This window comes from Rhinoderma darwinii, chromosome 7 (genome assembly GCF_050947455.1).
Source record: "Rhinoderma darwinii isolate aRhiDar2 chromosome 7, aRhiDar2.hap1, whole genome shotgun sequence".
Classification (NCBI taxonomy): Eukaryota; Metazoa; Chordata; class Amphibia; order Anura; family Rhinodermatidae; genus Rhinoderma; species Rhinoderma darwinii.
In genome coordinates, this window is record NC_134693.1 from 14,548,189 (window position 1) to 14,620,277 (window position 72,089).

Genomic DNA, 72,089 nt, shown 5'->3' on the forward strand with positions numbered 1-72,089 from the left:
ATCATTTTATGGGTTAATGATTGTAGTGAAAGTCAATTAAGCAGGTTGGAAGACCATTTGTTATAGGGTCTGCCATTCATTTAAATAGTAAAGAAAATAAATAAAAAAGAGGGATACTGTAGGCGCTGCATGGTTGATAAAAGTTGGTTTATTGCATAAAGCAAGGTAAACAGATTGCTACGCGTTTCAACGCCGGACTGGCGTCTTCCTCAGGCAGATAACACATACAGTACAAGATCATGCATATATATACACATACAAGTGAACAGTGATAGGGCCAATTCAGTAAAAAAAAAACGCCAACGGGGAAAGGTCAAAGGTCACAGAAACAACTCTTGTTTATAAAGTTGGAGAAAAAAAAAAAATAAGCCAATGTGGCATTTGGATCGTCCGTGTGTAGCAGTGTGACCTAACCGACATAGATCATGTGCTAGCTAGGAAGCCCGTAAGTAAAAGTCAGTTCATGTTAAAAAGCTAAAATAATTCATATTTAATATTTAATAAATTTCATCGAAAAAATGAGGTAAATAGCGTCTGTGATTAGATGAATATGATATAAATATGGAACATATAATATCAAAGACTCCTTACTGTTTATCGGATAGAGGGAGGTCACACCTCCGGGAGCCATCACAAACAAGGACCTTGGAACGCACCATGAAACCCACAAACAAATGGCGTTGTATGGGCGTCATGACAACCATCATGGCAACTCATGAGGGCCAGATGTCCATGAAACGCACGGTGGACCGCAAACCGCACCACACGGAGCAAAGTGCAGAGGGGAGATGAATGGTAGGTGCAAACCTATCTTTTTATATTAATAAACATTTGTGCTTCATAATCATCGCAATTAATAGAATATTAGATACTAGGCTATTAAAATATCAAATTATTAAACTATTAAAATATCGAAATGCTCCGTTGAGAGAGAGAGATAAGTGTATGCATAAAATATAGTATTACGATAGTCATTTGTTTGGAAAACAGAATAATAAAACAATGATAATACAAGGGTAATAATAATATAGCAATAGTATAGTAATAATAATATAGTTGCTGAAATACAATTTAAACAAGATATATTATTAGATTGACAATGGGATGATAAGTACAATGAAAATATAATAAAAATATGCCAAGAGGAGATTGTTTAAAAGATAAGACAGTTGTTAAGATACAGTTGCTGGGGCCGGGGATATTATTAGATTGACAATGGGAAGGGAGATAGAATTGAGGAATTAATCTAATGAAGATTCCGTGATGTCATTAAGCCCATTAGGATGTAAGGTCCCCAATTTATAGATCCAGAAATTCTCCCTCTGTTTAAGTCTGGTAAATCTGTCAGAAAGTTCACACGGTATGCTTTCAATGGGAGTGACTGTCAGGACATCAAAATTGCATTTATGTTCCAGAGCGCAATGTCGGGATACGCTATGTTTCAGATAACCATTTTTAACATTAAACCTATGTTTATTCATCCTATCCCTAAGGGTTTGGGTTGTGCGCCCTACATATTGGAGGTTGCATGTGCATTGTAGTAGGTAGACCACATAGCTGCTGCCGCAATTCCAAAAGCTTTTTTTCCCACAACGGAACGAGCCATAGATAGTCAGAGGTGTTTTAGGGGGGTGCTGTTGGACAGTGCGTAATTTGCTGGGTGCAATGAGGTTCCTCAAAGTTTTCGCCCTCCTATAGGTGATCTTGGGTCTTGTTGGAATAAGATCTTTCATGTATTGGGCATTAGTGAGAATGTGCCAATGTTTTTGCAATGTGGAGCTGATCAGTTTACTCCCTTTATTGAAAGTAGTGACAAAATTGCATCTGAAGTCACCTGACTTATTTGTGGTAATGGTTCGAGGGTTTAGGCAATCCAGTTGTGTAAGTGATTTTGCTCTGGTTTCAGCGCCTATGATTAGGCTGGAGGGGAAGTTCTTTTCTTTGAACCTTTTCCTCAGTAAATTACATTCTTTTTGGAAATCTTGGTTATTGGAACAATTCTTTCTAATCCTCTTAAACTGGCCAAAGGGTACATTCTTCAGCCAGGGTGGGTAGTGGGCACTCCTGAAGTTCAGGTAGCTGTTTACATCAACCCCTTTAAAGTGGGTTTTTGTGGTTAACACGCGACCCTTTTTCTCAATTGTGAGATCCAAGAAGTCAATTTTGCTGGCAGAGCACTCATGTGAAAAAGAGATTCCAAAGGTGTTGTCATTTAAGTGTTTCATGAAATTGGTAATCACGGTTGGATCACCTTTTATGATGAAAATGAGGTCGTCAATATAACGCTTATAGAAGATGATATTGTCTTTATACATATGATCACCAAAAATGTATATGTTTTCAAAAGCTTCCATGTACAAATTAGCATACGATGGGGCAAAACGTGATCCCATCGCACAACCTTTGGTCTGTTTAAAAAAAATTTCCTTCGAAAGTGAAGATCTTATGAGTGAGTATAAAATCAATGCTATTTATAAAAAAATTGATTTGTTTGTTCGGGAGACGTGCATCCGTTATCAGAAACGACAAAATTGCCTCTGTACCTAAATCATGTGGAATATTAGTGTACAAGGATGATACGTCTGCAGTTAGGAACCAGTGGTCAGTTAGATCATAAGTGGTTTGTAGCGCAAATAATTCCCTAATAAGATGTGTGGAGTCTTTGAGGTAGGATGGTAATTTAATGAAGAAAGGTTGGAGATGCATGTCAATGTAGTGGGACAGGTTGCTGGTAAGTGACCCGATCCCTGAAATAATTGGTCGGCCAGGGGGGTTGGATAGGGATTTATGGATTTTAGGCAAATGATATAGGAACGGGATGGTGGGAAATGGAACTGTTAAGAATGCTTTCTCTTTCTTACTCAGAATGTTGTCCTGGAATGCTTCCTCAATGTGTGTTTTGTATTTGTTTAGAAATGAAGGGATGGGATTAGACTGCAGTCTCTCATAGTAGTTGGTGTCTGACAATAGTCTGTAAGCTTCATTGACCTAATCGATGCGGTCCTGTATGATAATACCACCCCCCTTGTCGGCTGAACGTATAATAATTTGTTGGTTTTTCTGTATATTTTTGAGGGAAGTGCGTTCCAACTTGGTGAGAATGTCTGTCGTGATGATTGGTTTTTCAATTGTTTTAAAGTCATTACTGACCAGATTAAAAAAAGTTTCGAGGGCAGGACCACGATGGTGTAGTGGATAAAAAGAAGATTTTGGGCATACATCAACTCTAACCGGCATAGGTGAACTCGGACATGTGTCAGGAACAGGTGGAATAACGGGAGGGGAGATTGCGAAATGTCGCAGCAAGATTAATTCACGTATGAACTTATTCAGGTCCATAAAAATTTCAAAGCCATTAGGCGATGTAGTTGGACAAAAGGAAAGGCCCTTGGACAATAAGTTCATTTCGTCATTACTGAGTTTGTATGTGGATAAGTTGAATAATTTTACTGTCTCTGTTTGTGTTTTTTGGGGAGAAGGGGGAAGTTTAGATCTACCCCCTCTGCACCCTCTGGTTCTGCCTCTAGTTTTCTTTTTGACGTGACTTTTTGGATTTTTGGGAAAAAGGCCGCTAGAGTCTTGGATTTCGGACTTTTCAATATAGGTAGAAGGATGTCCCGTGTGTGGGAACTTGGAGTAATTGGGGGCATGGTGAATTGTGTGGGGAGTCCTAAAAAAGATACCGTAGCCATAGTATTATCAAATGTAGGTCCTAACTCGTCTATGGTTAGATTTTGAACTGTTGCAGGTGCATCTGCAACAGTTCAACTTATCCACATACAAACTCAGTAATGACGAAATCAACTTATTGTCCAAGGGCCTTTCCTTTTGTCCAACTACATCGCCTAATGGCTTTGAAATTTTTATGGACCTGAATAGGTTCATACGTAAATTAACCTTGCTGCGACATTTCGCAATCTCCCCTCCCGTTATTCCACCTGTTCCTGACACATGTCCGAGTTCACCTATGCCGGTTAGAGTTGATGTATGCCCAAAATCTTCTTTCTATCCACTACACCATCGTGGTCCTGCCCTCGAAACTTTTTTTAATCTGGTCAGTAATGACTTTAAAACAATCTCACCAAGTCGGACAGACAATCTCACCAAGTCGGACAGACAATCTCACCAAGTCGGAACGCACTTCCCTCAAAAATATACAGAAAAAACAACAAATTATTATACGTTCAGCCGACAAGGGGGGTGGTATTATCATACAGGACCGCATCGATTACGTCAATGAAGCTTACAGACTATTGTCAGACACCAACTACTATGAGAGACTGCAGTCTAATCCCATCCCTTCATTTCTAAACAAATACAAAACACACATTGAGGAAGCATTCCAGGACAACATTCTGAGAAAGAAAGAGAAAGCATTCTTAACAGTTCCATTTCCCACCATCCCGTTCCTATATAATTTGCCTAAAATCCATAAATCCCTATCCAACCCCCCTGGCCGACCAATTATTTCAGGGATCGGGTCACTTACCAGCAACCTGTCCCACTACATTGACATGCATCTCCAACCTTTCGTCATTAAATTACCATCCTACCTCAAAGACTCCACACATCTTATTAGGGAATTATTTGCGCTACAAACCACTTATGATCTAACTGACCACTGGTTCCTAACTGCAGACGTATCATCCTTGTACACTAATATTCCACATGATTTAGGTACAGAGGCAATTTTGTCGTTTCTGATAACGGATGCACGTCTCCCGAACAAACAAATCAATTTTTTTTATAAATAGCATTGATTTTATACTCACTCATAACATCTTCACTTTCAAAGGAAAAATTTTTAAACAGACCAAAGGTTGTGCGATGGGATCACGTTTTGCCCCATCGTATGCTAATTTGTACATGGGAGCTTTTGAAAACATATACATTTTTGGTGATCATATGTATAAAGACAATATCATCTTCTATAAGCGTTATATTGACGACCTCATTTTCATCATAAAAGGTGATCCAACCGTGATTACCAATTTCATGAAACACTTAAATGACAACACCTTTGGAATCTCTTTTTCACATGAGTGCTCTGCCAGCAAAATTGACTTCTTGGATCTCACAATTGAGAAAAAGGGTCGCGTGTTAACCACAAAAACCCACTTTAAAGGGGTTGATGTAAACAGCTACCTGAACTTCAGGAGTGCCCACTACCCACCCTGGCTGAAGAATGTACCCTTTGGCCAGTTTAAGAGGATTAGAAAGAATTGTTCCAATAACCAAGATTTCCAAAAAGAATGTAATTTACTGAGGAAAAGGTTCAAAGAAAAGAACTTCCCCTCCAGCCTAATCATAGGCGCTGAAACCAGAGCAAAATCACTTACACAACTGGATTGCCTAAACCCTCGAACCATTACCACAAATAAGTCAGGTGACTTCAGATGCAATTTTGTCACTACTTTCAATAAAGGGAGTAAACTGATCAGCTCCACATTGCAAAAACATTGGCACATTCTCACTAATGACCAATACATGAAAGATCTTATTCCAACAAGACCCAAGATCACCTATAGGAGGGCGAAAACTTTGAGGAACCTCATTGCACCCAGCAAATTACGCACTGTCCAACAGCACCCCCCTAAAACACCTCTGACTACCTACGGCTCGTTCCGTTGTGGGAAAACAAGATGCCTATGTTGTTTGAATATCAATACCAAGACATCCCATTTTACATCTTTGGTAACTAATGAAAGTTTCGCAATAAAAAGCTTTTTGAATTGCGGCAGCAGCTATGTGGTCTACCTACTACAATGCACATGCAACCTCCAATATGTAGGGCGCACAACCCAAACCCTTAGGGATAGGATGAATAAACATAGGTTTAATGTTAAAAATGGTTATCTGAAACATAGCGTATCCCGACATTGCGCTCTGGAACATAAATGCAATTTTGATGTCCTGACAGTCACTCCCATTGAAAGCATACCGTGTGAACTTTCTGACAGATTTACCAGACTTAAACAGAGGGAGAATTTCTGGATCTATAAATTGGGGACCTTACATCCTAATGGGCTTAATGACATCACGGAATCTTCATTAGATTAATTCCTCAATTCTATCTCCCTTCCCATTGTCAATCTAATAATATCCCCGGCCCCAGCAACTGTATCCTAACAACTGTCTTATCTCCTCTTGGCATTTTTTTATTATATTTTCATTGTACTTATCATCCCATTGTCAATCTAATAATATATCTTGTTTAAATTGTATTTCAGCAACTATATTATTATTACTATACTATTGCTATATTATTATTACCCTTGTATTATCATTGTTTTATTATTCTGTTTTCCAAACAAATGACTATCGTAATACTATATTTTATGCATACACTTATCTCTCTCTCTCAATGGAGCATTTCGATATTTTAATAGTTTAATAATTTGATATTTTAATAGCCTAGTATCTAATATTCTATTAATTGCGATGATTATGAAGCACAAATGTTTATTAATATAAAAAGATAGGTTTGCACCTACCATTCATCTCCCCTCTGCACTTTGCTCCGTGTGGTGCGGTTTGCGGTCCACCGTGCGTTTCATGGACATCTGGCCCTCATGAGTTGCCATGATGGTTGTCATGACGCCCATACAACGCCATTTGTTTGTGCGTTTCATGGTGCGTTCCAAGGTCCTTGTTTGTGATGGCTCCCGGAGGTGTGACCTCCCTCTATCCGATAAACAGTAAGGCCTCATTCACACGGCAGGGTTTCCCGGCCGGGTGCCGGCCGTTCATAAATCGGCCGGCACCCGGCTGCATTAGGAATGATAGACCCCTAATGGGGCTATTCACACGACCGATTTTTTGACGGCCGGAAAATCCGGCCGTCAAAAAATAGGACATGCTCTATCTTTGCCCGGGCACCCGGCCGCCCGGCTCCCATAGAAGTCTATGGGGCCGGGTATTACACGGCCATCACCGGAATGTGTTCCGAGTGATGGCCGGGTTTCCCGGCGCTTGCGCTCTATCTCCTCCTCCTCACAGCGCAGAGTGCATGTGAGGAGGAGGAGTTGATGCCATTCTGACGAATGGCATCGCTGTACACTGTGTTGCAGGGCCGGGGTGTACAGCAGGTGGAAGGGAGCGCTGCGCTGGCTCCCTTCCCCTGCTTGTTAAAAGCACCCTGGCTCGGCGACACCTTCGATGGCGCCGCTAGTAGTAGTAGCAGCAGCTGCTGCTGCTGCGGCTGCTACTACTGTAGCGACGCCACTATAGCAGAGCGGGGAGGTATCTCCCCGCTCTGCTATGTGCTAGCCGCACTTTAGCTCCTTGAAGGAGCGGAATCCCCGTGTTTTCGGGGATTCCGCTCCTGGACAGAGCGCTTGATGTCTCTGTCCATATCTGGGCAGTGACATCAGGGGAAACTCCTGAAGCGGAATCCCCGAACACATGGGGATTCCCCTTCAGGAGCTGCCGCTGATGTCACTGTCCGGATCTGCCCGGCCCGGCACGGATGCATAACTTTATGCAAACCGGCCGGGCAAAATGGCCGATTTTACCGGCCGACACTCGGGCTCGGGAACGACCCGGTCGTGTGAATCCCGCCTAAGGAGTCTTTGATATTATATGTTCCATATTTATATCATATTCATCTAATCACAGACGCTATTTACCTAATTTTTTCGATGAAATTTATTAAATATTAAATATGAATTATTTTAGCTTTTTAACATGAACTGACTGTTACTTACGGGCTTCCTAGCTAGCACATGATCTATGTCGGTTAGATCACACTGCTACACACGGACGATCCAAATGCCATATTGGCTTTTTTTTTTTTTTCAACTTTATAAACAAGAGTTGTTTCTGTGACCTTTGACCTTTCCCCGTTTTTGGCGTTTTTTTTACTGAATTGGCCATATCACTGTTCACTTGTATGTGTATATATATGCATGATCTTGTACTGTATGTGTTATCTGCCTGAGGAAGACGCCAGTCCGGCGTTGAAACGCGTAGCAATCTGTTTACCTTGCTTTATGCAATAAACCAACTTTTATCAACCAAGCAGCGCCTACAGTATCCCTCTTTTTTATTTATTTTCTTTACAATTTTCATCAAGGCAACTCCTTTAGGTGTTTGCGTTTGGGGATCGGCAGCAGCTTGCACCTCTTTGCATTTACCTGCCAGTATTTGCAATTTGGAAAAGGAAGCACATATTTTGTTTCCCTGGAAAAACAAACCTCTTCTGGCGCCGTGTCCTTTTTTCTTTTATCTATCATTATTCATTTAAATAGACATTGTGTAATACCCCAATCTTCCTGCAGTGGCCACTGCAGGAGAAATGTATGGCTGACCTGCAGATTACAGCTGATTGATGGGGGTTTTGGCTTTCACACTTGCGGCGATCAGTAGATCAACAGTGGGACATTAGTTAAGAAAGGGGTTGTTTCTTTAAGATTCTGTTTTGATGGGATCTCTTTTTTATATTTACACCCTCTACCCTGATGTCAAAGTCTTTAGAAACAAGAGCTGGATGCAGCAGATAATGCAGAGGACACGTGTCCCTGGCCTTAAAGGCATGGTGTCGCCCCAAAAACATGTTTTTTTTTTAAAATGTAAACATTTAGTGTGTGGGTGATTAAACATTGTTCAAATTTTTTTTATTTTTTTCGCGAGTCAGGAAATATTATAAATTTTTTCAAATTTATAATACTACCCATTTTTGGTCACTAGATGGAGCTGTTTGGAGCTAGTTCCCAAAATTGCAGCATTGCAACATTGGGTTAAAAGCTCTCGCTCTAGTGAGCTCTGAGCATCCCCCCCTCCTTTATCCTGGCTAGTGCCGGGATAAACGAGGGGTTGGAAAGGTTTAACCTCCTACACTGTGTGTCGCCATTTTTTGAGGTAACCCACAGTGTAGTAGGTTTACATACAGTAGTAAACACACACAAACACTAACATACATTGAAATCGCTTACCTGCTCCTGCCGCCGCGGCTCCCTCCGGCCCGTCCGCTCCCTTTGCTGCCGCTGTTCCATGTGCACTTGTCCGGAAGCCGCGACCGGAAGTAGTAATATTACTGTCCAGCCGCGACTTCCGGTCCACAGGAAAATGGCGCCGGACGGCGCCAATTTCGAATAGGACTGTGTGGGAGCGGCGCATGCGCAGTTCCCACACAGACGCCGTACACGGCAGTCAATGGGACGGGAGCCGTTCGCAGTCCCTATGGGACTGTGGCTGCCGTATTCCATGTCTGTGTGTGTCGTTAATCGACACACACAGAAATGGAACAAAAAATGGCAGCCCCCATAGGGAAGAAAAAGTGTGAAAATAAGAAACAGTAAAACACAAACACACAAATGAAAATAAACGTTTATATGAAGGCACTAACATCTTTAACATATAAAAAAATTATTTGTGATGACACTGTTCCTTTAAGAACTATGGTTTCCAACCAGCGGCATTTAAATTGTTGCAAAACTTCACAGGCTGTTAGGGCATGCTTGGAGTTATAGTTCTGCAGCAGCTGGGAGTGCCACAGGTTGTAGGTCACTTGGTTACCTCAAAGGTACATTTTGAAAAAGTAGGGAGGCATCTGCATACAGATTTCTATGGCACCTATTGAATTGAATAGGATCCAGAGCGCCCCCTAGCAGTGGCAACAGATAGCCAAGATTATTGCAAGTATAATAATAGACTACACACAAATCCTGTAATGTCATCCTGCAGACATGTGGTACTCCCTTCAATCTGCCTCCTCTACTACTGTGTGTAGGTTATCAAGAAGGGGAGGAAAAGGGAGTAACACATGACTGTAGGATCAGACTACACTTATTTGTCTGTAACCATGGAGACATATAGAGCTGCATAGGAGCTGTATACATAAAACGGTATTAATAAAAAAGATAGAAAGTAGAAATTATGAGGCACTCACCGCTGTGGCAATAAAGGATATTGATTTTGAGGATGCCCCCACATCAAAATAGACAGAGATCAAAATCAATAAATACTTTATTGCCACAGCGGTGAGTGCCTCGTAATGTCTACTTTCTATATTCACGTTATGCATGTGCTGTTTTCTACTGATGAGCACCCCGCGGGCAACAAGTTGACAGCTGTATTTCCACGTGTTCAAGCTATTTTGTTTTCCTGCAGTGCCAGCCTTCTTTTCCTCAATCCCAGTATTAATAAAAAAGCATTGGTTGCAAAATTGCACAAATCCTTTAATGTCCAATCAAATGATTGCAACCTTCAGGAAAGTCCACCTGGGGTCTTCGCTGGTCCATCTCCAGCCTTCTAAAATCCTACTTATTAATGCTCATCTTAAGTATTGTGTTCATGCTTGTGCCCAATGGTGTATGTATCATAGAAGGTGCCCATGTGTGTACTAAGGGACCCTTGGGAGAGGAGGGGGCCCGGTACTGGTTGGTCCCATCCCATTTGCTTTTGGGTAGTGAGAACATGTGCCATTCCCTTCTGAATTGTTAGGAAAAAAAGGTTATGGGGAATTGGCCCAAGGGTCATGGAGTAGTGATGGAGGGGGGGGGGGGGCAAAATATCATGCCCTTCTGTCCTAAACCTTGCCCCATAATGGGGGCTCAGTTTGATCTCTTTTATATATGTCCCTGTTTTTACCACGAAAACTATACATTATATGATTGTTCTGAATTGATGCCATACTAGCAGGGTCTCTGGACCAGTGTGTGCTGGACTAAAGGAATTTGACTTTATCATTTCTTATTATTTTTATAATTTTTTCTGAATGGGAGAAGAAGGCTGCAATACCTGTGAATCGCCGCTACATCCGTGTCTTCGATTCACAGTGAGCAAGAAGAAACGGAGGGGAAGAACCGGTCGTAAGAGCGCTGCGGCCCCTTCAAAACAGCTATTGATGGCCCATCCTGGGGCAGTCCCTTCAAAACTGCTGATCAACGGGGGTCCCCAAAGTCAGACATCGACCCATCAGCTATTGATAGGGCATCCATTTTTAGCTGCTGGAAAACCCTTTTAATATTGGAGGATTTAAAGCTTAAAGCTGGTATTACACGGTCCGACGTGGGCTGTGTAAACGAGCGCCGATGAACGAGACAGCTTGTGGATAGGCGCTCGTTTGTTCCTTTCACAAGGAGCTAGTACAGGGACGAGCGCTCATTACGACGATCGCTCGTCCCCATACATTTCTATCATATCAGCAGCCAATCTGATTACACAGGTAGATGTGCTGCCGACATGGATAATATTTTCAGTATTTAAAACGATACGATCAGCTGATGAACGGGTGTTTGCTCGTTCATCGCCTGATCGTTGCTCTGTTTACACATTCTGGGAACGCTCGTTTATCCGATAATTGGCCAGTGTAAAAGGGCCTTTAATACAGACATGAACTGCTGTGTCCTACGCACTGCACTGTAACCATCTAATCACCGAAGGACAAGACCTCTCCCCGTCACCAGATCGGCTGGGCTGATGAATCCCCGGCAGGCTGTGCGCATGTCTCTGTTACATATTCAGAATATAAAATAGAACTCATTCAAATATTTATTTTTCTGCCTCATGTCTCTCCTTACGTAAGGCCCTATTCACACAACAGGGTTTCCCGGCAGTCACGCGGCCGCAGTAGCAACAATATACCCCAAATGGGGCTATCACCACGACCGACTTTTTGACGGCCCGGGAAAGCGGGCCGTCACAAAATGGGAAATGCCCTATTTTCGGCTGTTCTCCAGGCCGCCCGGCTCCAATAGAATGTGCTCCAAGTGACGGCCTTGTCTTCCGTCCCTCGATCTCTCCTCCTCCTCCTCACAGTGCGAAGTGTATGTGAGGAGGAGGGTATTTTTTTGCTCCCTGTAGGAGCAATGCTGTGCCCGGGGATTGCGAATTTCTGCTCCTGGAGCCCTAACTTCATTGTCCATATATGGACACAGTGACGTCAGGGACTTCTGAAGCGGAATTCCCGGCTCTGTGGCCGGGGATTCCGCTCCAGGAGAAGTCACTGTTTTCACTGTCCATATATGGACACAGTGATGTCAGGGACTTCTGAAGTGGAATCCCCAATGCTGAGGCCATGGATTCCGATCCAGGAGAAGTCCCTCACTTCACTGTCCATATATGGACAGTGAAGTGAGGGACTTCTCCTAGAGCCGTCCTCTACAGGAAGGTAGGGGGGTGCCATCTGACTATGTACAACTGGGCTGTGTAGGACTACGTAGAAAGGAGGTCTGTGTAGCATTATCTACAGGGGGCTGTGTGGCATTACCTACAGGGGGGCTGTGTGGCATTACCTACAGGGGGGCTGTGTGGCATTACCTACAGGGGGCTGTGTGGCATTACCTACAGGGGGGCTGTGTGGCACTACCTACAAGGGGGCTGTGTGGCACTACCTACAGTGGGCTGTGGCAGTATCTACAGAAGATAGTGTGTGGCATTACCTACAGGGCGCTGTGTGGCATTATCTACAAGTGCCTGTGAGGCATTACCTACAAGGGGGGGCTGTGTGGCACTACCTACAAGGGGGTCTGTGTAGCACTACCTACAAGGGGGCTGTGTGGCACAACCTACAAGGGAGGCTGTGTGGCATTATCTACATTGGGCTGTGGCAGTATCTATAGAAGGTAGTGAGTGGCATTATCTACAGGGGGTTGTGCGGCATTACCTACAGTGGGCTGTGTGGCATTACCTACAAGGGGGACTGTGTGGCACTAACAACAGGGGTGCTGTGGCAGTATCTACAGAGGGCAGTGTCTGGCATTATCTACAGAGGGAAGTGTGTGGCAAAAATCTTTACAAATGAAATTCATCCGATTTTAAAACGGACAGGGAAAAAAACTGATGCAAAACGGGTCAAAATCTAAATGGAAACACGCCCCGGATGCAAAAAGCCGGGAAAAACGGCCGTATTCATCGGCCGACACTCGGACCCTGTCGTGTGAATAGACCCTAACAGATGGACCAGTAACAGACACGATGACCAGAACATGAAATCTGTTATTACAGACAAATATTGCAGGTGTAAATAACATATGCATGTAGCAGAGCTGAGTTTGCGATGTGGTACAGCTCAGTGTTCTGTTACTATGTGCTATTTGTGCTTCTACACAGGGTTGCAGGTGAATCTACTGCATTTTCTTGGCAACTTGGGGTTGTTTGGCTTCTTCCAGAGGACTGGGCTTCATGGTCATGTTTGGTCGTACGGTAGTCCTGGTAAAATTTAGAAATCACTCCCAACACAAGTTCAATGTTTTACTTTAGGAGATTATGTAGCAAGCGAGCATGCGCGCATTGCAAAATTATTAGACTTACTGATATTTGGGGCAAAGATTTTGTTTGCTACCCTAGCCTTTTATCTAAATACCGTAGCTAAGGCAGTCGCTTGTACATGTATTCGCCCACTGTGGGCGCTGGAATAAACATACAGTAAAGATAAAGGATTATGCATTTTATTATTGTGTGATTCCGACTCATTAGTAATTCCATGTTCTCCTAATACTGGAGCTTCACTAATAAACCTATAAAATGCTGTCAATATATATCTGGTCATTATATAATCCTGTATATGAATATAAAAATAGCAGCTATTACACTACAATGTGCCGGATATTCTCTTATACAGATGCGTCCTTCCTTGAGTTATCTCTAAACTCGACATATCCCGAGATTATGGCGCGAGATGTTAAACACACATGTAAAAAAACTGTATACCCCCAACAGATGCCATCTGTCAGTCATCCATTACCCATAGACTCCCATGTTACAAAAGTATACATTTAACGTATATGGTTTTTTACTGGATGGCGTGACATTTTACTGAATTGGTATCATCACAAATTGTATAACAACGCAATTCAAGAATAGTTAGCGGTGGACACATCTGTTAAATTATGCGAATTGTGTATAAAAAATATCAGTGAAAAGTTCTACAATACTGAGCACCAATCAGATTCAGGAATGTGTGATGAGGAATGTGTGATGATGTCACAATGACAGGAGCAGCTATGACATCACAGAAGACTGGTGACTTCATCGAGTCTATACCGGCCATTGCCTGACATTACTTCTTCCTTCTTATCTGTGAATTCAGAGAAAGAGACGGACAGAGATAGCGGCTTTTGTTTAGCGAATCTTTGCATTAACTCAGCGAATCTTCTATTTGGCGCCATGGAGATCCGGGGTTTGGCATTCTTGCCTCTCCTTTGGTTCGTATGGATGCTATTGGGCCTCGGCACCCTGACAGTCTTGACTGTCATGTCAGGGCATGAAAAATATCCTTATATTAGGTAAGAGGGGACGGGGTGAGAATCCTGACTCTATAGTATAATGATTGTTATTATTGTATTATTATTGTTGTTGTATTATTATTATTATTATTATTACTATTATTATATTCTTATTACTGTTATTCATGAAATATTATTATTACTATTATTATGAGTGAATTATTAATAATCTCCATCAAATAAATAATACGTCTAAAAACAAATGTAAAGTAGTCTAAAGAAAAAAATGGAGTAGTTGCCCATAGCAACCAATCTGATTTCAGCTTTCATCTTACTGATACCCTTTAGAAATGAAAGCTGAAATCTGATTGGGTGCTATCGGCAACTACCCCACCTTTCCTTTGCACTACTTTGATAAATCTCCAGTGACTATAAGTCTATAAATGTTTTTTCCTCATCATATACACTGTAAATGTCATAGTACAAATGATGATAAATAACAGTAATAATTTTGTTCTTTTACTTACTTTTACCAAGTTCCTCTGCTTCCTCCCGGGGACCATATAACTGGTTACACGGTCTAACAGTAACACTGTCCTAGCTGCTCATAGCAACCAATCAGAGTTCAGCTTTCATTTCTCAACCTGCTCTTAAAAAGTGAAAGCGGCGCAGTGATTGGTTGCTATGGGCAACAATAACATGTATATGGCAATTGAATATAATGGTGTAGCCAAGTCACTCATAACACTGACCGGAGGAGCGAAACTATCTCCTCCGCTCGTTGAGGGAACGGGGTTAGGGGAGCATTTATTTCTTTAGACACTAGAGGGCCATTATTATACTGTGTGTGGGGGGGCCCCCTATGGGGGAATTATACTGTGTGGGTGAAGCTATGGGGCATTATACGGTGTGGAGGCCACTATAACGGCATTACACTGTGTTTGGGGGGGACTCTATGGGGCATTTATACTGTGTGGGCTGAACTGGGTGGGAATGGTCCGGGATTGGGCGGAGTAAGATGCGCGCCGTATTGATTGTCCCTCTTTGCAATACATGAAAGTCGGGAGGTATCAGTATGGAGAGGGGAATTTTACGACTTCAAATAATATTAGAAGTCAGAAATAGAGATGGAATGATTGGACATTCAGGAGATAATGGGGGAGATTTTTCAATACTGTGCAAAGAAAACATGGAGCCGTTGCCCATAGCAACCAATTGGGTTCCTAAATTCATTTTCCAAACGGTCTCTGATAAACGAGAGCTGCAATCTGATTGGTTGCTATTGGTAACGGCTTCATGTTTTCCCGCAGTATTTTCTGCTTCTACTTGACTGTGGATATTAGAACATATTATGGAGGGTGATTATAATGGAGGGAAATAAAGTCTCCTCTGCTCTTAGATGAGACATTTCCACCGCTTGTCTCCTATTAACTCTCAATATTTTTCTTTATTTCACAGTGGAACGGGAAAAATGTTCCCTGAATCGGTGATCTACACCGTCGTCTTCATGGTGATGTCCATTCTCGGTAAGTGGATGCAGCTTCCTATATGAAGATAACATCATGAGGAGATCAGCGGCGCCAATGCTCAGTGATAACCTTACATTCCTAATCACTATCCAGCACTGACCGGCGGCCATTACTGGATATTATAATCATCACTGCGTCCTGGAGTTAATACAAGTGTCTATAGAAATGATAACATGCATTGTCTATTTCAGGAGCCGGCGTCGCTTCCATCCAGTACAGGTTCATGATCATTCAGTCTGAACCATCGGAGAAGCGTTATATCATCGGCCAGAGAATCCTCTACGCCATGGCATGCATCGGTTGTATTGGGAATGTCATGAACGCCATATATTCGGTTAGTTATTGGGTTTTACATAAAGTCTCCGGTATTACACAGAGTCCCAGTACCCAGTAATATATAGAGGGGTCAGTACCCAGTAATATATAGAGGGGTCAGTACCCAGTAATATATAGAGGGGTCAGTACCCAGTAATATATAGAGGGGTCAGTACCCAGTAATATGTAGAGGGGTCAGTACCCAGTAATATATAGAGGGGTCAGTACCCAGTAATTTATAGAGGGGTCAGCACCCAGTAATATATAGAGGGGTCAGTACCCAGTAATATATAGAGGAGTCAGTACCCAGTAATATATAGAGGGGTCAGTACCCAGTAATATATAGAGGGGTCAGTACACCGTAATATATAGAGGGGTCAGTACCCAGTAATATATAGAGAGGTCAGTACCCAGTAATTTATAGAGGGGTCAGTACCCAGTAATATATAGAGGGGTCAGTACCCAGTAATATATAGAGGGGTCAGTACCCAGTAATATATAGAGGGGTCAGTACCCAGTAATATATAGAGGAGTCAGTACCCAGTAATATATAGAGAGGTCAGTACCCAGTAATTTATAGAGGGGTCAGTACCCTGTAATATATAGAGAGGTCAGTACCCAGTAATATATAGAGGGGTCAGTACCCAGTAATATATAGAGGGGTCAGTACCCAGTAATATATAGAGGGGTCAGTACCCAGTAACATATAGAGGGGTCAGTACCCAGTAATATATAGAGGGGTCAGTACCCAGTAATATATAGAGGGGTCAGTACCCAGTAATATATAGAGGGGTCAGTACCCAGTAATATATAGAGGGGTCAGTACCCAGTAATATATAGAGGGGTCAGTACCCAGTAATATATAGAGGGGTCAGTACCCAGTAATATGTAGAGTGGTCAGTACCCAGTAATATATAGAGGGGTCAGTACCAAGTAATATATAGACGGGTCAGCACCCAGTAATATATAGAGGGGTCAGTACCCAGTAATATATAGAGGGGTCAGTACCCAGTAATATATGGAGGGGTCAGTACCCAGTAATATATAGAGGGGTCAGTATCCAGTAATATATAGAGTGGTCAGTACCCAGTAATATATACAGGGGTCAGTACCCAGTAATATGTAGAGGGGTCAGTAGCCAGTAATATGTAGAGGGGTCAGTACCCAGTAATATATAGAGGGGTCAGTACCCAGTAATATATAGAGGGGTCAGTACCCAGTAATATATAGAGGGGTCAGTATCCAGTAATATATAGAGGGGTCAGTACCCAGTAATATATAGAGGGGTCAGTACCCAGTAATATATAGAGGGGTCATTGCTGGGAGTCCCGTGATGGAGATATAGATATATATATATATATATATATATATATACTGTGTTTAACCCATTCTAGTCTTTGCTCCATAGAAAATCCAGCATCTGGTGCTCTGTGGTATAAACATTGCTCGTTAGTCGTCTATTGTGCCCAATATAACACACATTACAGTGGTGCCCCCAGGTGACTATTCTTATATATTACTACCCCTGTATAATTACACTCCACCTGCGGCCTCTGCTGTTATATACTCTCAGATCTCCATGACGACCTTATTAATGACATTTATATATCGGTTTATGTTCTAGGCGAAGGAAAATCCTACAGTCCACGGCATTGGCGCAGGATTGGCGTTTTTCCTTGCTGCCACTTACAATCTGTGCCAAGCTGTATGCCTGTACAAGAGATCCTTCAGCAGTCGGGGAATGTGCCACATCAGACTGGTAACAACCGGGGTGACCATTGTGGCACTGCTGATCAGCATCATTCCATATGCTGCAGCAATAAGCGGCTCCTTTTCTAACCGATGTGGCAGTCGCTGTATTGAGGTGAGTTCATGTCACTATTCTCCATCTTGTGTAATCCACATGTCCTTTATAACAGTAAAATAGAAACTCTTGGTGGACCTGTCATCCTCCCATCTATTCCACACCAGAGCCACTGGTGAGTACAGCCGGCACTAACATCCTCTATCCTGTCCCTCTATCTTCTGCAGATCTTAAATATAACCGGCATGCTGGGAGAATATATGGGATTCTCCGGCTTGGCAATCCACCAAGTGACACATTATACAGATTTCCAGATGAGTAGATGCCGTGTGAAGGTCTCATGTGCTCCAGAAGAGTTTCTGATGAGAAGTAATATATTGTATAGAGCCGGTTTATGATAAATGTTCTTTCTTCTTTTTTCCTCAGAGTCTGTCTTTAACATTGTCCAGAGAAGGTGTCTCCATCTCCATGAGGGAAAAGACCCAGGACCCTGAAAACCCTGAATAAGATCCAGGGGTAAGAACTAGGGGGCTGGAGCACCATAAAGACAACTAAAGCCATCTGGACAGCACTGGAGCAGAACATCTTCCTGCAAGTAGGATGAAGGGGCACAAAGACCTCACCCCTAGACCGCAGCAGGTCATGGAGCCAGAGATGCCACCTAAGATGGCAATAAACATATGTAGATCACTGTTGACATCTATAGTGATCAGTATTACCATCCACATTGAGGTGATAGTGATGACAATGACACCGGTCCTTCCAGAAGTCAGTCTGAGACCACCAGTCATGGTACCAGAACCACCTGCAGATAAGTCACCTCCACCTCTTCTGGAACGTTGATACAACCAGCATTGACTTCCGATAAGGAGGAGTGAGGAGCGCGGCAGGTACAGAAGAGCGATGACTGAACGTTTCATCATGGAAGAGATATATACGTCATAACAGCAACGTTCCTGAACACATAGCAGCAGGAAACCTCAACCATTGTGATTGCTGTACTGAAGAGAACAACAGGAATATCTGGAGCCGTCCTACCAGGAGAATGGAGATCTGGTTCTGATGCCATGATGACTGTATTGAACATTATCTACATGCACTACAGATGGTGCCAAGTCATCATCACGGCCGAGACGATAAAATGTGACAACCTGGTGGAAATCATCGTCTAGTAAATTCAATGTGTTGGAATAATGTTTATTACTGTGGTTATTGCAACAACTGCTCACAATGCATACTCCCCAACTGCTAAATAGCTATCCCCACACAAAAAAAATGCCCTCATAGCTGCCCCCATACAGTATAATGCCCCCCATAGATGCTCCCATACAGTATAATGCCCACGCAAATTCCCCCATACAGTATAATGTATAGCTGCCCCCATACAGTGTAATGACCCATAACTGCCCCATACTGTATAATGCCCCCACAGCTGCCCCATGCAGTATAATGCCCCTATAGCTGCCCCATATAGTATAATGCCCCCATACAGTATAATGCCCCTAAAGCTGCCCCATACACTATAATGCTCCCATAGCTGGTCCCATATAGTTTAATGCCCCTATTGCTGCCTTCTTACAGTATAATGCTCCCATAGCTGCCCCCATACATCATAATGCCCTTATATCTGCCCCCATACAGTATAAAGCCCCCATATAGTATAATCAGTAGTGTAACTACCGCTGTAGCAGCCGTAGTGGCTGCTATGAGGCCCACAGCATGAGGGGGCCCAGGTCGCCCGACGACAACACCACCTATGCCCGGTGGCGCCGCTAGCAGCCGTTATGGCTGCTACAGCGGTAGCGACGCCACTACGCGGCCTGCGCCATCCGGCCCCTGACATCTATAGGCTAGGTGGCACGGGCCCCCTCATGCCCAGTGGCATTGCTAGCACCGTAGGGGGCCCCGGGGCTAGCGACAGCCCCATTTACTTGGATCTGCGTTCTCTGGACGCAGATACAAATGAATATTATAGGCTGCAGGCCACGTTAGGCCTGCAGCCTATAAGGCTCTGTTAAAACTCCCTGCGCATACCGGCGAGATGAAATCACTGTATCACGCTAGTCTGCGCATGCCTCCCACCAGGTGGCGTCCGTCGCAAGGAACGGGGCAAGGTAAGTACAAATTATTTTTTGGGGGGTTTGTGTCACTATATACAAGGGAGGGGTTGCAGGGTGGCACTATATACAAGGGGGGAGCAGTGTGGCACTATATACAAGGGGGAGGAGGATGGCACTATATACAAGAGGGGGAAGCAGGGTGGCACTACTATAAACAAGGGATGGAGCTGTGTGGCACTATCTACTAGGGGGGCTGTACAGCACTATTTACAAGGGGGGGGGGGTCTATAGCTAAGGCAGTCGCTTGTACATGTATTCGCCCTCTGTGGGCGCTGGAATAAACATACAGTAAAGATAAAGGATTATGCATTTTATCATTGTGTGATTCCGGGTCATTAGTAATTCCATGTTCTCCTAATACTAGAGATTCACTAATAAACCTATAAAATGCTCTCACTGTATATCTGGTCATTATATAATGCTGTATATGAATATAATAATAGCAGCTATTACACTACAAAGTGCCGGATATTCTCTTATACAGATGCGTCCTTCCTTGATTTATCTCTAAACTCGACATATCCCGAGATTATGGCGCGAGATGTTAAACACACATGTAAAAAAACTGTATACCCCCAACAGATGCTATCTGTCAGTCATCCATTACCCATAGACTCCCATGGACACATCTATTTAATTATGCGAATTGTGTATAAGAAATATATGTGAAAAGGTCTACAATACAGAGCACCAATCAGATTCAGGAATGTGTGATGAGGAATGTGTGATGATGTCACAATGACAGGAGCAGCTATGACATCACAGAAGACTGGTGACATCATCGAGTCTATACCGGCCATTGCCTGACATTACTTCTTTCTTCTTATCTGTGAATTCAGAGAAAGAGACGGACAGAGATAGCGGCTTTTGTTTAGCGAATCTTTAGGGATCACAGGCTGTTTAAGTTTGGGAGCCACTGACTGTATGTCAGGTCTCCTTTAAGTTTCCCATAAAGCACACTGAGTGTGTTTTAAAGATAATTGGTTAAAGAGATCACATGGGGGGAGGGATTAAGTTTATAAAATAGAGGTTACTTCCTGCAGTTAGCCTCTTTCCCGCTTTCCCTGCTGAGAATAGGAACCTCTATACTACCAAGAGTTAAACAGAGGAGTGTTCACTGCAATAATGGCGGAGCAAGCGCTGCTAGCGCTATTGAAAGACAAGATAGAGAAGGAAGGCTCAGCATGGCTTATCCCTCTCCTACGAGGTGGGTCAGATCAGCTGGATGGCGCTGTGTCCGAGCCGCTGGCCAGCGGCGTGCGGCCCTCAAGGAGGTGCCGTCCGCCTACTCGTCTAAGTCCATCCCCCACTAGACCTAGGAAACGGGGGAGGGCGCCTTCTCATCACCCGGCGCGGCAGCATGTCGAGGTGAATGAGGAGCGCAGTGTAGAAAAAATACTGCCGGCTCGCAAAGGGAGAGTGCTGGCTGGGCACCAGGCCTCTCCTCCCCCAGGGCAGCCTAGCCGACAGGCAATAATAGTGAGGCAATGCACACCCCCGCGTGTAGCCGACGCGGCGGACAATAGCAGTGGCCGGGCGCAGGAGGCGGTACAGAAGCAGGCCGCTCCGAGACCACCTGGCAGGCTTGCTAGGTGGTTTGGCCGGAAACCCACCGCTGTGGTTAGTGAAACGGTGGATGTAAGAGGGGACAAGAGGGAGGGTGAATTTCCCCTAAGCGCAGCAGGGCCTAGTCAGATAGCAGATGAGAGTGAGGAAGATTTCTTTGAGTGCATTCCGGGTACACCACAGGATAGGGCCAGCGAGCAAGTAAATCGATGTGTTACCGCCGGCAGATCCCATAGGTGTGGAACAAAGGGCCGTGGAACGGACACATGCTCTGTGTCCAGTTCGGAAAGATCTGGGAGACAAAAACGGAGGAGATATAGCTCCCACAGGGGCACTACTACTAGGGATAGAAGGAATAGGCATAGTCAGCGCTCTCGTAGTAGAGAATTTAGTCGTCACTCCAGAGGCTCGCGGGGGAGTCGGTCGGCGTATCGTACGTCTTCGGCTTCCACGGAAGATTCCATGGATAGACACAGTAGGAGGTCACGTGGGAGCAGACAACGTGGGCGGAGAAGCAGATCGGTCGACCGAAGACGACATAGGAAGATTTCACCGATGGAATCAGCAACAGTTGTTTCTCCGCTGCCCACGACGCAGACTCCAGAGGTTCAGACAGCAGTCCAGCAGAGCGGTGAGTTATCATGCGTACAGGCATGGAATAAAAATGCTACTAATGGGGATAAAATTTTTGGTATGTTAAAACATGTGTTGGAAAAAATGGGCGGGACAGAGATCCCGGTTAAGGTCCCAGGGGCGGTAGGGCCGCAGCCTGTGCAGGCGTTGGATAATACGGGCATTTTGCTCAGGGACTCATATTTCTGCGGAGTTGCTCCTTTGGGAACACACGTAAATAATGATTATAAAATGTGAGTACGTGGATATATGGTCGTTAGTGTCTCCGGAGCAGCTGATGGTGGATAAAGAGAGAAAATTTGACAAAAGCGATGATAAAAAGCCCAAAGTGGCAAAAACATTTGGAAATTGGATTCAGGCTTTCGCAGTGTTGGCTAGCATAATTAGTCAAAATAAACCGGAGAAAGCTTTTGAACTATTCACGTATTTAGACACAATTTATTCTGCTCACAAGCTGCATGGCAGAACGGCATGGTGGAGATACGATGAGGAATTCAGGCGTCGTTTGGCTATACGGCGGGACATAGGGTGGTCTTCTAAGGCCACGGATGTATGGATTCAGTTGATGATGACACAAAGGCCTCAGAATTCCTTTCTTGCCTCCACCGCCGCGCCCCCTCAGTCCGCGGCCGCCGGTCGCAGACCCGGTGCATGTTGGCTCTTCAATGAAGGGCATTGCCGATTTTTCGCTTCATGTAAATTCAAACACGAATGCTTCATATGTGGAGGATCCCATTCGGCGTTACGATGCTTTAAGAGAGGTAAGAACCCCACGAGACCAGCTGCTGCAGGTAAGCCGGAGGACACCGGTGAGCGTCCAAAGGATGCTCTCCTGGTTAAACAGGTACCCAAGGAGACAGGAAGCAGAAATGCTCATTAATGGTTTCACACATGGTTTTCATATACCTCATGTTTGCCAATCAGCGGCTACGTTTGCTTCTAATTTAAAATCCGTATTATCTCATCCAGAGATTGCCCAAGAAAAAATTGATAAGGAGGTTAGTTTAGGTCTTATGGCGGGCCCTTTCATCGAGCCGCCATTAGCTAACCTCCGAATTTCCCCTTTAGGGATTGTGCCTAAAAAAGAATCGGGAAAATTTAGTCTCATACATCACTTGTCGTTCCCTCCAGGTGAATCAGTCAATGATGGCATATCTAAGGAAGAGGCGGCGGTGTCGTACATCTCATTTGATAGAGCTATGCAGTTAGTTTCAAAAGCTGGACCTTTTGCTTTGCTGGCAAAATCTGACATAGAAGCAGCTTTCCGCCTTCTTCCTGTCCATCCTGACTGTTTTCATCTGTTGGGATGTCAATTGAATGGTTTATATTATGTGGACATGTGTTTGCCGATGGGTTGCTCTATCTCCTGCCGCTATTTCGAAATGTCTAGCTCCTTTTTAGAATGGGTTGGGCGGTCTGAGACAGGCAACACATCGGTAATAAATTATTTGGATGATTTTTTGTTCATTGGTCCACAAGACGAGGCGTTGTGTTCATACACTTTGAATTCGTTTAGGTTTTCATGTCCATGTCCGGTGTCCCTTTGGCGGAGGAAAAAACGGAAGGCCCGACTAGGTGCCTCTTCGTTTTGGGGATACAAATTGATACAAGCAAAATGGTGCTCAGCCTACCGGAGGACAAAATTACAAAATTGCGCCAGGCCATCAGCAGCTGTATCCGGGCAAAAAAGATCACGTTACACGACTTACAGTCATTGTTAGGTCAATTGGCTTTTGCCTGCAGGATATTTCCTATGGGCAGAGTTTTCTCGAGGAGGTTAGCCATGGCAACTGCAGGTATTAAAATGCTGCATCATTTTGTGAGATTCCCAAAATTGTTAAAAGATGATTTAAGGATGTGGCAATCTTTTCATGTTTCATATGAAGGTACCTCGTGTTTCATGGAAGAGGAATTGGGTAATGCGGATTTGCAATTGTACACAGACGCAGCGGGTGCTCACGGTTATGGGGCTGTTTTCGATCATAAATGGTCGACTGGTTCATTGCCGGCTGATTGGTACGAAAAAGGATTTATGAAAAATCTGACATTATTGGAATTGTTCCCCATCGCAGTGGCAGTGGAGCTTTGGGATGAAGAGAGGGCGAACAGTCGTATCCTTTTTTGGTCCGATAACGAGAGCACAGTTGTGGCCATCAATAAATTAACATCCAGTTCTCTCCCAGTTTTAGCTTTACTCAGACAGTTGGTTTTAAAATGTTTATCGTTTAATGTGGTTTTCAGGGCGTGTCATGTGCCTGGCGTTGTTAACGATGTTGCTGATGCGCTGTCTCGTTTTCAGTGGCTTCGTATCAGGACATTGCATCCTCGGGCGGATCAGGAAGGGTACCCCTGCCCTCCGTTTCTTTGGGACCTGCCGGAGAACAGTTGACGTCTCTGCTACAGAATTAGTTGGCACTAGCAACGTGGAACTGCCATGGTAAGGCTTGGTCTGAATGGCTGACATGTGCTCGTTTTGATGACGTGATTTCTCCGCAGACATGTTATGACATTACATTGCGATATTTAGGTTTTTTAAGGAAAAAGGGCACGTCGGCAGCAGTGGTTCGGAAGCGCTTCTCTGGGGTGGCATTTGCACTAAAACTTCTGGGGGTCGAGGATGTGACAAAACGTTTCATTTTCTCTCAAATTTTAAAAGGTTGGAAGAAGGAAATGCGGACGGCAGATGGCCGTCGCCCGGTGTCATTTGTATTGCTCCGACGTTTGGCCGACGCTACGGCATCAGTATGCTCTTCAGAATTTGAGTCCTGTTTATTTACCTGCTCGTTTACGCTGGCCTTTTTCGCTGCACTGCGCGTTAGCGAATTAGTGTCAAAATCTCGATTATTTCCTTCCGGCTTGTTGGCAGACGACGTGATAGCTTTGTCGGATTTGATAAAAGTGAGTGCGCGTCGGTCTAAAACAGATTCGACTGGGGAGGGGATATGGTTATCCATTTTTGGCTTAGCCTCCAATTTTTGCCCGGTAAAGATCATAAAGAGTTACATGTCCATTCGTCCTCAAGGCATTCGTTTTTTGTTACATAAGGACGGTTCTCCTTTAACAAAATTGCAATTTTCATCTGTCCTAAAAAAATGCCTGAACAGGGTTGGTTTGCCCCCGTCTGAGTTCGGCACTCGTTCTTTCCGAATTGGGGCTGCCACTATGGCAGATGCGGCGGGTATGACGGAAACAGAAGTGAAAAAATTGGGGAGATGGAAATCGGGTTGTTTTAAAAGGTACATTCGTCCTCATTTGTTAACATGTTGATCTTGATGTCTTTTTCCATAGATGTTCGTAGACCGGTGGTTTGGTTGATCGGACACTCATATATTTATTGGGCTGGATCTGGGTTTCAAGCAAGCCAATGTGTACTGGAGGGGTATTAGAGGTCTAAAATGGCTTCCAGTCCTTCCTGAGGTGGTTGCAGTTAGCAGAATGTCACAATCACCAACAGTTCTGGTAATACACGCAGGTGGTAACGGCCTTTGTTCAACAAGGGTGGCTGAATTGATTTCAATAATACGTTCCGATTTTGACCGTTTTGCGGCTTTCTTTCCGGATCTGGTAGTTGTGTGGTCTGAAATAGTGCCGCGGGTTTTGTGGAAGGGAGCGAGGAACAACGCATCCCTGGAGAGGACTCGTCTCCTTTTGAATGTCAGGGTATCGAGACATTTCAGGGGAAAAGGGGGAGTAGTCATACAACATTGCCAGTTAGAAGGCGACAACAGGGGTTTAATGCTACAGGACGGTGTCCACTTGAACGACATCGGTTTGGACATTTTTCTTTCGGGTTTGCAGGATGCCATTGATAGGGCCTTGTTTTTACTTAGGGGAGTGGGACGGAGTGCGGTGTACACTCGACTCCGTTTGGCGTGTTCGGAGGCTCTTGTTCCGTTCGTTGAAAGGGTATTTGTAATACGGGTCACCTGGCAAAACAACGAAGACATGCCCACCGCGGGGACGGTGGCACGGCATGCGAGGTGATAGTCATCTGAACAAAAGTTTAATTAATACGCAATGAACGGACAAGGTTTCCCTTGGTTTATAAAATTGTTAATAAAAGCTATGGCCACCCCCACTTTTATTCCACAAAGATGACTGTGTTTATTTCAATAATAGTACATTAGGTATCACTCAGAAGCATTTCAGAAGTACATACAGCCTTGCATTAACTCAGCGAATCTTCTATTTGGCGCCATGGACATCCGGGGTTTGGCATTCTTGCCTCTCCTCTGGTTCGTATGGATGCTATTGGGCCTCGGTGCCCTGATTGTCTTGACTGTCATGTCAGGGCATGAAAAATATCCTTATATCAGGTAAGAGGGGACAGGGCAAGAATCCTGACTTTATAGTATAATTGTTATTATTATTACTGTTATTCATGAAATGTTATTATAATTATATTATTACTATTATTATGAGTGAATTATTAATAATCTCCATCAAATAATTAATACGTCTAAAAACAAATGTAAAGTAGTCTAAAGAAAAAAATGGAGTAGTTGCCCATAGCAACCAATCTGATTTCAGCTTTCATCTTACGGAGATTCTTTAGAAAATGAAAGCTGAAATCTGATTGGTTGCTATCGGCAACTACCCCACCTTTCCTTTGCACTCCTTTGATAAATCTCCAGTGACAATAAGTCTATAGATGTTTTTCCTCATCATATACACTGTAAATGTCATAGTACAAATGATGATAAATAACAATAATAATTTTGTTATTTTACGTACTTTTACCAAGTTCCTCTGCTTCCTCCCGGGGAACATATAACTGGTTACACTGTCTAACAGTAATACTGTCCTAGCTGCTCATAGCAACCAATCAGAGTTCAGATTTCATTTCTCAACCTGCTATTAAAAAATGAAAGCGGCGCAGTGATTGGTTGCTATGGGCAACAATAATATGTATATGACAATTGAATATAATGGTGTAGCCAAGTCACTCATAACACTGACCGGAGGAGCGAAACTATCTCCTCCGCTCGTTGAGGGAACGGGGTTAGGGGAGCATTTATTTTATTAGACACTAGAGGGGCATTATACTGGCGGTGCGGGGCCCACTATGGGGGCATTATACTGTATGGGGGCACCTATCAGGGCATTATAATGTAGGGGGCAGCTATGGGGGCATTATACTGTGTGGGGGCAGCTATTGTGCATTATACTGTGTGGGGGCAGCTATGAGGCATTTAACAATGTGTGGGGGGTATTATACTTTGTGGAGGCCACTATGGGGCAATATACTGTGTGTATGTGGGGGGGGGGGGCTCTATGGGGCATTATATTGTGTGGAGGCCACTATAACGGCATTACACTGTGTTTGGGGGGGACTCTATGGGGCATTATACTGTGTGGGCTGAACTGGGTGTGTATGGGCGGAGATTGGGCGGAGTAAGAGGCGCGCCATATTGGTTGTAATACTTGAAAGTCGGGAGGTATCAGTATGGAGAGGGGAATTTTACAACTTCAAATAATATTAGAAGTCAGAAATAGAGATGGAATGATTGGACATTCAGGAGATAATGGGGGAGAATTTTCAATACTGTGCAAAGAAAACATGGAGCCGTTGCCCATAGCAATAAATTGGGTTCCTAAATTCATTTTCCAAACGGTCTCTGATAAACGAGAGCTGCAATCTGATTGGTTGCTATTGGTAACCGCTTCGTGTTTTCCCGCAGTATTTTCTGCTTCTACTTGACTGTGGATATTAGAACATATTATGGAGGGTGATTATAATGGAGGGAAATAAAGTCTCCTCTGCTCTTAGATGAGACATTTCCACCGCTCGTCTCCTATTAACTCTCAATATTTTTCTTTATTTCACAGTGGAACGGGAAAAATGTTCCCTGAATCGGTGATCTACACCGTCGTCTTTATGGTGATGTCCATTCTCGGTAAGTGGATGCAGCTTCCTATATGGAGATAACATCATGAGGAGATCAGCGGCGCTAGTGCTCAGTGATAACCTTACATTCCTAATCACTATCCAGCACTGACCGGCGGCCATTACTGGATATTATAATCATCACTGCGTCCTGGAGTTAATACAAGTGTCTATAGAAATGATAACATGTATTGTCTATTTCAGGAGCCGGCGTCGCTTCCATCCAGTACAAGTTCATGATCATTCAGTCTGAACCATCGGAGAAGTGTTATATCATCGGCCAGAGAATCCTCTACGCCATGGAATGCATTGGTGGTATTGGGAATGTCATGAACGCCATATATTCGGTTAGTTATTGGGTTTTATATAAAGTCTCCGGTATTACACAGAGTCCCAGTACCCAGTAATATATAGAGGGGTCAGTACCCAGTAATATATAGAGGGGTCAGTACCCAGTAATATATAGAGGGGTCAGTACCCAGTAATATATAGAGGGGTCAGTACCCAGTAATATATAGAGGTGTCAGCACCCAGTAATATATAGAGGTGTCAGTACCCAGTAATATATAGAGGGGTCAGTACCCAGTAATATATAGAGGGGTCAGTACCCAGTAATATGTAGAGGGGTCAGTACCCAGTAATATATAGAGGGGTCAGTACCCAGTAATATATAGAGGGGTCAGTACCCAGTAATATATAGAGGGGTCAGTACCCAGTAATATATAGAGGGCAGTACCCAGTAATATATAGAGGGGTCAGTATCCAGTAATCTATAGAGGGGTCAGTACCCAGTAATCTATAGAGGGGTCAGTACCCAGTAATCTATAGAGGGGTCAGTACCCAGTAATCTATAGAGGGGTCAGTACCCAGTAATCTATAGAGGGGTCAGTACCCAGTAATATATAGAGGGGTCAGTACCCAGTAATATATAGAGGGGTCAGTATCCAGTAATATGTAGAGGGGTCAGTACCCAGTAATATATAGATGGGTGAGTACCCAGTAATATATAGAGGGGTCAGTATCCAGTAATATATAGAGGGGTCAGCACCCAGTAATATATAGAGGGGTCAGTACCCAGTAATATATAGAGGGGTCAGTACCCAGTAATATATAGAGGGGTCAGTACCCAGTAATATGTAGAGGGGTCAGTACCCAGTAATATATAGACGGGTCAGTACCCAGTAATATATAGAGGGGTCAGTATCCAGTAATATATAGAGGGGTCAGTATCCAGTAATATATAGAGGGGTCAGTACCCAGTAATATATAGAGGGGTCAGTACCCAGTAATATATAGAGGGGGTCAGTACCCAGTAATATATAGAGGGGTCAGTACCCAGTAATATATAGAGGGGTCAGTACCCAGTAATATATAGAGTGGTCAGTACCCAGTAATATATAGCGGGGTCATTGCTGGGGGTCCAGTGATGGATGGATATATATATATATATATATATATATATATATATATATACTGTGTTTAGCCCATTCTAGTCTTTGCTCCATAGAAAATTCAGTGTCTGGTGCTCAGTGGGATAAACATTGCTCGTTAGTCGTCCATTGCGCCCCAATATAACACACATTACAGTGGCGCACCCAGGTGATTATTCTTATATATTACTACCCCTGTATAATTACACTCCACCTGCGGCCTCTGCTGTTATATACTCTCAGATCTCCATGACGACCTCATTGATGACATTTATATATCTGTTTATGTTCTAGACGAAGGCCAATCCTACAGTCCACGGCATTGGACTGTAGGTTTGGCGTTTTTCCTTACTGCCACTTACAATCTGTGCCAAGCTGTATGCCTGTACAAGAGATCCGTCAGCAGTCGGCAAATGTGCCACATCAGACTGGTAACAACCGGGGTGACCATTGTGGCACTGCTGATCAGCATCATTCCATATGCTGCAGCAATAAGCGGCTCCTTTTCTAACCGATGTGGCAGTCGCTGTATTGAGGTGAGTTCATGTCACTATTCTCCATCTTGTGTAATCCACATGTCCTTTATAACAGTAAAATAGAAACTCTTGGTGGACCTGTCATCCTCCCATCTATTCCACACCAGAGCCACTGGTGAGTACAGCCGGCACTAACATCCTCTATCCTGTCCCTCTATCTTCTGCAGATCTTAAATATAACCGGCATGCTGGGAGAATATATGGGATTCTCCGGCTTGGCAATCCACCAAGTGACACATTATACAGATTTCCAGGTGAGTAGATGCCGTGTGAAGGTCTCATGTGCTCCAGAAGCGTTTCTGATGAGAAGTAATATATTGTATAGAGCCGGTTTATGATAAATGTTCTTTCTTCTTTTTTCCTCAGCGTCTGTCTTTAACATTGTCCAGAGAAGGTGTCTCCATCTCCATGAGGGAAAAGACTCAGGACCCTGAAAACCCCGAATAAGATCCGGGGCTAAGAACTAGGGGGCTGGAGAACCATAAAGACAACTAAAGCCATCTGGACAGCACTGGAGCAGAACATCTTCCTGCAAGTAGGATGAAGGGGCACAAAGACCTCACCCCTAGACCGCAGCAGGTCATGGAGCCAGAGATGCCACCTAAGATGGCAATAAGCATATGTAGATCACTGTTGACATCTATAGTGATCAGTATTACCATCCACATTGAGGTGATAGCGATGACAATGACACCGGTCCTTCCAGAAGTCAGTCTGAGAACACCAGTCATGGTACCAGAACCACCTGCAGATAAGTAACCTCCACCTCTTCTGGAACGTTGATACAACCAGCATTGACTTCCGATAAGGAGGAGTGAGGAGCGCGGCAGGTACAGAAGAGCGATGACTGAACGTTTCATCATGAAAGAGATATATACGTCGTAACAGCAACGTTCCTGAACACATAGCAGCAGGAAACCTCAACCATTGTGATTGCTGTACTGAAGAGAACAACAGGAATATCTGGAGCCGTCCTACCAGGAGAATGGAGATCTGGTCCTGATGCCATGATGACTGTATTGAACATTATCTACATGCACTACAGATGGTGCCAAGTCATCATCACGGCGGAGACGATAAAATGTGACAACCTGGTGGAAATCATCGTCTAGTAAACTCAATGTGTTGGAAAAATGTTTATTACTGTGGTTATTGCAACAACTGCTCACAATGCATACTTCCCAACTGCTAAATAGCTATCCCCACACAAAAAAATGTCCTCATAGCTGCCCCCATACAGTATAATGCCCCCCATAGATGCTCCCATACAGTATAATGCCCACGCAAATTCCCCCATACAGTATAATGTATAGCTGACCCCATACAGTGTAATGACCCATAACTGCCCCATACTGTATAATGCCCCTATAGCTGCCCCATACACTATAATGCTCCCATAGCTGCTCCCATATAGTTTAATGACCCTATTGCTGCCTTCATACAGTATAATGCTCCCACAGTTGCCCCCATACATCATAATGCCCTTATAGCTGCCCCATACAATATAAAGCCTGCATATAGTATAATCAGTGGTGTAACTACCGCTGTAGCAGTCGTAGCGGCTACTACGAGGCCCACAGCATGAGGGGGCCCGTGGCGCCCGCCGACAACACCGCCTATGCCCAGTGGTGCCGCTAGCAACGCCACTATGGGGCATGCGCCAGCCGGCCCCTAACATTTATGGGCTGGGCGGCACGGGCCCCCTCAAGCCCAGTGGAATTTCTAGCACCATAGGGGGCCCCGGGGCTAGCTACAGGCCCATTTACTTATATCTGCTTTCTCAGGAAGCAGATACAAATGAATACTATAGGCTGCAGGCCACGTTAGGCCTGCAGCCTATAAGGCTCTGTTAAGACTCCCTGGCGTGATGAAATCACTGCATCACGCTGGTCTGCGCATGCGTCCCGCCAGGAGGCCTCCGTCGCAAGGAACGGGGCAATTGAAGTACAAATTATTTGGGGGGGTTTGTGGCACAATATACAAGGGAGGGGGGGGGGTGCAGGGTGGTACTATATACAAAGGGTGGGCAGGGTGGCACTATATACAAGGGGGAAGGAGGGTGGCACTATATACTAGGGGGGAGGAGGGTGGCACTATATACAAGAGGGGGAAGCAGGGTGGCACTATAAATAAGGGAGGGAGCTGTGTGGCACTATCTACTAGGGGAGCTGTACAACACTATTTACAAGGGAGTGTCTATAGCTAAGGCAGTCGCTTGTACATGTATTCGCCCACTGTGGGCGCTGGAATAAACATACAGTAAAGATAAAGGATTATGCATTTTATTATTGTGTGATTCCGGGTCATTAGTAATTCCATGTTCTCCTAATACTGGAGCTTCACTAATAAACCTATTAAATGCTCTCAATATATGTCTGGTCATTATATAAGCCCGTGTATGAATATAATAATAGCAGCTATTACACTACAATGTGCCGGATATTCTCTTATACAGATGCGTCCTTCCTTGAGTTCTCTCTAAACTCGACATATCCCGAGATTATGGCGCGAGATGTTAAACACACATGTAAAAAAACTGTATACCCCCAACAGATGCCATCTGTCAGTCATCCATTACCCATAGACTCCCATGTTACAAAAGTATACATTTAACGTATATGGTTTTTTACTGGATGGCGTGACATTTTACTGAATTGGTATCATGACAAATTGTATAACAACGCAATTCAAGAATGGTTAGGGGTGGACACATCTGTTTAATTATGCGAATTGTGTATAAGAAATATATGTGAAAAGTTCTACAATACTGAGCACCAATCAGATTCAGGAATGTGTGATGAGGAATGTGTGATGAGGAATGTGTGATGATGTCACAATGACAGGAGCAGCTATGACATCACAGAAGACTGGTGACATCATCGAGTCTATACCGGCCATTGCCTGACATTACTTATTCCTTCTTATCTGTGAATTCAGAGAAAGAGACGGACAGAGATAGCGGCTTTTGTTTAGCGAATCTTTGCATTAACTCAGCGAATCTTCTATTTGGCGCCATGGAGATCCGGGGTTTGGCATTCTTGCCTCTCCTCTGGTTCGTATGGATGCTATTGGGCCTCGGCACCCTGACAGTCTTGACTGTCATGTCAGGGCATGAAAAATATCCTTATATTAGGTAAGAGGGGACGGGGCAAGAATCCTGGCTCTATAGTATAATGATTGTTATTATTATATTATTATTACTGTTATTCATGAAATGTTATTATAATTATATTATTATTACTTTTATTATGAGTGAATAATTAATAATGTTCATCAAATAACTAATACGTCTAAAAACAAATGTAAAGTAGTTTAAAGAAAAAAAATGGAGTAGTTGTCCATAGCAACCAATCTGATTTCGGCTTTCATCTTACTGAGATCCTTTAGAAAATGAAAGCTGAAATCTGATTGGATGCTATCGGCAACTACTCCACCTTAAGGTCCTTTGCACTACTTTGATACATTTCCAGTGACTAGAAGTCTATAGATGTTTTTTCCTCATCATATACACTGTAAATGTCATAGTACAAATGATGATAAATAACAATAATAATTTTGTTATCTTACTTACTTTTACCAAGTTCCTCTACTTCCTCCCGGGGACCATATAACTGGTTACACTGTCTAACAGTAATACTGTCCTAGCTGCTCATAGCAACCAATCAGAGTTCAGCTTTCAATTCTTAACCTGCTCTTAAAAAGTGAAAGCGGCGCAGTGATTGGTTGCTATGGGCAACAATAATATGTATATGACAGTTGAATATAATGTTGTAGCCAAGTCACTCATAACACTGACCGGAGGAGCGAAACTATCTCCTACGCTCGTTGAGGGAACGGGGTTAGGTGAGCATTTATTTTATTAGACACTAGAGGGCCATTATTATACTGTGTGTGGGGGGCCCACTATGGGGCATTATAATGTGTGGGGGCAGCTATGAGGCATTTAACAGTGTGTGGGGGGCATTATACTGCGTGGAGGCCACTATGGGGCATTATAATGTGTGGAGGCCACTATGGGGCATTATACGGTGTTTGGGGGGACTCTACGGGGCATTTATACTGTGTGGGCTGAACTGGGTGGGAATGGTCCGGGATTGGGCGGAGTAAGAGGCGCGCCGTATTGATTGTCCCTCTTTGCAATACATGAAAGTCGGGAGGTATCAGTATGGAGAGGGGAATTTTACGACTTCAAATAATATTAGAAGTCAGAAATAGAGATGGAATGATTGGACTTTCAGGAGATAATGGGGGAGATTTTTCAATACTGTGCAAAGAAAACATGGAGCCGTTGCCCATAGCAACCAATTGGGTTCCTAAATTCATTTTCCAAACGGTCTCTGATAAACGAGAGCTGCAATCTGATTGGTTGCTATTGGTAACGGCTTCATGTTTTCCCGCAGTATTTTCTGCTTCTACTTGACTGTGGATATTAGAACATATTATGGAGGGTGATTATAATGGAGGGAAATAAAGTCTCCTCTGCTCTTAGATGAAACAATTCCACCGCTTGTCTCCTATTAACTCTCAATATTTTTCTTCATTTCACAGTGGAACGGGAAAAATGTTCCCTGAATCGGTGATCTACACCGTCGTGTTCATGGTGATGTCCATTCTTGGTAAGTAGATGCAGCTTCCTATATGGAGATAACATCATGAGGAGATCAGCGGCGCCAATGCTCAGTGATAACCTTACATTCCTAATCACTATCCAGCACTGACCAACGGCCATTATTAGATATTATAATCATCACTGCGTCCTGGAGTTAATACAAGTGTCTATAGAAATGATAACATGTATTGTCTATTTCAGGAGCCGGCGTCGCTTCCATCCAGTACAGGTTCATGATCATTCAGTCTGAACCATCGGAGAAGCGTTATATCATCGGCCAGAGAATCCTCTACGCAATGGCATGCATCGGTTGTATTGGGAATGTCATGAACGCCATATATTCGGTTAGTTATTGGGTTTTATATAAAGTCTCCGGTATTACACAGAGTCCCAGTACCCAGTAATATATAGAGGGGTCAGTACCCAGTAATATATAGAGGGGTCAGTACCCAGTAATATGTAGAGGGGTCAGTACCCAGTAATATATAGAGGGGTCAGTACCCAGTAATATATAGAGGGGGTCAGTACCCAGTAATATATAGAGGGGTCAGTACCCAGTAATATATAGAGGGGTCAGTATCCAGTAATATATAGAGGGGTCAGTACCCAGTAATCTGTAGAGTGGTCAGTACCCAGCAATATATAGAGGGGTCAGTACCCAGTAATATATAGAGGGGTCAGTACCCAGTAATATATAGAGGGGTCAGTCTCCAGTAATATATAGAGGGGTCAGCATCCAGTAATATATAGAGGGGGTCAGCATCCAGTAATATATAGAGGGGGTCAGCACCCAGTAATATATAGAGGGGTCAGTACCCAGTAATATATAGAGGGGTCAGTACCCAGTAATATATAGAGGGGTCAGTACCTAGTAATATATAGAGGGGTCAGTACCCAGTAATATATAGAAGGGTCAGTCTCCAGTAATATATAGAGGGGTCAGCACCCAGTAATATGTAGAGGGGTCAGTACCCTGTAATATATAGAGGGGTCAGTACCCAGTAATATATAGAGGGGTCAGTACCCTGTAATATATAGAGGGGTCAGTACTCAGTAATATATAGAGGGGTCAGTACCCAGTAACATATAGAGTGGTCAGTACCCAGTAATATATAGAGGGGTCAGTACCCAGTAATATATAGAGGGGTCAGTACCCAGTAATATATAGAGGGGTCAGTACCCAGTAATATATAGAGGGGTCAGTACCCATTAATATATAGAGGGGTCAGTACCCATTAATATATAGAGGGGTCAGTACCCAGTAATATATAGAGGGGTCAGTACCCAGTAATATATAGAGGGGTCAGTACTCATTAATATATAGAGGGGTCAGTACCCAGTAATATATAGAGGGGTCATTGCTGGGGGTCCAGTGATATATATATATATATACTGTGTTTAGCCCATTCTAGTCTTTGCTCCATAGGAAATCCAGCCTCTGGTGCTCAGTGGGATAAACATTGCTCGTTAGTCGTCTATTGTGCTCAATATAACACACATTACAGTGGCGCCCCCTGGTGACTATTCTTCTATATTATTGCCCCTGTATAATTACACTCCACCTACGGCCTCTGCTGTTATATACTCTCAGATCTTCATGACGACCTCATTGTTGACATTTATATGTCTGTTTATGTTCTAGGCGAAGGAAAATCCTACAGTCCACGGCATTGGCGCAGGATTGGCGTTTTTCCTTGCTGCCACTTACAATCTGTGCCAAGCTGTATGCCTGTACAAGAGATCCTTCAGCAGTCGGGGAATGTGCCACATCAGACTGGTAACAACCGGGGTGACCATTGTGGCACTGCTGATCAGCATCATTCCATATGCTGCAGCAATAAGCGGCTCCTTTTCTAACCGATGTAGCAGTCGCTGTATTGAGGTGAGTTCATGTCACTATTCTCCATCTTGTGTAATCCACATGTCCTTTATAACAGTAAAATAGAAACTCTTGGTGGACCTGTCATCCTCCCATCTATTCCACACCAGAGCCACTGGTGAGTACAGCCGGCACTAACATCCTCTATCCTGTCCCTCTATCTTCTGCAGATCTTAAATATAACCGGCATGCTGGGAGAATATATGGGATTCTCCGGCTTGGCAATCCACCAAGTGACACATTATACAGATTTCCAGGTGAGTAGATGCCGTGTGAAGGTCTCATGTGCTCCAGAAGAGTTTCTGATGAGAAGTAATATATTGTATAGAGCCGGTTTATGATAAATGTTCTTTCTTCTTTTTTCCTCAGCGTCTGTCTTTAACATTGTCCAGAGAAGGTGTCTCCATCTCCATGAGGGAAAAGACCCAGGACCCTGAATAAGATCCGGGGGTAAGACCTAGGGGGCTGGAGAACCATAAAGACAACTAAAGCCATCTGGACAGCACTGGAGCAGAACATCTTCCTGCAAGTAGGATGAAGGGGCACAAAGACCTCACCCCTAGACCGCAGCAGGTCATGGAGCAAGAGATGCCACCTAAGATGGCAATAAACATATGTAGATCACTGTTGACATCTATAGTGATCAGTATTACCATCCACATAGAGGTGATAGCTATGACAATGACACCGGTCCTTCCAGAAGTCAGTCTGAGAACACCAGTCATGGTACCAGAACCACCTGCAGATAAGTCACCTCCACCTCTTCCGGAACGTTGATAGAACCAGCATTGACTTCCGATAAGGAGGAGTGAGGAGTGCGGCAGGTACAGAAGAGCGATGACTGAACGTTTCATCATGGAAGAGATATATACATCATAACAGCAACGTTCCTGGACACATAGTAACAGGAAATCTCAACCATTGTGATTGCTGTACTGAAGAGAACAACAGGAATATCTGGAGCCGTCCTACCAGGAGAATGGAGATCTGGTCCTGATGCCATGATGACTGTATTGAACAGTATCTACATGCACTACAGATGGTGCCAAGTCATCATCACGGCGGAGACTATAAAATGTGACAACCTGGTGGAAATCATCGTCTAGTAAACTCAATGTGTTGGAAAAAAGTTTATTACTGTGGTTATTAGGGTTCACAGGCTGTGTTAAGCCGGTGAACCTTTGACTGTAGGTCAGTTCTCCTTTAAATATCCCTAGGGGCTATCTGAGTGTTGGGGGGAGAATAGGATTGGTCCAGAGGGACACATGGGTGGGACGGTAAAAGGGATAAATAAGGAGACACTTCCGGGATTCAGCCTCTTTTCCCGCTCCCCTGCAGTGTGAGGAACCTCTTCAACGAGTCGTAGCAAACAGAGGACAGTTTCATAGCGATGGCGGAGCAAGCGCTGTTAGCGCTTCTACAGGAAAAGATTGAGAAGGAAGGTTCAGCTTGGCTCACACCGCTCTTAAGAGGTGGGTCGGAGCAGCTGGATGGCTCAGTGTCTGAGCCGTTAGCGAGCAGCGCACGGCCCGCTCGGAGGTGCCGTCCGCCTGCTCGTCTGAGTCCCTCCCCCACTAGACCTAAGAAGCGGGGGAGGGCGCCGTCTCGTCACCCGGCACAGAAGAAAGTTGTGGTGCACGAACGGCTTAGTGTAGGAGTCCCGATGCCGGCTCGTGGGGGGCGAGGGTTGGCAGGCAGCCAGGCCTCCCCTTCTTCAGGGCAGATTATTAGTCATGCAGGGATAGACAAGGCCCGCACACCTCCGCGTTTAGACGGCGCGTCGGGTATTATAAACAGCAGCGAGCAACTGGAAGGTCAGAAGCAGGCTGCTCCAAAGCCACCTGGCAGGCTTGCTAGGTGGTTTGGGAGAAAATCAGCCACGGTGGTGGGGGAAACAACAGAGGCAAGGGGAGTTAACAATGAAGGGGATCAGCATACTAGCATGGCAGGGACTAGTCAAATAGAGGAAGAGAGTGAGGAGGATTTCTTTGAATGCATACCAGGTACACCACAATTTAGAAACGATGAGCAAGTGAACAGATGTGTTACCGCCGGCAGATCCCAGAGAGGTGGGTCAAGGGGCCGTGGATCGAACACATGCTCGGAGTCTGGTTCTGTTAGATACGGGAAGCGAAAACATAAAAGGTATAGTTCCCGCAGACGCTCCAGCTCTAGGGATAGGATGAGTAGACGTAGACAGCGCTCCAATAGCAGGCTATACAGACATCACTCCCGAGGCTCGCATAGAAGCCGGTCGGCATATCGCACGTCATCCGTTTCTACGGATGATTCAAGGGATAGACGCAGTAGGTCACGCGCGAGCAGACAACGTGGGCGGAGAAGTAGATCGGTTGACCGAAGAAGACCGAGATTGGTTTCACCAGTGGAGTCAGCAACGTTGGTTTCTCCGCCGCCCACTGCGCAGACGCCAGAGGTTCGCCCTTTAGTCCAGCAGAGCGGTGAGTTGGCATGCGCACAAGCATGGAATAAGAATGCTAGTAATGAGACTGAATTGTTTGGAATGTTAAAACATGTTTTGGAGAAAATGGGTGGGACAGAGATCCCAGTTAAGGTCTCAGGGGCAGAGGAGCCGCAGCCTGTGCAGGCGGTGGATAATACGGGGATGTTACTCAGGGATTCATATTTCTGTGAAGTTGCGCCACTGGGTACACATATAACATCTGAAGTGAAGGAAAAAATTAAAATATGTGAATATGTGGATATATGGGCTTTGGTGTCACCAGAGCAGCTCACAGTGGATAAAGAACGGAAATTTGATAAAAGTGAGGATAAAAAACAAAAAGTTGCTAAAACATTTGGAAATTGGTTACAGGTTTTTGCGGTATTGGCCAGTATAACGAGCCAACATAAGCCAGAAAAAGCCTTTGAGTTATTCACATACTTAGATACAATTTATTCTGCGCATAAATTACACGGTGGGACAGCATGGTGGATGTACGATGAGGAATTTAGGCGCCGCTTGGCGATTCGGCCAGATATCGGTTGGTCTTCTAAGGCCACAGATGTCTGGATACAATTGATGATGTCCCAGCGGCCACAGAATTCCTTTCTTGCCTCCACTTCAGCGCCCACACAGTCTACAGCCGCGGGACGCAGAACAGGGGCTTGTTGGCTCTTCAACGAAGGGCATTGTCGTTTCTTCGCGTCTTGTAAATTCAGACACGAATGCTCTACCTGCGGAGGTTCCCACTCAGCTTTACGATGTTTTAAGAGAGGTAAGATCCCCACAAGGCCTGTTGCTGCAGGTAAGCCAGAGGACACCGGTGAACGTCCAAAAGATGCTTCCGTGGTTAGACAGGTACCCCAGGAGACAGGAAGCAGAAATGCTCATTAGCGGTTTCACATATGGTTTTCGTATACCGCACGTGTACCAAACAGCTTCCACGTTTGTGTCTAATTTAAAATCCGTTGAGTCCCAACCCGGCATTGCGCAGGAAAAAAATTGACAAAGTGGTTAGTATGGGGCGCATGGCGGGCCCCTTTCGCGAGCCGCCGCTAGTCAACCTTAGAATATCCCCTCTGGGGATTGTGCCAAAGAAAGAACAGGGTAAATTTCGTCTCATTCACCACTTGTCTTTCCCTCCAGGTGATTCGGTCAACGATGGAATATCTAAGGAGGAGGCGGCGGTGTCATACATGTCTTTCGACAAGGCTATGCACATAGTTTCGAAGGCAGGCCCTCTTGCCTTGTTGGCAAAGTCAGACATAGAATCGGCCTTCCGGCTTCTCCCGGTCCATCCTGACTGTTTTCACTTGTTGGGATGCCAATTGAATGGTTTGTATTATGTGGACATGTGTTTACCGATGGGTTGCTCTATTTCCTGCCGCTATTTTGAAATGTTCAGCTCCTTTTTAGAATGGGTTCTGCGGATGGAAACGGGCAACTCATCGATAATACATTATTTGGATGATTTCTTGTTCATAGGCCCGCGGGGTGAAGCATCCTGCCTATACGCATTGAATTAATTCAGGTTCTTCATGTCCTTGTTTGGGGTCCCTATAGCGGAGGAAAAAACGGAGGGGCCCAGCTGTTGCCTCTCCTTTTTGGGAATAAAAATTGACACGGAAAAAATGGTTCTTAGCCTACCTGAAGACAAGCTTGAAAAATTACGTCAGGCCATAGGCGGATGTATGCGGTCAAAAAAGATTACTTTGCACGACTTACAATCACTGTTAGGTCAGTTGGCTTTTGCCTGCAGGATATTCCCTATGGGCAGGGTTTTCTCTAGGAGATTGGCCATGGCAACGGCTGGTGCGAAGCAACCGCATCATTTTATAAGGCTTCCAAAATTATTAAAAGATGATGTCAAAGTGTGGCAATCTTTCCTCGAGTCATATGAAGGCATATCGTGTCTCAGGGAAGAGGAGTTGGGCAACGCGGATTTACAATTATATACAGACGCAGCGGGTGCTCATGGTTATGGTGCAGTTTTCAACAGAAAATGGTCGGATGATTGGTTTCAAAAAGGTTTTACAAGGAACTTAACGTTATTGGAATTGTTCCCCATAGTGGTGGCGGTAGAACTATGGGGTGAGGAAATGGCAAACAAACGTATACTTTTTTGGTCAGATAACGAAAGTACAGTAATGGCCATTAATAGACTAACATCTAGCTCACTCCCAGTTCTAGCATTACTAAGGCGATTAGTATTAAAATGTTTGTCTGTTAATGTGGTTTTTAGGGCATGTCATGTGCCGGGGATTGTTAACGACGTGGCTGATGCTTTGTCACGTTTTCAGTGGCTTAGTTTCAGGACATTACATCCGCTGGCGGAGCTGGAAGGGCACACATGCCCTCTTTTTCTTTGGGACCTGCCGGAGAACATTTAACACCGCTACTCCAGAATTCGTTGGCGGCGACGACATGGAGCTGTCATGGTAAGGCTTGGACGGAGTGGCTGACTTATGCTAGTGTACAAGAAATGTTCTCTCCTCAGGTATGTCATGAGGTGACACTAAGGTATTTAAGTGGTTTGCGACAACAAGGAGTATCGGCAGCGGTGGTACAAACGCGTTTATCCGGAGTTGCGTTTGCGCTAAAAACGTTAGGAGTCGAGGACGTCACAAAGCGTTTTCTTTTTTCACAAATATTTAAGGGTTGGAAAAAAGAGTCGAGGACCTCGGACGACCGGCGCCCGGTGTCCTTTATTTTACTGCGACGGTTAGCGGACGCCACGACTGCGGTATGTTCATCGGATTTTGAGTCCTGCATGTTGTCATGCTCCTTTACGCTGGCCTTTTTCGCGGCTTTACGGGTTAGCGAATTAGTTCCCGCTTCCCGTTCGCACCCGGCGGGACTGTTAGCGGATGATGTGATCGCGCTTCCGGAATCGATAAAAGTGCGCGTGCGGAGGTCAAAAACAGATGTGTCGGGTATAGGTACATGGCTGTCCATCTTTAGCTTGGCCTCGTAATTTTGCCCAGTAAAGGTCATCAAGAGATACATGCCGATCCGCCCCGCAGGTCCATGTTTTTTGTCCCATGTGGATGGTTCCCCTCTATCAAAATTTCAATTCTCATCAGTGCTTAAAAAATGCTTGTCAGTGGTGGGGTTGCCCCCGTCCGAGTTTGGCACACATTCTTTTCGTATTGGGGCAGCGACTATGGCGGATGCGGCAGGTTTGACGGAAAAGGAAGTTAAAACTTTGGGCAAATGGAAGTCTGGTTGTTTTAAAAGGTACATACGTCCTCACTTGCTAACGTGTTAATTGATAGAAAGATTTTGTTTCCCACAGACGTTCATAAGCCAGTGGTTTGGTTGGTTGGACACTCATACATTTATTGGGCGGCCCAGAGAGCGTCGTAGCGTCCCGGAGGGCTGGATCTTGGATTTAAGCATGTGGATGTTTGCTGGAGGGGTATCAGAGGTTTAAAATGGCTACAGGTCCTTCCCGAGGTGGTTGCAATCGGCAGGATGTCGCAATCGCCAACAGTTTTAGTGATACACGCCGGTGGTAACGACTTGTGTTCTACAAGGATGGCCGAATCGATTTCGATCATCCGTTCGGATTTTGATCGTTTCGCAGCCTTTTTCTCGGACTTGATAGTGGTGTGGTCCGAAATAGTGCCGAGAGTGTTGTGGAAAGGAGCGAGGAACAAAGCTTCGCTGGAAAGGACTCGGCGCCTTTTGAATGTGAGGGTGTCCAGACACGTGAGGGGAAAAGGTGGTGTGGTTATCAGGCATCGGCAGTTGGAGGGTGACAACGTAAATCTAATGCGGCAGGATGGGGTCCACCTGAACGACATTGATTTGGACATTTTTCTGTCAGGTTTGCAAGATGCTATTGAGAGGGCTTTGTTCTTGCTGAAGGGGGTGGGGCGGAGTGCGGTGTAGGTTTACACCCGACTCCGTTTGGCATTTTGTTGGAGGCTTGTTCCGTTCGTTGATGGGTAATTGTAACACGGGTCACCTGGCAGATCAACAAAGACATGCCCACCGCGGGGGCGGTGGCTCGGCATGCGAGGTGATAGTCATCTGGAATAACATCAAGCAATTGATGTGCTATGAACGGACAAGGTTTTCCTTTTTGTTATTGTTAAAATAAATCTGTGGCCACCCCCACTTTTTCCACTAAAAACTGACTCAGTGTTTTATTCAGAAAACGTTTATGTAGAATATCACTCAGAAGCCCGGTATGTACATGCAGTCTTGCAACAACTGCTCACAATGCATACTTCCCAACTGCTAAATAGCTATCCCCACAAAAAAAAAATGCCCTCATAGCTGCACCCATACAGTATAATGCCCCCCATAGATGCTCCCATACAGTATAATGCCCACGCAAATTCCCCCATACAGTATAATGTATAGCTCCCCCATACAGTGTAATGACCCATAACTGCCCCATACTGTATAATGCCCCTACAGCTGCCCCATGCAGTATAATGCCCCTATAGCTGCCCCATATAGTACAATTTCTCTACAGCTGTCCCATAAAGTATAATGCCCCCACAGCTAACCCTTATATTATTATGCCCCTATAGCTGCCCCCATACATTATATTGTCCACACAGCTCCCCCCATACAGTATAATGTCCCAAAGCTGCCCCATACAGTATGATGCCCCCATACAGTATAATGCCCCTATAGCTGCCCCATACACTATAATGCTCCCATAGCTGCTCCCATATAGTTAAATGCCCCTATTGCTGCCTTCATACAGTATAAAGCCCCCATATAGTATAATCAGTGGTGTAACTACCGCTGTAGCAGCCGTAGCGGCTGCTACGAGGCCCACAGCATGAGGGGGCCCATGTCGCCCGCCGACAACACCGCCTGTTAGGTAAGACTAAACGTGGACACCACAACACTACTCAGTTCTTTTCAAATCAACGGTTTACTGAAAATCACAATTTCAAACAGGCCAAATAACTACAATACAGTATTCAAATCAAGTCTCTCAGTAGCGGAGGCACTCGCCCTCGTGGGAGTCCTACCCGCTCTTGGGTGGCTGCGCCTGGCGCTCACTGACCCGGCCCGGCGGGTCTCAAGAAGGAAATGGGCCGTCTCCGCGGATCACTGTGGTGCTACCACTCACACTGCGGAATCCCCAAAGGTGGAAGCTATGCCCCTCGCCCTTTGGCTACGGCGTGAGTCCGGCGGATATATTACCGCGTGCGCCTCCGCGGGTCAGAGCGAGAGCTACTCACTACCACGCGGCATACCACCCTTACCTCTGCTTTCTGCTCCTCTGTTGATGAAGATGACGTCTTTTTCCTTGTGTCTCCTGACACCGCTGAGTTGTAGTGAATGTCCAGCTAGTCCTCCTCCAGGAACGTTGAGCCAAGGATCCTTCTCCTACAAATGGTGGCAGCCTGGTCACTTTCTTGTCCCCACTCAGCTCTGCATCTTCCCTCTCTCCAAGTCCCCTCCCCTCTCCTTCCTCTTCCTGGGGTCCGCCAATTTCCCCTTCCCTCTCTCTCCGTCCGTTCTTTGGTTCCTCCTTTTTCTCTGTCCTAATGGCCTGTCTGTTTTCTCACTCCTGCTGTGTTCCACTGCCCCCCAGTGGTCATTGTAAACTTTACGGTTTCTACACATTGTTTCTAAGACATATGTCTAACCTTTGCTGCAAGCGGCCTGACGTCACACAAACGGGGGAAAACACGAGGCCCAGAAGGGGCTGAGAGCACAAATGGACACCTAAGGCTCGTGGAGATGGTAGGGACCGGAACCTTTATAACTTCCGCGGGAGGCGAGGGGGCTGCGACCCCTATCATGTCATGAGGGTGCAGGAGGCTGGTACCCCCATTACACATCTCCCTTGAGGAAATAGTGCAGTCCCCGACACTACAGTCAAAATCCCTGTAACGGGACGGTAAGGTCCCTCTGTTCTCCTGACGGGGGTAACGTACCATCCCTTCTTCTTGGTCCCCTTCAACTGTTGGTGAGGATGGGACATCTGCGACCGGGACCACTACCCACTATTCGCCACTAGGTTCAGCGGGGGTAGTGTCAGGTGCCGTAGCCGGTGTCAGTTCCCTCATCGGCTCAGCTGGAAACGAACAGGGTCTCAGCAAGTTTCGGTGTAGTTTCCGTACCCTGCCGTTTCCGTCTTCTCGCTGTACTTCGTACACTGAGAGTTGTGGACTCGCTCTTCAGATAACGACATAGGGCACTCGCTCCCAACGTGGTTCCAACTTACTGGCTCGTTGCGCTTGTTTGTTGCGGACCAATACCCTGTCCCCAGGGTGGAATGGTTCTATGGGCCGGCTGGGTCCGGCCGTTATCGAAGGTTGTTCATGTCTCCTTGCTGCTTGTACTCGATCTCGAGCTCGCTGAATCCTGCGCTGGTGCTCCACTATCCACTGAGACGGGGTTCGCACACTATTTTCTTCAGGTTGCTCCATGAGTAAGGCTATTGGTATGTGTCCCATTCGGCCAAACAAGAGCTGATAAGGAGTGTATCCAGTAGTACTGTGTACGGTATTATTATATGCCCATACTACGTCCTCCACATAATTAGGCCACCGCTCTTGGTGATCGTCGCCCAAAGTTCTCAGCATCCCCAACAGAGTCCGGTTAAAGCGTTCACACGCCCCGTTGCCCTGAGGGTGATAGGGCGTAGTTTGTGACTTCCGTATGCCGTGTAGAACACACAGCTCTTGAATCAGCTGTGATTCGAAGTTTGGACCCTGGTCAGTTAACAGTCTCTGTGGACACCCATAGGGCCGTATAACGTGAGTCCATATAAGTTTGGCTGTGGTGGGTGCTGTCTGGTCCCTGGTGGGGATGACGATCGCATATTTGGAGAAATGATCTACACACACCAATGCGTATTTGCGTCCGGAGGTCACTTCATGGACGGTAAGGAAATCCATTGTTAACAGTTCAAAGGGTTCCCCCGTGTGTATGGCCTGCGGCACGGTAGTCTGCACTGGTCCTTTGTGGATAGCACAGTTGGCTCATGTCCGGCATATCCGCTCCACCGTCTCACTCAGTTGTGGGCTGTAGAAATAACCTCGGACCAGGGCCTCCGTTTTTACAGCGCAGAAGTGTCCTCCGACCTCATGTAGGGTCCGGCAGACTGACTCTACTTCTTTGATCGGCAACACCAATTGCCACATGACTCGTTGCTCTTTCGTCATCCAGAGCCGGCGGTAAATGACTCCACCTCGAAGGAGCAGCCGCTCCTGTTGTCTTGCAATTTGGCATCCCCTTCGTGTCAGCTGAGCACGTTCGGACCCTGTCGGCCGCCGTCTGGCCAGAAGCCACCTATGTAAATGTTGTAGGTCCTTATCAGACCTCTGTTTCTCCTGCCACTCTAGACGACTGTACAGTTCACCCACTTCGGGCACTCCATTCCTGGCCTCCAGTTGCGTGACCCTGCTTGCCACCCGCAATGGCGGGATCTCCACCTCTTCCACTTCTTCATCCTGATCCCCGACAGGGTTCGTTGTCGGGTTCCGGGACAAGGCATCCGCATTGCCGTTGTTGCGCCCAGGCTTATAGCGAATTATATAATCGAACCGGGCGAGGCGTGCCACCCAGCGCTGCTCTAGTGCACCCAGTTTGGCGGTGTGTAGATAAGCAAGCGGGTTATTGTCAGTATAGATCTCTATCCGGATTCCCGTCAAGTACTCCGCAAATCTTTCCGTAAATCGGTAACTGAGGTAGTGTCTACGTATAGGGTTTCGAGCCTAGCGATGATGTCTTCCAGGGTCGCTCTTTGACTGACTGGGAGGACTACTACTGCTGCACGAGCATCTCCTTCTAGCAGGCTCAACGCGAGATCCGCTTGGTGTGGGGGAGGTACTTGGTAGAGTCGGGCCGCTGCTCTTAGCCTCTCGGCCCAATCCATCAGCGTCACGCTCTTTCCGTCATATTTGGGCACATTTAACATGGCTGCCCCCATAGGGAACAGAATTGGGGGTGGGGCTGGGGCACTGATGGCAGGCTCCGCTGAAGTTCCTGGTTGGCTCATCCTGTTCGTGACGCCACGTGTTAGGTAAAACTAAACGTGGACACCACAACACTACTCAGTTTTTTTCAAATCAACGGTTTACTGAAAATCACAATTTCAAACAGGCCAAATAACTACAATACAGTATTCAAATCAAGTCTCTCAGTAGCGGAGGCACTCGCCCTCGTGGGAGTCCTACCCGCTCTTGGGTGGCTGCGCCTGGCGCTCACTGACCCGGCGGGTCTCAAGAAGGAAATGGGCCGTCTCCGCGGATCACTGTGGTGCTACCACTCACACTGCGGAATCCCCAAAGGTGGAAGCTATGCCCCTCGCCATTTGGCTACGGCGTGAGTCCGGTGGATATATTACCGCGTGCGCCTCCGCGGGTCAGAGCGAGAGCTACTCACTACCACGCGGCATACCACCCTTACCTCTGCTTTCTGCTCCTCTGTTGATGAAGATGACGTCTTTTTCCTTGTGTCTCCTGACACCGCTGAGTTGTAGTGAATGTCCAGCTAGTCCTCCTCCAGGAACGTTGAGCCAAGGATCCTTCTCCTACAAATGGTGGCAGCCTGGTCACTTTCTTGTCCCCATTCAGCTCTGCATCTTCCCTCTCTCCAAGTCCCCTCCCCTCTCCTTCCTCTTCCTGGGGTCCGCCAATTTCCCCTTCCCTCTCTCTCCGTCCGTTCTTTGGTTCCTCCTTTTTCTCTGTCCTAATGGCCTGTCTGTTTTCTCACTCCTGCTGTGTTCCACTGCCCCCCAGTGGTCATTGTAAACTTTACGGTTTCTACACATTGTTTCTAAGACATATGTCTAACCTTTGCTGCAAGCGGCCTGACGTCACACAAACGGGGGAAAACACGAGGCCCAGAAGGGGCTGAGAGCACAAATGGACACCTAAGGCTCGTGGAGATGGTGGGGACCGGAACCTTTATAACTTCCGCGGGAGGCGAGGGGGCTGCGACCCCTATCATGTCATGAGGGTGCAGGAGGCTGGTACCCCCATTACACGCCTATGCCCGGTGGCGCCGCTAGCAGCCGTTATGGCTGCTACAGCGGTAGTGACGCCACTACGGGGCCTGCGCCAGCCGGCCCCTAATATTTATGGGCTGGGCGGCACGGGCCCCCTCATGCCCAGTGGCATTGCTAGCACTACCGTAGGGGGCCCCGGGGCTAGCGACAGCCCCATTTACTTGTATCTGCGTTCTCAGGACGCAGATACAAATGAATACTATAGGCTGCAGGCCACGTTAGGCCTGCAGCCTTATAAGGCTCTGTTAAGACTCCCCCCTGCGCAGCCCGGCTTGATGAAATCACTGTATCACGCTGGTCTGCGCATGCGTCCCACCAGGTGACGTCCGTCGCAAGGAACAGGGCAAGGGAAGTACAAATTATTTTTGGGAGGGTTTGTGGCACTATAAATAAGGGAGGGGGTGCAGGGTGGCACTATATACAAGGGGGGAGCAGTGTGGCACTATCTACTAGGGGAGCTGTACAACAATATTTACAAGGGAGTGTCTATAGCTAAGGCAGTCGTTTGTACATGTATTCGCCCACTGTGGGCGCTGGAATAAACATACAGTAAAGATAAAGGATTATGCATTTTATTATTGTGTGATTCCGGGTCATTAGTAATTCCATGTTCTCCTAATACTGGAGCTTCACTAATAAACCTATAAAATGCTCTCAATGTATATCTGGTCATTATATAAGCCCGTGTATGAATATAATAATAGCAGCTATTACACCACAATGTGCCGGATATTCTCTTATACAGATGCGTCCTTCCTTGAGTTATCTCTAAACTCGACATATCCCGAGATTATGGCGCGAGATGTTAAACAAACATGTAAAAAAACTGTATACCCCCAGCAGATGCCATCTGTCAGTCATCCATTACCCATAGACTCCCATGTTAAAAAAGTATACATTTAACATATATGTTTTTTTACTGGATGGCGTGACATTTTACTGAATTGGTATCATGACAAATTGTATAACAACGCAATTCAAGAAAAGTTAGGGGTGGACACATCTGTTTAATTATGTGAATTGTGTATAACAAATATATGTGAAAAGTTCTACAATACTGAGCACCAATCAGATTCAGGAATGTGTGATGAGGAATGTGTGATGAGGAATGTGTGATGATGTCACAATGACAGGAGCAGCTATGACATCACAGAAGACTGGTGACATCATCGAGTCTATACTGGCCACTGCCTGACATTACTTCTTCCTTATCTGTGAATTCAGAGAAAGAGACGGACAGAGATAGCGGCTTTTGTTTATCGAATCTTTGCATTAACTCAGCGAATCTTCTATTTGGCGCCATGGAGATCCGGGGTTTGGCATTCTTGCCTCTCCTCTGGTTCGTATGGATGCTATTGGGCCTCGGCACCCTGACAGTCTTGACTGTCATGTCAGGGCATGAAAAATATCCTTATATTAGGTAAGAGGGGACGGGGCAAGAATCCTGGCTCTATAGTATAATGATTGTTATTATTATATTATTATTACTGTTATTCATGAAATGTTATTATAATTATATTATTATTACTTTTATTATGAGTGAATTATTAATAATGTTCATCAAATAATTAATACGTCTAAAAACAAATGTAAAGTAGTTTAAAGAAAAAAAAAATGGAGTAGTTGTCCATAGCAACCAATCTGATTTCAGCTTTCATCTTACTGAGATCCTTTAGAAAATGAAAGCTGAAATCTGATTGGGTGCTATCGGCAACTACTCCACCTTTCCTTTGCACTACTTTGATAAATCTCCAGTGACTAGAAGTCTATAGATGTTTTTCCTCATCATATACACTGTAAATGTCATAGTACAAATGATGATAAATAACAGTAATAATGTTGTTATTTTACTTACTTTTACCAAGTTCCTCTGCTTCCTCCCGGGGAACATATAACTGGTTACACTGTCTAACAGTAAAACTGTCCTAGCTGCTCATAGCAACCAATCAGAGTTCAGCTTTCAATTCTCAACCTGCGCTTAAAAAGTGAAAGCGGCGCAGTGATTGGTTGCTATGGGCAACAATAATATGTATATGACCGTTGAATATAATGTTGTAGCCAAGTCACTCATAACACTGACCGGAGGAGCGAAACTATCTCCTCCGCTCGTTGAGGGAACGGGGTTAGGTGAGCAATTATTTTATTAGACACTAGAGGGCCATTATTATACTGTGTGTGGGGGGCCCACTATGGGGCATTATAATGTGTGGGGGCAGCTATGAGGCATTTAACAGTGTGTGGGGGGCATTATATTGTGTGAAGGCCACTATGGGGCATTATAATGTGTGGAGGCCACTATGGGGCATTATACTGTGTGGAGGCCACTATAACGGCATTACACTGTGTTTGGGGGGGACTCTATGGGGCATTTATACTGTGTGGGCTGAACTGGGTGTGTATGGGCGGGGATTGGGCGTAGTAAGAGGCGCGCCGTATTGGTTGTCCCTCTTTGCAATACTTGAAAGTCGGGAGGTATCAGTATGGAGAGGGGAATTTTACGACTTCAAATAATATTAGAAGTCAGAAATAGAGATGGAATGATTGGACATTCAGGAGATAATGGGGGAGATTTTTCAATACTGTGCAAAGAAAACATGGAGCCATTGTCCATAGCAACCAATTGGGTTCCTAAATTCATTTTCCAAACGGTCTCTGATAAACGAGAGCTGCAATCTGATTGGTTGCTATTGGTAACGGCTTCATGTTTTCTCGCAGTATTTTCTGCTTCTACTTGACTATGGATATTAGAACATATTATGGAGGGTGATTATAATGGAGGGAAATAAAGTCTCCTCTGCTCTTAGATGAGACAATTCCACCGCTTGTCTCCTATTAAGTCTCAATATTTTTCTTTATTTCACAGTGGAACGGGAAAAATGTTCCCTGAATCGGTGATCTACACCGTCGTCTTCATGGTGATGTCCATTCTTGGTAAGTAGATGCAGCTTCCTATATGGAGATAACATCATGAGGAGATCAGCGGCGCCAATGCTCAGTGATAACCTTACATTCCTAATCACTATCCAGCACTGACCGGCGGCCATTACTGGATATTATAATCATCACTGCGTCCTGGAGTTAATACAAGTGTCTATAGAAATTATAACATGTATTGTCTATTTCAGGAGCCGGCGTCGCTTCCATCCAGTACAGGTTCATGATCATTCAGTCTGAACCATCGGAGAAGCGTTATATCATCGGCCAGAGAATCCTCTACGCCATGGCATGCATCGGTTGTATTGGGAATGTCATGAACGCCATATATTCGGTTAGTTATTGGGTTTTATATAAAGTCTCCGGTATTACACAGAGTCCCAGTACCCAGTAATATATAGAGGGGTCAGTACCCAGTAATATATAGAGGGGGTCAGTACCCAGTAATATATAGAGGGGTCAGTACCCAGTAATATATAGAGGGGTCAGTACCCAGTAATATATAGAGGGGGTCAGTACCCAGTAATATATAGAGGGGTCAGTACCCAGTAATATATAGAGGGGTCAGTACCCAGTAATATATAGAGGGGTCAGTACCCAGTAATATATAGAGGGGTCAGTACCCAGTAATATATAGAGGGGTCAGTACCCAGTAATATATAGAGGGGTCATTGCTGGGAGTCCCGTGATGGATATATATATACTGTGTTTAGCCCATTCTAGTCTTTGCTCCATAGAAAATCCAGCCTCTGGTGCTCAGTGGTATAAACATTGCTCTTTAGTCGTCTATTGTGCCCAATATAACACACGTTACAGTGGCGCCCCCAGGTGACTATTCTTATATATTATTACCCCCTGTATAATTACACTCCACATGCGGCCTCTGCTGTTATATACTCTCAGATCTCCATGACAACCTCATTGATGACATTTATATATCTGTTTATGTTCTAGGCGAAGGAAAATCCTACAGTCCACGGCATTGGCGCAGGATTGGCGTTTTTCCTTGCTGCCACTTACAATCTGTGCCAAGCTTTATGCCTGTACAAGAGATCCTTCAGCAGTCGGGGAATGTGCCACATCAGACTGGTAACAACCGGGGTGACCATTGTGGCACTGCTGATCAGCATCATTCCATATGCTGCAGCAATAAGCGGCTCCTTTTCTAACCGATGTGGCAGTCGCTGTATTGAGGTGAGTTCATGTCACTATTCTCCATCTTGTGTAATCCACATGTCCTTTATAAGAGTAAAATAGAAACTCTTGGTGGACCTGTCATCCTCCCATCTATTCCACACCAGAGCCACTGGTGAGTACAGCCGGCACTAACATCCTCTATCCTGTCCCTCTATCTTCTGCAGATCTTAAATATAACCGGCATGCTGGGAGAATATATGGGATTCTCCGGCTTGGCAATCCACCAAGTGACACATTATACAGATTTCCAGGTGAGTAGATGCCGTGTGAAGGTCTCATGTGCTCCAGAAGCGTTTCTGATGAGAAGTAATATATTGTATAGAGCCGGTTTATGATAAATGTTCTTTCTTCTTTTTTCCTCAGAGTCTGTCTTTAACATTGTCCAGAGAAGGTGTCTCCATCTCCATGAGGGAAAAGACCCAGGACCCTGAAAACCCTGAATAAGATCCGGGGGTAAGAACTAGGGGGCTGGAGAACCATAAAGACAACTAAAGCCATCTGGACAGCACTGGAGCAGAACATCTTCCTGCAAGTAGGATGAAGGGGCACAAAGACCTCACCCCTAGACCGCAGCAGGACGTGGAGCCAGAGATGCCACCTAAGATGGCAATAAACATATGTAGATCACTGTTGACATCTATAGTGATCAGTATTACCATCCACATTGAGGTGATAGTGATGACAATGACACCGGTCCTTCCAGAAGTCAGTCTGAGAACACCAGTCATGGTACCAGAACCACCTGCAGATAAGTAACCTCCACCTCTTCTGGAACGTTGATACAACCAGCATTGACTTCCGATAAGGAGGAGTGAGGAGCGCGGCAGGTACAGAAGAGCGATGACTGAACGTTTCATCATGGAAGAGTTATATACGTCATAACAGCAACGTTCCTGAACACATAGCAGCAGGAAACCTCAACCATTGTGATTGCTGTACTGGAGAGAACAACAGGAAAATCTGGAGCCGTCCTACCAGGAGAATGGAGATCTGGTCCTGATGCCATGATGACTGTATTGAACAGTATCTACATGCACTACAGATGTGCCAAGTCATCATCACGGCGCTGTCGATAAAATGTGACAACTTAGTGGAAATCATCGTCTAGTAAACTCAATGTGTTGGAATAATGTTTATTACTGTGGTTATTGCAACAACTGCTCACAATGCATACTTCCCAACTTTCAAGTATCACAAAATGGGACAACCGATGCAGCACACATATCACGGTGCGGAACACTTTTGACTTGTTAAGCTAGGCCTCTAACCCCAACCAATCTCCGCCCATGAATACAGGGTACAGCTCACACAGTATGATGCTCCCATAGTGCCTCCCCACATTATAATGCCTCTATAAACCCCCCACACAGTAAAATGCGCCAACAGCTGCCCCCACACAGTATAATACCTGATAGTGCCTCCCACACAGTATAATACCTGATAGTGCCTCCCACACAGTATAATACCTGATAGTGCCTCCCACACAGTATAATACCTGATAGTGCCTCCCACACAGTATAATACCTGATAGTGTCTCCCACACAGTATAATACCTGATAGTGTCTCCCACACAGTATAATACCTGATAGTGCCTCCCACACAGTATAATACCTGATAGTGCCTCCCACACAGTATAATACCTGATAGTGCCTCCCACACAGTATAATACCTGATAGTGCCTCCCACACAGTATAATACCTGATAGTGCCTCCCACACAGTATAATACCTGATAGTGCCTCCCACACAGTATAATACCTGATAGTGCCTCCCACACAGTATAATACCTGATAGTGCCTCCCACACAGTATAATACCTGATAGTGCCTCCCACACAGTATAATACCTGATAGTGCCTCCCACACAGTATAATACCTGATAGTGCCTCCCACACAGTATAATACCTGATAGTGCCTCCCACACAGTATAATACCTGATAGTGTCTCCCACACAGTATAATACCGGATAGTGCCTCCCACACAGTATAAGGCTAAATAGCTATCCCCACACAAGATAATGTCCTCATAGCTGCCCCATACAGTATAATGCCCCCATAGATGCTGCCATACAGTAATAATGCCCACGCAAATTCCCCCATACAGTATAATGTCCCTATAGCTGCCCCCATACAGTGCAATGCCCCATAACTTCCCCATACTGTATAATGCCCCCACAGCTGCCCCATATAGTATAATATCTCCACAGCTGCCCCATACAGTATAATGCCCCCACAACTACCCCACATATTATTATGCCACTATAGCTGCTCCTATACAGTATATTGTCCCCACAGCTCCCCCATACAGTATAATGTCCCAAAGCTGCCCCATACAGTATAATGCCCCTATAGACTGTGCCACCTGGCCCCTAACATTTATGGACGCCCAGTGGCGTCGCTAGCACAGTTGGGGGCCCCGGTGCTAGCGACAGCCCCATTCACTTGTATTTGCGTTTTGAGGACGCAGATACTAATGAATACTATAGGCTGCAGGCCACGTTAGGCCTGCAGCCTATAAGGCGCTGGTAAGACTCCCTGCGCAGACCGGTGTGATGAAATCACTGCATCACGCTGGTCTGCGCATGCCTCCCGCCAGGAGGCGTCTGTCGCAGGAATGGGGCAAGGTAAGTACAAATTATTTTTTGAGGGGGGGGGTTTTTGCCACTATATACAAGGGGGGAGAAGGGTGGCACTATATACAAGGGGGGAGCAGGGTGGCATTATCTACTAGGGGGGCTGTACTGCACTATTTACAAGGGGGGTTCTGTGTGGCGCAGTCTACAGGGGGCTGTGTGTGGCGCTATCTACTTGGCCATACATTTCTCCTGAAGCGGCCACTACTGGGGAAATGTAGCATTACATGGTCAGACAGTTAAATGAATGGCAAATCATGTAAGCCCTCTTGCACGCGACCGTGTGTGCTGCCCGAGTCCCGTCCGTGATCCGTGGAAAGATAGGACATGTTCTATATTTTCACGGAATGGAGAGTCGGGTCCGTTTTCACTGACCCAATTCACCCACTGAACTAAATGGGTCCATGAAAACTATCGGGTGCCACTTGGATGCCACAAAAAATGGCTTGAGTGGCACTCGGTCGTGTGCAAGAGCCCTAATAATTTGATGGGCAAGGTCTGCCAGCGTGGGAGCTTCCATTTACCGGCTCTCTGCTCTGGGCAAGAGAGGGGGGTCACGACCGTGGAACCCCTTCTATGACGTCCAGATGACATAATCATTTTTACTTATGATGGGCGTAATAAGACATGTTCGTTCTTTCTGCGGTCCGGGCTTCTGGGCCATGCACGGACCATGGAAACCACGGTCTTGCGCATGGCCCCATAGGAATTAATGGGGCCGCAATTCTCCCGTGGATTTTCGGAGGAATTGCGGCTGCAAAAGCACGTTCGTGTGCATGGGGCCTTATTGGGAAAAGGTCGTTTTGTATCCCATTGGGAAAAAGAATGCTGGCCATCAGAAATAGGACCAAAAGGTAACCATAGATGTGGTCAGTGTAGATTCGGTGATTTCATAATTTGTACCAGGAACCTTAATATAGGGGGCTGTACGTTTTCAATTAATGAGTTGATAAACTGCAAAATGCAGTATGTAGTCAATGTAATTTTTTGCCCTTGTGGTAGATTTTACATAGGCACAACAATTCTTCCCATGTACAAACATTTTGGTAAACATGTTCGCTCTTTAAATGCGGGAAAAGGTTGTCCAAGATTAATCCAACATATATGAGGGAGTCATGACAATGATTTTCAATGCATGCGCTTTTCAGGAATTATCCAAATAAAATTGACATCGTCCGGGGGAGACAGACATCAGATACTTTTAAAAAAGAGAGGCTGAAAATATTTTAAAAACGGAGGCACTAGGACCGCTCGGTCTGGTCGATCGTAACGATCTTAGTGCCTTCTTAGTATAGATGTAATTATGTTAAATTGAATTGATAAGTCATCTGTTATTTGTACATTCCATTGTGGACATTGTGAATACCTGTAATATAAAAATGTGCATTTCTCTTTGCTGTTTGGAATGTAAAGGATATTGTGTATACTCATGTGCGAGCAGGGTATATAATGAGCAAAGAGAGGAAGTGACGCCAGGGCCTTGAAAAAGCGTGTGCCAATGCGAAACGGCCGTAGGCTTACTCCATATCTCACAGACCATGATCAAGTCAATAAAAGAAGTTTATTGCAACCATCGGTCAGTGCCTCGATTTTTCAACTTTTTTTCTATTCAAAACAAACGTGCTGTACTTGTCGATGAGCACCCCTGGGGCAATCATGTAGCCGACTCCATACATGATCACATGCCAGTCAAAATCTCCATACAGGACGATTGCTCTGCCTGAATCAGGTAGTGCCACCCTCCTTCCTGTCTTCGTTTTTCCGATTATCAACACGGAGTGCTTCGCCCGACAATCGTTATAATATGGGCTATTTGGATCCCACATCTTTTCGGCACTATATTATGGTGTTATGTGGGCTGTATGGAAGTATTATTTAGGCACTGTATGGCGGTATTATTTTAACACTGAATGTAAGTTTTATCTGAGCGCTGAGTTTCAGTACTGTGTGGGCAACTTATGGCAGTGTTACTTGGTCACTATAAGGTAGCCTTATTTGGATACTGTATAGAGGTATTATTGTGGCATTGTATGGTGGTATTATTCGGCCACTGAATGGAGGTATTGTGTTGGCACTGTATGGAAGTAATATTTGGCATGGTATGGCAGCGTTCAGGTAGCGACCCTACTATGCTAGTTCCCCAGGGCCCTATTTTCTATGAAATCGGCGATGTTTTCACGAACTGTATTTACTGCCAATATATTTCACATCATCTATTATTCTGTGTTAATTTTGTTCCTATTTTCTCATAACACTTTTCTTATTAATTATCTTCTCTCACTTTGATGATTTACAATGTGAAATAGTTAGATGTAATCACAAGATGTTGCCTGTACTATACAGCAAAATCTGGCAACAGGGGCTAGGAAAAAATGATTTGGCCGGGTCAGGTTTTGCAAAATGACACATAATGAATGATAAACCACCAAAAAGGCCATACTTACTAGGTAGGTGGGTGGGTGAAAACCCGTTCCCATCAGGACGCAGACGGGTCAAAGAATGCTGCAGAAGGAGTGTGCATTAAATAGTGATAGCCCCTCCCACTAGTCTTGAGGGGAGTGGCAAACTAAGTGCTCAAAGGTGTGCAATAAATGAGTGTCAGTGTAGTGCTAGGGTGTGAATGGATGGTAAAAAATAAATATGTATGTATGAAAGTGTCAGAACTGTGTAATAATGTAATAAAAATAAATAAATAAATAAATGTGATGAATAGGGGTCAGTGCTGTGAATAGTACATGGGGTGTCAGTACTATGTGTAATACGTGGAGGGATAATGTGCTGGTCGTCAGGCATGGCGTAACTTGCCGAATAACAGCCTATTTGTAACGCCGCTAGTGTTAGCTAAAGCGGGCTTACCTGCAAACGCTGATGCTGCTGCAGAATCAACTGTAGCCTCTGGTGCCGATGTGGCCGTCACGATGCAGGACCTGTGAGTGACGTCACAGATCTGCACTGTCAGAAGCTGGGCGTTCTGAAGAGAAGAGGATGTTACTTCTCTTCACAGCGCCCAGCTAGTAAAAGTATTAAAAACGCCCCGATGTACGCACATAATACACGCCCACTTGGACTTTTACTTTTAAACACACCCACTTGGACTTTTGCAAGCCTCATTTGCATAATTACAAAAATGGTCATAACTTGGCCAAAAATGCTCGTTTTTTAAAAATAAAAACGTTACTGTAATCTACATTGCAGCGCCGATCTGCTGCAATAGCAGATAGGGGTTGCAATATCTGGTGACAGAGCCTCTTTAAGTAAAGTGATGTTTGATTTTTGATTTGATGTTATTTTATTATTTTCTTTACTATATGATTTATTGTACTGATAGGGGCATTGTTCACTACCTATCTACTGACATGGTAGACGCCTCTATACTTCTGATTTTTGTGCACAGGATTACATGCATCTTCTGCTATAGTAACGTTCATTATTATTATCACAATTCTCTTGTCGCTTTGATGTTTCTGTTTCATTGTAAAAGAGTTGTTTATGGTGAAAATCACAATAAAAACATTTAGAAAAAATAAATAAAAAATAGAACTCATTCAAATATTTATTTTTCTGCCTCATGCCTCTCCTTACAAAGAAGGGCAAATGAATCCGAAAGGCCCTATTCACACGACAGGGTTTCCTGGCCGCAGTAGGAACAATAGACCCCAAATGGGGCTATTCACACAACCGATTTTTTGACGGCAAGGGAAACCGGGCCGTCAAGAAATGGGACATGCCCTATTTTCGGCCGTTCTCCCCGGCCGCCCGCTTCTTATAGACGTCTATGGGGCCGGGTAATACACGGCCATCACTGTAATGTGCTCAAAGTGACGGCCGTGTCTTCCATCGCTCACTCTCCCCTCATCACAGTGTGAAGTGCATGTGAGGAGGAGGGTATTTTTTTGTTCCATGTAGGAGCGGAATCCCCAATGCGTTGCCGAAGCTGTGGCCGGGAATTTGGATTCCGCTCCAGGAGAAGTCCCTGACTTCACTGTCCATATATGTGTAAGTACCTGTATATTGTCCTCCATAGGACAAATTGTTCACTATTGATTCAAACGAAAGTATACACTTTACATAAATAGCTTTCTTGTGGGTTCTCAAGGGTTACTCTCTTACGCTTACCGCTAATTACTACAGGTGTTCCTGTTTAGAACTATACCGCCCCCTTCATGTAGCCACACTATAAAACCAGGAGACCCTCAGCATCAGTGAATACTAGCCATGACTAAGAACACTGAAAGTGTTCGAAACGCGTAGGCTTCAGCACTATCTATTCTAAAAACTGCCTCGCTACTGCGTCCGTCCATTTGTTCACTTTTTATATTTTTCACCACAATAGTAAAAGTGGGAATATTGATTCCCTTTTAAAGCACCATAACAGCGCTGGATCTACTCTCCTTGTTTTTCTCTTGTAACTTACCGGGGACCGTCACAGAGATCCGGGCGAAGTTGGCGTGCAGGACGCAGGACTGGTGAGCTGGAGGTGAGCTGGAGGTTTCCTCCCCCTGTTCCTTCTTCTATTTTGATACGGTCATATCCTCCGTGTTTGCCAGCATTGGTTGAAGGTGTAATTCAAGAATACACATATACCGTTTAGATATTTGCCTATATATTGTGCCACTAACCGAGAGGCAGTTTCTCTGGCTTCATTGTCATTAAGAGAGACAATGATTTTAAACTCATTTGGCTACAATATTTTTTGGTAGTGGAATTACTCATCATTTTATAATGTCAAAGGAGCCCCAATGCTCAAGAGCTGAATTGGCAGCTTTGGTTTTTTCCAATAGTAGTCTCACCAAGAATTTCAATATCACGCTGCACAATCAATTCCTGGAATTGGAGAAAGTGTCAGCTCATGAAGCAAGAGTCTGGTGGGACCTCACAACATTATGTAACTACATCTCCAAAGAAATGATTCCGAGAGGGCTACGTTTAAGAAAAACTCCAACATTTGTATATTCGGAGGATTTGATGAAAGAATGGAACACATTGCTGTCAGAATGCTCACTGGGTCTTATGAATCTTATCACCAGGCATGAGGAACAGAAACTGATCGAATTACAGTTGGATATCAGCAAACTAAAAGAGGAAATACACAAATCCTCCAGCTCAACCGAATTTTGCATCCTTGAAGCAAGAACATCTAAATACATAGAATAGCTAGAAAAATCTATAGCAGATGTCAAAAAAATCTAAATTTCAGCGGGACACTAATGACTATGCCAACAACGAGGTCAACAGTTGGAGCAAAAGAGAGAACACCCATCAAAGGGCAAAATCCATTCTAAAAAACCGCAGGAGGTACAATAAACGCAGAACTAGCCCCTATAGGGTGAGCTTTAGCTCTACGGAGAAAGAAACCACTGATGGTGCAGAAGGAGGGTCGGATACAGATATACCCAGAGGTTCACATCTATCCAGACAAGGTTTTAATGAAAAACGTGATCTCCCAAAAAACGGGGGAAGAGGGGGGGTAGGAAACATAAATCCAGTGTATACAACACAACCCCCGACGTCTGAGGAACCAGAGACACTAATAACAAAAACTATGGATGTCATTAACCCCTTCCCTCTTTAGCCACTTTTGACCTTCCTGACAGAGCCTCATTTTTCAAATCTGACATGTTTCACTTTATGTGGTAATAACGTTGAAATGCTTTCACCTATCCGGGCGATTCTGAGATTGTTTTCTCGTGACACATTGGACTTTAAGATAGTGGTAAAATTTGGTCGATACATTCAGTATTTAATTGTGAAAAACACGAAAATATAGTGAAAAATTGCAAAAATTTGCATTTTTCTCAATTTAAATGTATCTGCTTGTAAGACAGGCAGTTATACCACACAAAATTGTTGCTAATTAACATCCCCCATATGTCTACTTTAGATTGGCATCGTTTTTTGAACATCCTTTTATTTTTCTATGACATCACAAGGCTTAGAACTTTAGCAGCAATTTCTCACATTTTCAAGAAAATTTCAAAAGGCTATTTTTACAGGGGCCAGTTCACTTGTGAAGTGGCTTTGAGGGCCTTATATATTAGAAACCCCCAAAAAGTCACCCCATTTTAAAAACTTCACCCCTCAAAGTATTCAAAACAGCATTTAGAAAATGTCTTAACCCTTTACACATTTCACAGGAATTAAAACAAAGTAGAGGTGAAATTTACAAATTTCATATTTTTTTGCAGAAATAAATTTTTAATACAATTTTTTTTATAACACAGAAGGTTTTACCAGAGAAATGCAACTCAATATTTGTTGCCCAGTTTCTGCAGTTTTAGGAAATATCCCACATGTGGCTCTAGCGTGCTACTGGAATGAAGCACCGGCCTCAGAAGCAAAGGAGCACCTAGTGGATTTTGGGGCCTTATTTTTGTTAGAATATATTTTAGGCACCATGTCAGGTTTGAAGGGCTCTTGCGGTGCCAAAACAGTGAAAATCCCCCAAAAGTGACCCCATCTGGGAAACTAGACACCTCAAGGAAATTATCTAGGGGTGTAGTGAGCATTTTGACCGCACAGGTTTTTTACAGAAATTATTGGAAGTAGGCCGTGAAAATTAAAATCAACATTTCTTCAAAGAAAATGTAGGTTTAGCGATTTTTTTTCTCATTTCCACAAGGACTAAAGGAGAAAAAGCATAGCAAAATTTGTAAAGCAATTTCTCCCGAGTAAAACACTACCCCACATGTGGTAATAAATGGATATTTGGACACACGGCAGGGCTTAGAAGGGAAAGAGCGCCGTTTGGCTTTTGGAGCTCAAATTTAGCAGGAATGGTTTGAGAGGCGATGTCACATTTACAAAGCCCCTGAGGGGACAAAACAGTGGAAACCCCCCACAAGTGACCCCATTTCGGAAACTACACCCATTGAGGAAATTATCTAGGGGTATAGTGAGCGTTTTGACCCCACAGGTTTTTTGCATAAATTATTGGAAGTAGGCTGTGAAAATGATAATCTAAATTTTTTCAAAGAAAATGTAGCTTTAGCTAATTTATTCTCATTTCCACAAGGACTGAAGGAGAAAAAGCACCGTAAAATTTGTAAAGCAATTTCTCCCGAGTAAAACAATACCCCACATGTGGTAATAAACGGTTGTTTGGACACACGGCAGGGCTTAGAAGGGAAAGAGCGCCATTTGGCTTTTGGAGTCCACATTTAGCAGGAATGGTTTGCGGAGGCCATGTCACATTTACGAAGCCCCTGAGGGGACAAAACAGTGGAAACCCCCCACAAGTGACCCCATTTTGGAGACTACACCCATTGAGGAAATTATCTAGGGGTATAGTGAGCGATTTGACCCCACAGTTTTTTTGCAGAAAATATTGGAAGTAGGCCCTGAAAATAATAATCTACATTTTTTCAAAAAAAATCTAGGTTTAGCTAATTTTTTCTCATTTCCAGAAGGACTGAAGGAGAAAAAGCACCACAAAATTTGTAAAGCAATTTCTCCCGAGTAAAACAATACCCCACATGTGGTAATAAACGGCTGTTTGGACACACGGCAGGGCTTAGAAGGGAAACAGCACTATTTGGCTTTTTGAGATCACATTTAGCAGGAATGGTTTGCGGAGGCCATGTCACATTTGCAAAGCCCCTGAGGGGACAAAACAATGAAAACGCCCAAAAAGGGACTCCATTTAGGAAACTACACCTCTTGAGGAATTCATCTAGGGGTGTAGTAAGCATTTTGACCCCACAGACGTTTCATAGAATTTATTAGAATTAGTGTAATGGCAGGAAGGAGGTGAAGGGAAAGTGAGCCCTAATCTACCCACCGCCCTGTCCCTGCCTACTTGCAACGACCCGCCCTAGGCGACGAGGTACAACTGGGCGGCGGTCCCTACGCTGGCTAAGTGCACAGGAAGACAAACAGGGAACACGCAAGGGAAGGGGCAGTAGCCACGGAACGCCACGAGGAAACGGGGCGGCGAACGAACAGTCAGGACCAGGACGAAGTGAGTACACCCGAGCAGGCACAGAGACAGAAGCAAGCCAGGGCAAGCAAGCAGGTCAAGCAGAACTGCAGCAAGGCAGAAGCACGGCCGAAGCAGGCTGGAGCAAGCAGCAGGGGCCAGGAATCCAAAAGAATTACAAGCACTGAGGGAGAGCACAGGGCAGGTAATAAAGGGCAGGGGGCGGAGCTAACTCCGAGAGACCAGGCCGCGATAGGCTCTCCCACTCCTGAGCCTGCCACCCTGGTTGGTGGGAGATGGTGTCAGTCGAGCAGGTCTGGCCTCAGGTGTGGATTGATTAATCCCAGGAGTATAGCTAGATGAAGTACCTGGCAGATCCCTAACAGTACTCCCCCTTTTATGAGGGGCCACCGGACCCTTACTAAGGGGACCCGGTTTAGTGGGGAAGAGGAGGTGGAACCTTCTGATCAATACCCCAGCATGAACATCACGGGCAGGTACCCAAGTCCTCTCCTCCGGCCCGTATCCTCTCCAATGGACCAGGTACTGGAGGGAGCCCTGGACCATCCTACTGTCCATAATCTTGGCCACCTCGAATTCCACCCCCTCAGGGGTGAGAACGGGAACAGGAGGTATCCTCGAGGGGGACCAGGACGGGGAGCAGCGTTTAAGGAGGGAGGCATGGAAGACGTCATGTATGCGAAAGGATGGGGGGAGCTCCAGACGGAAGGATACAGGGTTGAGGACTTCAATGATCTTATAAGGTCCAATAAATCGGGGAGCAAACTTCCTGGACGGGACCTTAAGGCGCAAGTTCCTGGACGACAACCAGACCAAATCCCCGACGACAAACCGGGGGTTAGCAGAACGTCTACTATCCGCCTGAATCTTTTGTGCGCTCTGGGACGCCTCTAGGTTCTTCTGAACCTGGGCCCAGACAGTGCACAGTTCCCGATGAACCTCCTCTACCTCAGGATTATTGGAACAACCAGGGGAGACGGAGGAGAACCTTGGGTTAAACCCGAAATTACAGAAAAACGGGGAGACACCTGACGAGTTACTGACCCGGTTATTCAGGGAAAATTCAGCAAGGGGAAGGAATGAGACCCAATCGAATTGACAGTCAGAGATGAAACACCTTAAATATTGTTCCAGGGATTGGTTGGTCCTTTCCCTTTGGCCATTAGTTTCGGGATGGAAGGCGGAGGAGAAGGACAGATCAATCTCCAACCTTTTACAAAAAGCTCTCCAAAATAAGGAAACAAATTGTACCCCTCTGTCAGAAACGATATTGACTGGGGCCCCATGGAGACGCAGGATGTGTTTCACAAACAAAGAAGCTAACGTCTTGGCGTTAGGTAGCTTCTTAAGGGGCACAAAGTGGCACATCTTGCTGAAGCGGTCGACTACCACCCACACCACCGACTTGCCCTGAGATGGAGACAAATCGGTGATAAAATCCATGGAGATATGGGTCCAAGGTCTCTGGGGAATGGGCAAGGAACGCCACGAGGAAACGGGGCGGCGAACGAACAGTCAGGACCAGGACGAAGTGAGTACACCCGAGCAGGCACAGAGACAGAAGCAAGCCAGGGCAAGCAAGCAGGTCAAGCAGAACTGCAGCAAGGCAGAAGCACGGCCGAAGCAGGCTGGAGCAAGCAGCAGGGGCCAGGAATCCAAAAGAATTACAAGCACTGAGGGAGAGCACAGGGCAGGTAATAAAGGGCAGGGGGCGGAGCTAACTCCGAGAGACCAGGCCGCGATAGGCTCTCCCACTCCTGAGCCTGCCACCCTGGTTGGTGGGAGATGGTGTCAGTCGAGCAGGTCTGGCCTCAGGTGTGGATTGATTAATCCCAGGAGTATAGCTAGATGAAGTACCTGGCAGATCCCTAACAATTAGGCAGTGAAAATAAAAACAGTCCTTTTTCTTCAATAAGACGTAGCTTTAGCGCAAATTTTTTCATTTTCTCAACAAATAAAGGAAAAAAAGAACCCAAAATTTGTAAAGCAATTTCTCCCGAGTACGGCAATACCCCATATGTGGTCATAAACTGCTGTTTGGGCAAACGGCAGGGCTCAGAAGGAAAGGACCGCCATTTGGAGTGCAGATGTTGCTGGATTGGTTTCTGGGCGCCTGTGGGCCCAAAACAGTGGAAACCCCCCAGAAGTGACCCCATTTTGGAAACGACACCCCTCAATGCATTTACCAAGGGGTGTAGTAAGCATTTTAACCCTGCAGGTGTTTTGTAGAAATTAGTGTTCACTCGATGTTGCAGAGTGAAAATGGGATTTTCTTCCATAGATATGCCAATATGTGGTGCCCGGCTTGTGCCACCATAACAAGACAGCCCTCTAATTATTATGCGGTGTTTCCCGGTTTTAGAAACACCCTACATGTGGCCCTAATCTTTTGCCTGGACATATGACAGGGCTCAGGAGTGAAGAGTACCATGCGGAGTGGAGGCCTAATTTGGCGATTTACAAAGTATTGGTTCACAACTGCAGAGGCTCAGATGTGAAATAATAAAAAGAAACCCCTGAGAAGTGACCCCATTATGGAAACTGCACCCCTCAAGGCATTTATTAAGAGGTGTAGTGAGGATTTTCACCCAACAGGTCTTTTCCATAAATGAATGCACTGCGGATGGTGCAAATTAAAAATTTATATTTTTCCCTAGATATGCCATTCAGTGGCAAATATGTCATGCCAAGCTTATGACACTGGAGACACACACCCCAAAAATTGTTAAAAGGGTTCTCCCGGGTATGACGATGCCATATATGTTGAAGGAAACTGCTGTTTGGGCACGCTGTAGGGTTCAGAGCCGAGGGAGCACCATTTGGCTTTTGGAGAGCGGATTTTGCTTGGTACTAAATTTGTTTGAGTATTGCTGGTGTTTTATAATGTGGGGGTACATGTAAGCGGGGCGGAGTATATAAGGGGCATAGTCAGGTGGTATGAAAAAAAATTAATAATCCATAGATGTGTGTTACGCTGTGAAGCAATCCTTTCCGCACAGGCCAGTGTCGCACTGATAAATGGTGTCATTTCTTATCCCCCTTTTGGTCCACACTCTGCACCTTTGTAGTTTGAGGAATTTTGCTGTGAAGTGTTGTCCTGGTATAATACGGGCACCGTCGCTTCCAGCGGATATGTTTGGGCCTCCCTTTCCTGGTTCCCTAATTTTAGGTCCTTGATAAATCGCCTCTTCAAACAGAAGAAATGTTCCCCTCGGGCACAACTGCATATTTTTTTATTTCCTGACTTATTGGAGCCATAACTAATTTTATTTTTCATAGACGTAGCGGTATGAGGGCTGGTTTGTTGCGGGATGAGCTGTAGTTATTATTGGTACCATTTTGGGGTACATGTGACTTTTTGATCACCTTTTATCCTATTTTTTGGGATGCCAGGTAAACAAAAAAACGCAATTCTGGCACAGCTTTTTTCGTTTTTTTTTATACAGCGTTCACCATGCGTTATAAATTACATGTTAACTTTATTCTGCGGGTCCGTACGATTCTGGCGATACCGAATTTATAGCATTTTTTTATGTTTTACAACTTTTTTCACAATAAAATTACTTTTGTAAAAAGAATGTATTTTTTTTCTGTCGCAAAGTTGTGAGAACCATAACGTTTTAATTTTTTTGTTGACGGAGGTGTATGAGGGCTTGTTTTTTGCGGGACGAGCTATAGTTTTTATAGGTACCATTTTTGGATACGTGCATCTTTTTGATCACTTTTTATTCTAATATTTGTAGGGCAAAGTGACTAAAAAACAGAAACTCTGGTAACGTTTTTTACGTTTTTTTTTACGCTGTTCACCGCGTGCAATAAATAATACAATATTTTGATACCTCAGGTCGTTACGGTCGTGGCGATACCAAATACATATCGTTTATTATTATTTTTCAATAATAAAGGACTTGATAAGAGTAAAAGGGGGATTGTGTTTTATTTGATTACTTGAAACTTTTATTGTTTTCAAACTTTTATTTTTTGCACTTTTTTTTAGTTTTTTTACACTTTTCTTCAAGTCCCACTAGGGGACTTGAAGGTCCAACGGTCAGATTTTTTTTTTTCTAATACATTGCACTACCTATGTAGTGCAATGTATTAGATCTGTCAGTCATTCACTGACAGCAAGCCGATTAGGCTTCGCCTCCCGGCGGGGCCTAATAGGCTTCCGTAATGGCAGAGCAGGAGACCATTGTGTCTCCTGTTGCCATAACAGCAGTCGCCAGTCCCGATTGCCTGTCAGGGCTGGCGATCTGCTAGTAACCGCTACGATGCAGCAATCGCTTTCGATTGCTGCATCGAAGGGGTTAATGGCAGGGATCGGAGCTAGCTCCGGTTCCTGCCGTTACAGGTGGATGTCAGCTGTACAGTACAGCTGACATCCACCGCTGATGACGCCGGATCAGCTCCTGACCCGGCGCCATCTTGCCGGCAGCTACGGAAGCCGATCAGGCTCCGCCGCCGGGCGGATCTTGACCGGCTTCTGTGCTAGGCAGACCGGGAGGCCAGTATTAGGCCTCCGGTTGCCATTGCAGCCACCGGAACCCCGGCAATTTCATTGCTGGGGCTCCGATGAGCTGCAAACACCTTAAGTGCAGCGATCGCGTTTGAGCGCTCCACTTAAGGGGTTAATGGCGGGGATCGAAGCTAATTTCGGTCCCCGCCGTTACAGTCGGATGTCAGCTGTAAGATACAGCTGAGATCCGGTGATGATGGCACCGACTCCGTTTCTGAGCCGGTGCCAAACATTTGACGTACATGTACGGCATTTTGCGGGAAGTCAATGCTTTCCATGACGTACATGTACGTCAAATGTCGGGAAGGGGTTAACCTATCGTCAGTGACACTCACACCAACACAAGTCCTCTCACTTGGTTTGAATTTCATTCCGACTAAGGATTTTGACATTTTCAACACTTTACTGGACATAAATAAATTTATCCGAAACCTTACAATTAAAAGCCACTTTTTATCACCAACCGATGATGAGACAACACCAAAAGGATTCAGATATAAATATAATGCCAAGAAATAATAATGCATATCGATCATTCATGTTCCAAGAGCAGAGGGCTCTTATAACTTTGCAGGATCTAGCTGATAAAGTACAACTCCAATCGATCAGCCGGGTTGAAAATTTTTCCACTCCTAATCCATTATATTATCCAACAAAGTCTAGAACAGAATCTATGGATAAATTTCAGTTCGTGATGGAGAGGGAACTACAGAAAATTCAAGATTCCAGCAAAAAGAGTAAAAGCAAGAATAACCTGTCTGTCATCCAAAATGAGGCAATGAAATCTCTTCGAGACAACAATGATATTGTCATCCGTATGGCAGAAAGGGGGGCAGTGTTACATTCAAGGTCACGGATATGTATACTAAGCAAATAATGGGATTACTGTCTGATACAGAAACTTATCATAAATTAGATTGTAACCCGACTACAATGAATCGCTTGATTTTAAAACATCTATTAAATATAGGTTTGGGTAATGGTATACTCTCTAAAAAACAATATGATTACTTGTTAATAGAGGATCCCATCATTTCAATACTACATGCCCTACCTAAAAACACAAAGGTATTGTTCCACCTCCCATGCGCCCCATTGTTTCCGGTATTGGATCTCCCACCGGGAGATTATCGGAATGGTTAGATTTATTGCTCCAATCACTGGTATTGAGAGTCCCGGGTCATCTTAGAGACACCAAGGATGTTCTACGAATTTTTCAAAACAAAATCTGGGCTCCAAATCACACCTGGCTTAGCTGTGATGTAATTTCACTATAAACCAGCATACCCCACATAGTAGCCAGTAAAGCCCTAGAACACCATCTGTCTAAATATAGCTTATACGATCATACGCTACAAATGTTTGCAATAAAAGTACTAAAATTTCTTATGACCCACAGTTATTTCAAGTTTGATGGTCTATACTATCTACAGCAGAGGGGGGGGGGGTATCGATGGGGGCCAAATTTTCGCCATCCCTGGCCAATCTCGCCATGGCCTGGTGGGAGGAGAGCACTCTGTTCTCCATCAACAACCCTTTTGCCAATTACATCCATTGGTATGGCAGATACATCGACGATCTCCTCATTATATGGGAGGGCGATGTATCTGCCATACCTGATTTCCTTCTGTATCTCAATGGAAACAACTACAACCTAAGATTTACACATGCCTCTCATGTAGACAGCATTCATTTTTTATATTTGAAATTATCTGTCAAGGCAGGGTAAAAAATACATTCAGAAATCGACCAAAAGCCTATATCTGGCAATACCATTCTACATGCTAGATCCAATCACCCTAAAACATACGATTTCCTCCATACCAGTAGGGGAACTCACCAGGGCAAAAATAAATTGCAGCTCAAATCAAAGTTTTTTGAAGGAACAATCCACAATGTGTCACAAACTAAGTAAAAGAGGATATAAAAATTGGACACTGAACAGAGCCAAAGCGATAGTTGAGGTAAAAAATAGAGATGATCTACTATGTGACAAAACTATCAGTGACAACATAAAAACATTGCATAACTTGAATGTAGATATACCAACGCTTTGTATTACAATATAGCAATCAGTTTTATGACATCAGAGACATGGTACACAGGTACATCCCGATATTATATGAGAATGTTAAACTGGAAACCATATTAAAAGCAGGATGTAGAATAGTGGCACGTAGGGCCACTATTTTCATCAAGTAGAACTGGTACAACATGGTTGCAACAATATGGCTTCCACAAAATGTGGCCCTCATCCATGCAGTGTGCACACTCACCAAAACAATGAAACCGTTTCAGGACTCTAGTGGTGAAACTAATTTCCCAATTAAGTCATATATCAACTGTAACAGTGAGTCTGTGGTATATATTATCGAGTGTACCAGCTGTAATCTAAAATATGTAGGGTGCACTACTGGGAAACTTAAAATTAGAATCCTCAAACATCTGGGATACATCAGAAATCCAGCAATTATGAACATATCAAATGCAGCCCGATATTTTGTCACATGTCATAATAGATACATTAATTCTTTCAAAACATATGCAATTGAAAAAACCAAAGGCTTTGCCAGAGTAGGAGATTCAAAACACAGGCTATTTTAGGCTATGTTCACACGGAGTATTTTGGGGGAGGAATATCTGCCTCAAAATTCCGTTTGGAACTTTGAGGCAGATATTCCTCTCCCTGCACGCCGATTTTCGCGCCGTTTTTCGCCCGCGGCCATTGAGCGCCGCGGGCATAAAACAGCGAGAAATACCCTTTCTCCTGCCTCCCATTGAAGTCAACGGGAGGTCAGAGGCGGAAGCGCCCGAAGATAGGGCATGTCGCTTCTTTTTCCCGCGAGGCAGTTTTACTGCTCGCGGGAAAAAGACGCCGACACCTCCCATTGAAATCAATGGGAGGCGTTCTCGGGCCGTTTTTGCCGAGTTTTGCGACGCGGTTTCCGCGTCAAAAAACTCGGCAAAATACCCCGTGTGAACATAGCCTAATAGAGAAGCATTTTGGATATACATCTTAAAAAACGAGGTTCCCCCTCGGTCTTAATCTTAAAAAAGAACTCATGTTTCATTACTAGGCTATTTAATATAGAGTATATAAACCATGTTCCATGCATATTACTATATATATATATATATATATATATATATAGCAACATTACACAACCACCAACCACAGTGGGACCACAATATCATGAATGGTAATAATCATAAATAAACCCTGAAAATCTCATGACACACATTCCTAAACCCACCATGAGCCATTCCACTGCCACAACACTGTCAGAACACCACAACGCTCGTTTCGCACTTGACGAAGCCAGTTGCGAAACGCGCGTTGTGGTGTTCTGACAGTGTTGTGGCAGTGGAATGGCTCAAGGTGGGTTTAGGAATGTGTGTCATGAGATTTTCATAGTTTATTTATGATTATTACCATTCATGATATTGTGGTCCCACTGTGGTTGGTGGTTGTGTACTGTTGCTATATATATATATATATATATATATATATATATATATATATAGTAATTCGCATGGAACATGGTTTATATACATTGATATTGCATGCATAGCATCACCATTGTTTGTCCTGCCTTATATTCAACACTGTCTATGTTTTGTACTGATTGTACATTGTTTTTATGGGTGTACATTTTTAGAGAGTCTTGGCTAACTGTATTGTTTGTCCTCAATAAATTATTTTTGTATTTTTCTATGATACGGTTGATTTGGTCTTATTGTAGCATTTAGGGACAATTTTTTGGTGTTTATGCTATGTATGGGTTCCCATATGCGTAACTATATACATTGATTATATGACCTTTAAATAAATAGGTATTCTTTTTTGGTTTAACTATTTAATATAGAGGATCCACTGACAGTACATTATAAATAAATAAACACTCTATATATAAAGCCAAGTACAATTTACCTGGGATGCATTATATACACAATACGAAGATCCGATTATGTATTCATATTAACAGTAAATGCAGATCCAATATCAATGCAGACCAAGTATTACCTACTATATGCATAACAAGATGTGAATATTATCAGAATTTTGCATTCCATTTTCCTTCCAAATCCTGTGACATTCGCCCTTTTATTTGCATTTATGCACCTATATTGCATATTGTATTATATGATATCATGTTTGGTCTTTAAAATCCCAAAATAATGCAAACATGGTGAATATATCAATGACTACATTCATACTAACGAATATATGCTCCTACCATTGTTTTTAATGTTACAAAATCGTCTATTTTAGATATATACTTTATAGTACTGTTTTTCAGTTCGTTTACATGTAATGTTTCCATTTCAAGGGTATGTGATTCTATTATTTTACTCTTTTGACTTTGTCGTCTTGATCTATATACATTTTGCATGTACTCACTGCTGCCTATGTCCCCAGGGGTGGAGAAATACTTACATGGTCCGACACCATACATAAAGTCCGTTTCTAGTGCGGCTTCTGACTCCATTTGAAATCTCCCAAAAAAAGAAATATATAAATAAATCATACTACATAGTAGGCTTAAAAGACTACCGTACCAAATCCAATAAAATATTTTATATGTATATTGTCCTCCAAAGGACAAATTGTCCACTATTGATTCAAACGAAAGTATACACTTTACATAAATAGCTTTCTTGTGGGTTCTCAAGGGTTACTCTCTTCCACTTACCGCTAATTACTACAGGTGTTCCTGTTTAGAACTATACCACCCCATTCATGTAGCCACACTATAAACCAGGAGACCCTCAGCATCAGTGAATACTAGCCATGACTAAGAACACTGAAAGTGTTCGAAACGCGTAGGCTTCAGCACTATCTATTCTAAAAACTGCCTCGCTACTGCGTTCGTCCATTTGTTCAATTTTTATCTTTTTCACCACAATAATAAAAGTGCGAACAATGATTCCCTTTTAAAGCACCATAA

General features: G+C 44.5%; 3 protein-coding genes and 1 pseudogene across 3 annotated transcripts; all 4 read left to right on the forward strand.

The window, feature by feature from the left end:
• Positions 1-15,629: 15,629 nt before the first annotated feature.
• Positions 15,630-18,862, forward strand: LOC142657052 (uncharacterized). The gene is made up of 4 exons (XM_075832102.1): positions 15,630-15,694; positions 15,889-16,031; positions 17,637-17,876; positions 18,044-18,862. The coding sequence occupies exons 1-4, from the start codon at positions 15,640-15,642 to the stop codon at positions 18,212-18,214; spliced, it is 609 nt and encodes a 202-aa protein (XP_075688217.1). The 5' UTR covers positions 15,630-15,639; the 3' UTR covers positions 18,215-18,862.
• Positions 18,863-26,332: 7,470 nt separating this feature from the next.
• LOC142657024 (DNA damage-regulated autophagy modulator protein 1-like) lies at positions 26,333-30,435 on the forward strand (annotated as a pseudogene).
• Positions 30,436-32,930: 2,495 nt separating this feature from the next.
• Positions 32,931-37,115, forward strand: LOC142657053 (DNA damage-regulated autophagy modulator protein 1-like). Its single transcript, XM_075832104.1, has 6 exons — positions 32,931-33,121; positions 34,537-34,604; positions 34,799-34,941; positions 36,240-36,479; positions 36,647-36,733; positions 36,846-37,115. The coding sequence occupies exons 1-6, from the start codon at positions 33,003-33,005 to the stop codon at positions 36,915-36,917; spliced, it is 729 nt and encodes a 242-aa protein (XP_075688219.1). The 5' UTR covers positions 32,931-33,002; the 3' UTR covers positions 36,918-37,115.
• A 12,115-nt stretch (positions 37,116-49,230) lies between these two features.
• On the forward strand, positions 49,231-53,148 carry LOC142657054 (DNA damage-regulated autophagy modulator protein 1-like). The gene is made up of 6 exons (XM_075832105.1): positions 49,231-49,349; positions 50,793-50,860; positions 51,055-51,197; positions 51,818-52,057; positions 52,225-52,311; positions 52,424-53,148. Exons 1-6 carry the CDS (start codon positions 49,231-49,233, stop codon positions 52,502-52,504), a joined length of 738 nt encoding a protein of 245 aa, XP_075688220.1. The 3' UTR covers positions 52,505-53,148.
• Positions 53,149-72,089: the final 18,941 nt, after the last annotated feature.

Coding starts and splice junctions, on each gene's coding strand:
- LOC142657052 (XM_075832102.1), top strand. CDS start 15,640: ATGTTCCCTGAATCGGTGATCTACACCGTCGTCTTCATGGTGATGTCC. Junction 16,032..17,636: donor TCATGAACGCCATATATTCG/GTTAGTTATTGG, acceptor TTTATGTTCTAG/GCGAAGGAAAATCCTACAGT. Junction 17,877..18,043: donor GTGGCAGTCGCTGTATTGAG/GTGAGTTCATGT, acceptor TATCTTCTGCAG/ATCTTAAATATAACCGGCAT.
- LOC142657053 (XM_075832104.1), top strand. CDS start 33,003: ATGGAGATCCGGGGTTTGGCATTCTTGCCTCTCCTCTGGTTCGTATGG. Junction 34,605..34,798: donor CATGGTGATGTCCATTCTTG/GTAAGTAGATGC, acceptor TGTCTATTTCAG/GAGCCGGCGTCGCTTCCATC. Junction 36,734..36,845: donor CACATTATACAGATTTCCAG/GTGAGTAGATGC, acceptor TTTTTTCCTCAG/CGTCTGTCTTTAACATTGTC.
- LOC142657054 (XM_075832105.1), top strand. CDS start 49,231: ATGGAGATCCGGGGTTTGGCATTCTTGCCTCTCCTCTGGTTCGTATGG. Junction 49,350..50,792: donor GAAAAATATCCTTATATTAG/GTAAGAGGGGAC, acceptor TTTATTTCACAG/TGGAACGGGAAAAATGTTCC. Junction 52,312..52,423: donor CACATTATACAGATTTCCAG/GTGAGTAGATGC, acceptor TTTTTTCCTCAG/AGTCTGTCTTTAACATTGTC.